This window comes from Malania oleifera, chromosome 6, assembly GCF_029873635.1.
Source record: "Malania oleifera isolate guangnan ecotype guangnan chromosome 6, ASM2987363v1, whole genome shotgun sequence".
Taxonomy (NCBI): Eukaryota; Viridiplantae; Streptophyta; class Magnoliopsida; order Santalales; family Ximeniaceae; genus Malania; species Malania oleifera.
The window spans coordinates 72,607,696-72,679,784 of record NC_080422.1 but is presented as its reverse complement, the minus strand read 5'-3'; the positions used below and the strand labels follow the sequence as shown (position 1 = coordinate 72,679,784).

General features: G+C 37.5%; 1 pseudogene; it reads right to left on the bottom strand.

Annotated features, from left to right (window-relative positions):
• Nucleotides 1-13,968: 13,968 nt before the first annotated feature.
• On the bottom strand, nucleotides 13,969-70,186 carry LOC131158635 (beta-adaptin-like protein B; annotated as a pseudogene).
• Nucleotides 70,187-72,089: the final 1,903 nt, after the last annotated feature.

Sequence of the window (72,089 nt, the reverse complement as noted above, 5' to 3'; positions counted from 1 at the left end):
GGGACAAAGCTAGAGAGAGAGAGAGAGACGGCTGCATGAAATTTTTTGCGCTGAAAAATTCGAGTTTGACATACTTATACACCTGCCTTCATCGACGATGCCAAGAAGGAAGTTCGTCAATGAACTCACAACCTTCGTCGATGAATTTTTGGCCCCATAATACCCCTTTTGGTAAACTTTCGTTGGTGGGACACGTGGCGTGCGACAAATCCAATAGAGAGTTTGTTGACAAAGATGGAGAGTTCGTCGAAGAACCCTAGTTTTTTTCCCCTTTTTAAATTTACTTTTCCTCTCTTCTTTTATTAGTTAATACTATAATTTTTCGAGTCTCTATAGATCATATACAAACATCTCTTACATTAAATGTCTAAAGAGGGTTGTTAAAGTTTTAGAAAGTGAAAGGCGACCCAAGGAAAGTTTGTGTTATTTTAGTTATTTCACCACCTAGTGACAAGTTAAAAAAAAAAAAAAAATAGACTGCCCAAATGTTTCTAAAATCAAAAGTTTGAGAGATATATAAAAATTTTAAAATGCTTAAAGAACTTCATAATTTTATATTTTTTTTATAAAGTGGCAGAGCAAGTGCTCATGATCAGCTAAATTGAAGACATCATTTATCTTATTTTCTTAAGGGTAAGGATATTCCACATTCAGTTTTATTAGTCATTTTTTATTTTTAAAACTAAAGGTGAACATCATACGCAAAATTGAGATTTTGCAACCAAATCTCTAGGCAGCCATTTTTAACAAAGATTTCAAAACTTATATTTAAATTTGAAAGTTTTAAAAATATATATATAATCTTATACTATATTTTATCCAAAATCCACACAAATCCAAATATCAATTCCATGTTTCCCGACACAGTTGATAAATTTAAATATAGAAATGGATTTCTAGGGATAAAATATTGAGCATTACATTAGATCAAGGGAGGTTGAAACTAAATTTGGATGGGAGCAGTTTGGGGAATCCAGGGCTGGTGAGTGGTGGTGGCATCCTTAGAGATGATGCAGTTTCTTTTGTTTTTGGTTTTTCAAAATATTTTAATTCTTGTTCAAATAATGAAACTGAATTGATAGTTGTGTTGGAAGGAATAAAGATTTGCAAACATTTGGGTCATACTAGTATTGATATTGAATGTGATTTGATTATTGTTGTAAATTTGATAAGATCCAGTAGGTGCTCCTTCTGGTATTTGTCGGATTTTTGGGAGTAGTTGATCGGTTTATTGGAGGGAGTAGACTTTTCAATAAAACATTGGTATAGAGAAGAGAACAAAGTGGCAGATGCCTTGGCTCGTCAAGGTGCTATGGAGAGGAATAGTTTGTTTAAAAATAGTAGTCAACTCGCTAGAGTTATCAATGGGTTATATAAATTGGAGAAGATGGGTACGACTTATATAAGGTATGTTTAGCTAATTTCCTATTGGTTTTGGTTTATATTTTATGTTCTTTACATTTTGTTTTTTTTTTTGTTGCTTGAGATTTGTTTTGTAGGTCCTTGTTTTGTTTTGTTTTGTTTGGACTTGTAATCTTATTCAGGATGGTTGTTGGTGTTATTTTTTGGGAGACCTTTATAGTTTTGTCTTTTGTTCTTCCCATTGATTGTCTTGTAACCACGGTATTCCTCCGCCAAAGTGAGGGTTTATCAATAAATAAATGAAGGTGTCGCCCTTCTTTTTTCAAAAAAAAAGAAAAGAAAAGAAAGCATATACCAAACTAGATAGCTCTTACAATAGAAAACATTTGTTTCAACTACTTAATATCAATGAACTCAAAAAGAGATGAGAGGATAAAAAGAAGATGGCATAGGAGGAAGGGATCTCAACCAAAACCTCAGTAGCAAACAATTTTTTTTGCAAACAATCTTGACCTTAAAGCCCCCAAAAAAAGAGAAACTTAAAGAAAACAAATCAACCTTTAAGGAGGGCTGCCATGGCCCCCAAAAAAAAAAAAAACTTAAAGAAAACACCCAATGGAAATATATGTACATACGTATATGAGGTTAGGGCTGTCCAACACCCAATCCCAAGTCCTACCCAGGGTTGAATTTCCCTATCCAAAACCAACCTAATAAACCCTCCCCAAGCCCAGCTATGTTTTGGTAGCCCGACCAAATTGCAGCACTATCATAGGATTAACATGAATGAACATCTTTCTTCCAGGTTTAATACTGGATGTGTTGAACTGGCTAGTCCAACAATATAGCTAAACAAACTAGGTCGGATAAAAACTTCCCTAAGTAGTCCCAAACTGTAGGAGTAATAAGTAATTGAGTCAGATTGAATTTTCTCCTTCTTAAAAAAAAAAATTCAAGTTGAATTATCTATTAATTTTATCTATTGTTTCATTTTTTTTTTATTATGTTATTAGATTTGCAAGGGGTGAACTCCACAAGTTACACTAGAAAGTTGTTTAAGTAGGCATACCCCCAAAATTCTTTAATGAACCAAAAATAATCAAATACAAACCTCAAGGTCAGTTTAGAGAAGCTGCCAATTATTGAAAATTCCACTTGTGAGCTTGTCCCACATTGAAAATTAGGGTGGATGATGGGTGCTTATATACATGGTTGAGCCTAAGACCCAATAAGCTTAAGCTTTTGGGTCAAGTTAGTGTTCACTCATGTATATTAAGCCCATGCATGGACTTCTCCGGTGTTAACAAGTGGTATCAGAGGCGACGGTTCATAACTCTGGGTCAGCGACATCATAAAATGCCTCACATCTCTGTCGTGAAGCTAATTCTCCTGACGTGCTAATAATTGGAGGACCAAGTGTGTGACCGAGGCCAATAAGGATCATCTAGACCTGGGATGTATCCGTATAGGGTCAAGATGTGGGAGGTAAGATTGGTTTAGAGGCACGTGAAATGCAATCTGAGGCACATAAGGCGCCAGTGATAAGGCCCACTTAAGTAAATGTTGGGGAATTGGGTTTACTCCCAAAAGGGAGACGGTTTTCGTTCAAGGGGGAGTAATTGGAACTCACAAGTGAGGGGGACATTGTTGAGAATTCGACTTGTGAGTTTGTCCCACATTGAAAAAATTAAGTGGATGATGGATGCTTATATACATAGTTGAGCCCAATACCTAATATGCTTAAACTTTTGGGTCAAGTTGGTGTTTACCTATGTATATCAAGCCCACCCATGGGCTCCTCACCAATATATGTACGCATTATCATGCAGATCCAGATTATCTGTCTCTACAGTTGCATTATTCAGGACAACCTGTAAATAGGAACATAAAAAGTGAATATCAACTCAAAACTATGGACAAATATGCTATTAAAAGAAAAAAACTATGACTATTTTTAAGATACAAAGGATGGTTGGCATCCTACTAGAACATCCCCCTTCATGATTAAGGCTTAGGTGCTCTATCCGTTGGTAACCCCACAAATTTTCCATATCCCAGGTTTACAAAATCAATTGAGGCAAATTGTATTCCTAAAAATTAAGCACACGATCAGCTACTCGACAGATTGATCCATCCACCTAGAAGTACAACAAAATGGCAACAACATATTGCAATACCAAATATTGCAAAATATATTTAACAAAAGCAGTTGTTAGTTTCCTTGTAAAATAGGATTTTGACAAAAGAAACAGTGTGGCCTGTCAAAGTGGGCATTTTGCTGCTAAGTGTTCTTTTTCACTGTATTGTATTGATGTATCTCAATGTATTTATACAAGTAGAGGGAATCAGAAACTGTTACATGGTTGAGAATAAAAAAGGAGAAAGGTCCCCCTATAGTTACAGAGGGAAATAACAGCTTGTTATAGGGATTTACAGGTATTATGTTGAGTTGTGTTGATGCACCCCCTCGAGTCCAATGGTGTATTAGGAACATTGAGACTCGATCGAAATTGAAAGAATGTGTCGGAGACCAGAGGCTTGGTGAAGATACCCGCAATTTGATCCTTTGAGCTGAGAAGCGAGATTGTTAGTGATTGAGCTGCTACGCGGCCACAAACAAAGTGAAAATTGATGTCCTTGTGTTTGTCCAGGAGTGGAAGATTGGGTTGGCGGCAAGGTAGGTGGCTCCAATGTTATCACACCATAAGGTGGGAGGGTGAGAGAGAGGAATCTAAAGTTCATGTAGAACTGTCCCAGAAGCAGCAAATGGCAATGGAGTTGTATTAAGCTTCCATGCTTGATTGAGCAACGATTTTCTGCTTTTTGGAGCTCCAATAAATCAGGTGTTTGCCAAGAAAAATATAGTAATGTCCAATTGATTTTCTATCATCAAGGCATCCTACCTAATCAGCATTAAAGCAATTTTGAATGATTAAGGAGGATTTGTATGAGAAAAAGATGCCATGATTAATAGTGCCTTGAAGATATCTCAGAATTCTCTTTGTAGCACTTTAGTGAGAAGCCTTGGGATTGTGCATGAATTGACAGACCTTGTTCGTGGAAAAACTGATGTCTAGCCGAGTGTGGGATAAGTACTGAAGTGCTCCAACACTGCTTCTGAAAAGAGTTGGATCGTCAAAGGGAGGTGAATCCGAGGAGGACAATTTTAAGGAGGCTACCATAGGTGAGGAGATGGGTTTGGTAGTGGACATATGACTGCGATGTAGCAGGTCCTTGATGTATTTACGCTGAGTAAGAAGCACACCTTCCTCAAGATAAGCAATCTCCAAGCCCAGAAAGTAAGACAATCAACCAAGGTCTTTGATAGGAATGCTTGACTCAGGGCAGCAATTAAGGAATCAATGGCAGTGTCATGTGAAGAGGTGATAACAATATCGTCGACATACACGAGCAGATAGATTTTGATATCACCATTGGCAAGGTAAAATAGAGATAGATCAGCCCTGAAGGCAGTGAAGCCATATCCAAGAAGCCATGAACTCACTAAGAAAACCATGCCATTGGGGCCTATTTAAGGCCATACAGAGCCTTTCTCAATTTGCAAACATAGTGTGGATGGACGGGATCAATGAAACCTTGAGGTTGTTGCGTGAAGACAATATCGGTTAGATCACCATGAAGGAAGGCATTTTGAATGTCAATTTGGCACAGAGACTAGCACTGAGCAAAAACGAGTGAGAGGATCAACCGGATTGTGGGGGCTTTAATTACTAGACTGAAGGTGTCATGATAGTCAATGCCCTCTTGTTGATGGAAGCTCTTTGCGACCAGGTGAGCTTTCCGACATTGAATGGAGCCGTCAGAGTTGCATTTTGTCCAGTATATCCATCTGCAACCAAACATGTTAAAAGAGGGGTCAGGAGGAACCAAGGTCCAAGTGTGGTTTTGAACAAGAGCAGTGTATTCTTCATTCATGGCAGAACACCATTTGCGGAGCTTGGAAGCCGCTAAGAAGCTAAGGGGAGCGTTGGGAGAAATGGTTTCACTGGTAAGGCAGTGACGAGGGGAGTATGGAATTGTACCATCAATGAAAATACGTGGCCGAGAGGATGGGGTGTGGGATCTTGTGATGATTGGAGATTTGGGAGGAATGAGGTCATGCTGGGTAGGGCGTCATGGGTTTGGTGAGGAGATATTAGGGTTGGGAGATGAATGTGGGAAAGCAGAGGACACGGGTGAAGAGGTGGAGGGGTGGGGGGAGGAAAGGGGAGTTGGTAAGAGGGGTGAATGGACTAGGCCAGGAGAGGTGAAGGGGTTTGGACTTGGGCCGAGAATTGAAGGGGGGGAAAGAGAGAGGTGGGCAGCAGGTGAGTTGGTAAGGGGAGGAGTAGGCTAGGCCGAGATGTGGGCAAGGGGAAAGGATTCTTCATTGAATAGAACATCTCTAGAAATGTAGAGCCTATTTGAGAAAAGGTCCAAACATTTGTATCCTTTGTGGGATGGGCTGCAGCTCAGAAAGAGATAGGGCTTGGATCGAAAAGGCATTTTATGATTGTTATCAGCCCAAAGGTTGGGCAAGCATTCACATCCAAAAACTTTGAGGAAATTGTAGTCCGTGTCTTTATTAAAGATAAGGGAGTAGGGGGATTTGTTGTTCAGAGTAGGTGAGGGAAGACGATTTATTAGGCAAACGGCAGTGTCGAAAGCATTGGCCCAAAATTTGTAAGGTAGTTTTGCGTGAGCCAATAAGGCAAGACCTATTTCGACAATGTGTCTGTGCTTGCATTCCACACGGCCATTTTGTTGATGGGTACGTGCCAAGGGTTTGACACAGGGGGTGAGGAATTTAAATTCGCCACCACCATCCTTCTGAATGAAAATTAATTTGGAATTGAATAATCATTCAACATATGGAATAAAGGTGGTGAAAACATGATAAACATTAGATTTACTTTTTATGGGAAAAAACCAGCAAAACAGAGTGCATTGATCTACAAGAGTTACGTAGAAATTGAAACCATTCCTAGACAAATAAGGGGTCGGGCCCCAAATATCCGCACAGATGAGCTGAGAGGCTTTGAGGCCTAGGCCCGATAAGGAGAGAAGGGGTGCTAATGACTCTTGGCTAGGGGGCAGTCCGAGCAGAAGAAGGACAAGTCTGTGTGAGTGGAGGGTAGCTGATGCTAATGTATGATATGAGACACCAAACGAAGGGAGGGGTGATCTAAACGGGGATGCCACTGAGTAGGGGAGGTCCTTTCGCTGACATGGGTGAAGGGAGAGGACGAGAGTGCTAACGATGGTGGAAAAATGTAGAGGCCATTAATGTTGGGACTAGTGAGGAGGATCTTCCTAGTCAATCTGTCCTTCACATAGAAGAAAGAAGAGTGAACAAAGAAACAATTGTTATCTGAGAAAAATTTACAGATAGAGATAAGATTCTTTATAATGGAGGGAACATGAAGTAATTTGTTTAAAGTGAAGGAGGAAGGGGAAGTGAGAAAATTAGAGCCATCGATGTGTTGAATAAGGAGAGCATTACCCTCACCTACGCGAACTTGATCACCGTCTGTATAGGGTTGGGAGGATAGATTGGGGTTGTCAAGGGAGTTCGTGATGTGGTAGGTGGCTTCTGAGTCAGGGTACCAGGAGGTGTCAGAGAGGGAAGGGGATGGTGTAAAGGTGTTTGTGAAATTGGCTGAAAGAGAAGGAGGGGCCTCATATTGGTAGGAATAGTTGAAGTGGTGGTGATATTGAAGTGCAACATGGCTAGGTTTGCTGCACACCTAAGAGACTGGGTGAGTGGATGGGGAGGGAGGCTAAGAAAATGGTGGTAGATTGGGGTAACTGTTACTGCAGCCTCCTCTATTGGCGGAGAATGAAAGGCCTCTGTTGTTGTCATTTTTGCCAAATCTGCCACCTCTTGAATGGCCTTGGCCATGGTGGTCACGGCCTCCGGTTGTTGTTACATTTACTGAAGGTTCATAAGAGATCATGGATTTGGTTGAGTGAGCTAGTCAACTCTCATGAACAAGGAGAATTTGAGAGAGTTTGTGAGAGGAGATGGGTGTAGATCTTGTGGTGATGGAGGTGACAAATAAATCATAGGAGGAACCAAGTCTGGTGAGCAGATATGTAACAAAGTCTTGGTCAGGAAGGGGATTTCCAGTGGAGGCAAGAATATCAGCCAGTGCCCGCACTTTGGAGAAGTACTCTGGGATGGAGAGCTCTCCTCGAGTCAGATTAGCAAGTTAGAAACAAACTTGAAACTGTTGTGCTTGTGATTTTGAGGTGAAAAGAGAGACGAGGGAGCTCCACAGTTCATATACAGTGGTTGAAGACGTGACATGGTGCAGGACAGGTTCAGTGATTAAAGAAAATAGGATGTTGAGGACAAATTGATTTTTTCTCATCCAAGCAGAATATTTGGGGTTGACAGTGAGTTGGTTAGAAAGAAATTGTGGAGGAGCTTGGGGGCTTCCATCGACAAATTGATATTGATCTTGGCCACAGAGATAGGCACTGATCTGAACCTTCCAGAGAGGAAAGTTTTCTGTAGTGAGTTTACTGGTGACAATATGAGAGAAGGATGATGTAGGGGTAGCAGCAGCCATAGCAGAGAGGGGGGTAGAAGGTGAAGCAGCAGTAAAGACGTCGGCCATTTTGATGGCTGTTGTTCGCTAGCTCTGATACCATGTCAAAGTAGGCATTTTTCTAATAAGCGTTCTTTTTCACTGTATTGTATTGATGTATCTCAATGTATTTATACAAGTAGAGGGAATCAGAAACTGTTACATAGTCAAGAATAAAAAAGGAGAAAGGTTCCCCTACGGTTACAGAGGGGAATATCAGTTTTTTATAGGGATTTACTGGTAATATGTTGAGTTGTGCTGATAGCCAACATAGTTACTCCACTGGCAAGGTGTGTCATGACCATTTGGAAGTGGATTTTTATTCAAGCAGCCAATAATTTCATATTTTAACCAATGAATTTATGCATTAAGTTCATATTGGTTATTTTTCTTGAATTTCCGTATTGGCTTGATTTTTCAAAATACTTAGTATGTAAGATTTTAAATGGTGAACATGTACTAAGATTTTACATTTTCAGCCCCGAACCACTTCCTAAGCCCTTATTCAACACTACCCCCTATAGCCAATCCTATATGCTAAGGAAGAATTATGTAATCATGTAATTCCTGTTTGAGTAAATTCTTCCTTGAATTTCAAGGGGTTTGTCTTCTCAACAATCCATACCATTTTTCTATCTTTTATTCTTGATGGGTTAGGAGTTGGTGATTCTTTGGCTTTTCATACTCGTTTGGGTTTCACACCTTTTTTTTTTTAAAGGGCAATTAAATTTTGTGTGCCCCTTCTTTTTACATACGACACATATGGTGTGAGCATAAGGGCTGGAGGAGGTACTAGCATAATGTTTCGATTCTTTTACAAAGTACCCCATGTATAGGTTCTTTCTTTTCTTATTTTCAATCCCATTATAGCCTATACCTTCTTTGTCTAAGGTCATTTTTGTGAACCTAAGAGTTTGTCAGAATTTTCTTTACCTCTAGAAAATGTATGGATGATCTTAGATTGGTCTTCTATTTTCTTTTATAGATCTTGGATTTTCAAGTTTTCCAAACCTTTGCAAACATTATGAAGTTTCATAAATTCTTTATACATGTTGTTTGCTTTATTTTCAAGATCAAGTATATGAAGATCCTTTTCATTTTCAATTGTAAGTTGGGATCTTACGTCTTTAAGCTCTTTTTGTAGCATAGCATTCTTATTTTCCAAGTTCGTCATTTTCAAATCCTTTTCTTTATTAACAAGAATTTGTGATTCAAGTTCTTTCAATGATGCTTCATTCTTGTTTTTCAAAACATTGTAGCATTCAAGTGTTTTAACAAGAGACTTATGAATTCTAACATATTCAACTTGCAATTCCTTATAAGTAGGCATGCTCACACTATTAGTGCTATCATATGATTCACAATTAGACATATCATTCAATTTAGCATATGAATCATTTTCATATTTTTCTACTAAAGTAGAAGGAATAGAGATAACCTCATTATCAGTTAAGGCAACAAAGCACTAGTTACCTCCCTCAAGATTAGTGGAGCATAAGTCGCACGAAGAGATGACTTCCTTTTGCATGGATGCTCCATATCTCCTCTCAAGTTCATCCCAGATCTGCTTAGCATTACTACACGCCATAACCTCACTTAAAACATTAGAATCTAAAGCATGCAGTAAAGTATTCATGGCATCAAAATTTACCTACACTAAGTTCTTATCATGATCATTCAATTCATACTCAGATTTAGGAACACTAGTACAACCAATGGATTTAACAAGCACACTATCGCCATAATCAACGACATTCCAAAATTTCCAATTTAAGGTTTTTACATACACAATCATTCTCAATTTCCATATAGCATAGTTTTCACCACAGAATACTGGTGGGTGTATGACCAATCTTCCCTCATATGAAGGGGATGCACTAACACGATGACCAATCTTCCCTCATATGAAGGGGATGCACTAACACGAGCCATCATGATCTTTTAACTAAATGATGTTTAAGTCTAAGTTACAAGGCTCTGATACCAATTGTTAGCTTTGGTGCAACCCCAAGAGTGGGGGTGAATTGGGTATTTAAAAATTATCATCCAGGTCAATTGGTTTAACAAAAGTATTGCAAACCTAGGGTTAGTCTATGCAATCAATAAATAAGCATACACGCGCAGTAAAGTGAAATGCGGAAAAAGTAAATGATACACACAATATGTTATCGAAGTTCGGCCAAAGTGCCTACATCCACGCCTTGACTAACAAGCACAAGGATTACCACTATAGGTTCATTAAACGGGTGGAGCGGCACCTAAACAACCAGGTCAATTAGCACAGGGCTGACCTCAACCTTTACAACCAGGTCAATTAACACAGGGTTGACCTCAACCTATACAATCCTTCCCAGGCTGGATTATCACCCCCTCAGGCCACGCCTGGAAATACAACAATATTCTCAATCAAATGGTACAGTGATTATGCTTTCACGTAAAGTAGATATGTACCCAATACACACTATATAATCAATACACTACCAAAAGATGGGTTTTGATAAGCTCAGGTAGTCTAAGTGTCTACTCTCAAATATTTATGCAAATATTGCAATCAGTGCGTAAGAGTGTAAATGATATGATCTTTGTGTCAAATAATGATTTCAATCACAATGCACAAACAAAGATCACAAGCACACTTCAAATATCTCAACAATTAATTTTTCTCAATATAAATCACATGAGATATTCAAACTTAATTTATAAAATGATTTGATCTTTGTATTCAACAAGATAAAGTCAATCAAAGGATATTTCAATAAAGATCTTTTTGCATATGCACAAATATCTCAACAAAATATTTCTCAAAGTAAATCACACAAGATATTTGAAATCGGTTTGTAAGAAATTATTCGATCTTTGTGTTAAGATGATATTATCAATCAAGAGGTACACTAACAAAGAGAATTTGCTAATTGTTTTTCTAATCTCATGCTAATTTTTGCAAATGAAGGGGTATATTTAGAGTTCCCCAAAAATATAACCGTTCAGGATATGTAGGGGATTATTAAGATTGTTTAAACACATTTTAGCATATTTAACCCTGTTTAAAAACTTTAACTGCAGTAAAAATATTGGGGTAGCCCGAGAGCATCATTCGACCGAAGGAAGTTTGGTTGACCGAGTTGCTTTATGTTTGGTCGACCGGGCATTAATTGAACTACAAGTTCGGTCAATCGGACATGGAAGTCCAAGGGCAATTTTTTCATTTAGTGCAGTTTGGTCGATCGAGAACCATTTGAACTTGATAGTTCAGTCAACCAGACCGATGAGTTCCACACGTGAGAACTCGGTCGACCAGGTAGTTGGCATGCATTTCAGGCACGCTCGACCAGATGGTCAATATGTTAACTCCTAAGGAGTTCGATCGACCAGGTATTAATGAATTAGGTAAGTTCGGCCGACTGGGCCATAGTCAAAGTGTTGACCCGACACTAGTTCGGTCGACCAAGAGGAATTTGTACTTGAAGTTACGATCAACCACATGCATATTTTGTGCATTTCGGTCCTATATAATCATGCAATCACCCTATTCAAATAGTCATATATATATGTATGCATGTGTGAGTATCTTAGGGTCATTCTAGGTTTTTTTTATGATACCGAAAAAATTTGGCGTCGGTCAACCGCCCTAAGGTCCATCTATGGTCTTGAGCTTATACATCCTACCATGCAGGTAAGGTATTAACTATTGCAGACCATGTTCCTATCTTACTATTACAGACCCAAAATGGTAAATATAAAAATTACAATACAATATGCAATACTTTTCAGGGTCTTCAGGTCTTTTAACTTTTAGTCCTTGTACAATTTGATTTTGACCTGCCAACTATATGCCTGCACATATCCTCAAATATCCATTAAATACAACAGGTATTTGTCATTATCAAAATCGGGCGTGACCTATAAGGTCAACACATAACACTGTAAAACTTATCTGAATAATCTAAAAATATAAATAACTAACAGAATATTTACTACTTGTATATCTGAATATCTGTGTATCTGGGTGTTATGGTTCTGAAATCATGATATTGTGAAAATGCTAAAAATATATGTTTTTGTACATATACTATAAATCATGGTATCTTGGAAATTCTATAAATCATGGTTCTGAATATTCTGTAAAATTTTTGTCTGTATATACTAAAAATTCATCATTCTATAGAACATGTATATTCCATGATATTTTCTACTAATACATTGTAAAATATGGTATCTGTAAACTATATAAATATTGTACTAATCTGTTATGAACTCATGCCACAAAATTTAAATAAACAGATTCGCATGCTCTAAAATCTGTAATTTCTATTATACTAATATTTTTTTATCTGAATAATAATCTGGTAAAACATATAATTTTTACTGATAACCAAACTAAAAATTCCTAACATAGCATATTTCCCTTACCTGACTATTTGAACACTAACTATTATTTACATTCTCACGCATGCGACATTTATCATTCCAACATCCTGAGATAATACACATATAATTCCCCAATCAAACAACTGAATTCACCTAAAAAATTATCACCTACATTTTTCCCAAATCCACATATGCACAATTTCTAGACTATACATCATGCATCATTTTACCCAAGTTCCTAAAATATTACCCACTGGGGTTCTCACTCTTGCCTGCAAGGTCCTAAAACACCCTACTCCTGAAAATAAAATACCCTAATTTTTATTTCACAAAACACTAGTATATTCTCATAGAATACAAAATCTCAACTCAAATAAGCCCGCTAATACTAAAAATACTCAAATAATCTACTTACCCTGAAATTGGGATGGTGCCCAAGTGTCTAACCAACAAATTACTCCAAAAGATTTGAAGAGAATCTGCCCAGGAGTAACGTGGCGGCTTCCAATCGTCGAATCGGCGAGAAACCAGGCGAGAAAACTAGAAAGAAGGTAGAGGGGGCGGAGTTAGAGAAAGAGAGAGAGGGCTGCATGAAATTTTCTGCGCTGAAAATCCGAATTTGACATACTTATACACCTGCCTTCGTCGATGAATTTCAGGGCCTATAATACCCCTCTCGGTAAACTTTCGTTGACGGGACACGTGGCGTGCGACGAATTCAATAGGGAGTTCGTTGACGAAGTTGGAGGGTTCGTCGACGAACCCTGTTTTTTTCCCCTTTTTAAATTTCATTTTACTCTCTTCTTTTATTAGTTAATACTATAATTCTTCGGGTTTCTACAAATCGAATACAAGCATCTCTTACATTAATGTCTAAAGAGAGTTGTTAAAGTTTTAGAAAGTGAAAGGCGGCCCAAGGAAAGTTTGTGTTATTTTAGTTATTTGACCACCTAGTGACAAATTTTAAAAAAAAAAAGGAGGACCCAAATATTTCTAAAATCAAATGTTCAAGAGATATATGAAAATTCTAAAATGGTAAATGAACTTCATAATTTTTTATTTTTTTTTATAAAGTGGCAGGGCAAGTGCTCATGATCAGCTAAATTGAAGGCATCATTTATCTTATTTTCTTAAGGATAGGGATATTCCACATTCAGTTTTATTGGTCATTTTTTATTTTAAAAAATAAAAGGTGAACATCATATGCAAAATTGAGATTTTGCAACCAAATCTCTAGACAGCCATTTGTAACAAAGATTTCAAAACTTAAATTTAAATTTAAAAATTTTTAAAAAATTAATATAATTTTATACTATATTTTTTCCGAAATCCACACAAATCCAAATATCAATTCCATGTTTCCGACACAGTTAATAAATTGAAATATAGAAATGGATTTCTAGGGATAAAATATTGAGCATTACATGAGATCAAGCATATACCAAACTAGATAGCTCTTACAACAGAAAACATTAGTTTCAACTACTTAAAATCAATGAACTCAAAAAAAGATGAGAGGATAAAAAGAAGATGGCATAGGAGGAAGGGATCTCAACCAAAACCTCAGTAGCAAACAAATTTTTTTGCAAACAATCTTGACCTCAAAGCGCCCAAAAAAAAAAACACAGAAACTTAAAGAAACAAATCAACCTTTAAGGAGGGCCTCCATGGCTTCGAAGAAAAGAGGAGCCAGGTCGGGGCTAGGGGTCTTAATTGCACACTTGACACCTGGGTTTCCGATAGCTGCAGTTGAGGCTGGTACTAGCACAGGCAAAGGATTGCCACTCAAAAAAATAAAATTATTTAGAGTTTTAGACCAATCATTGTGACAATTCTCAAGAGTATTAGACTTCAAATAGCGGTGTTCACTAGTTATGCACATCCCACATTTAAAGCTTGCAACACAACAAGATGAAAGTTAATCACAGATACCAGTGATATCATAAATTAAAAGTAACAAAAAAGTCTCAACTATTTAAATAAATTCAGAACGTTGTTCTAATGCATCATTTTGCTAGCCAAACAATTATGCAACACAAATACCTATTAAGCCAATTGAATGTTAAAAAATATATCCCTTACCCAGAAGGAGTGGCAGACTGGTCAGTAGGCACAATAGCATTATCTTGCCCCATCAAATCACCCAGCAAATCTGGAACAGGAGCAGGAGCAGGTGCTCCGGGGGCAGGTTGCCTTGCTGCAGCATATGGAGGAGTTTTTTCCCATTTTATAATTAAAAAGAAATAAAATATAAAATAATACTCTGATTGGGAAATTCTTCCCAAAATAATACTCACGTAATCTCGCAGCTTCATGCTGCGAGATTTAAACTCATGGGCCGCTCTGCCTTCGATGCGTGGCAACGAGAGAAACAGCGGGTAGGTGACGCGTGGCGAGCGCTGGACCAAATCTCGCAGCTTCAAGCTACGAGATTTAATGAGGGCATCGAACTGAAACGTGACATGTGGCGGAAATCTCACAGGACCAAGCTGTGAGATTTGCGCCTGAAATCCATCCGCGTTGTGACACGTGGTAAATCTCGCAGGACCAAGCTGCGAGATTTGCGCCTGAAATCCATCCGCGTGGTGACACGTGGTAAATCTTGCAGGATAGTCCTGCGAGATTTGCTTCGTCTGCTCAAATCCTTCCCGAGTCTCTTAGAAGACAATATCGCGGAGGAGTTGCAGAGGACCGTTCGAGCTGAGCAGAGAGGACCGGTGGCAGATTACCGTTCGAGGTGGCAGGTGACCGTTCAGGCGAAGGTGAAGGCGAGGCTATTTAAGAGCCGAAGATGGGGTAGGTTTTTTTTATTTAGAAAAAACGTGAATATATTATTTTACTTACTAAGATTTATATTCTGTTTTGAGTTGGTTTCGTTTCATATTTTCTTTCCGACTATTTGGGTTCGTTCGTTGATGCATCTAGAGAGGAAGGTTAGTTTTTTTAATTTACTAAATTAATTTACGTGCAATTTTAGTGAAAGCAATGAAATATCATAAGATCCATGAATATATCTATATTTATAAACCTGAGTTTTCTTCATAAATCAGTTACCCATGCCATGTATGTTTGTGTCTCTGTTAATATGTCTATATACTCTGTGTGCATAATGATCTGTACAACTTGGTATTGCTGTACACTTAGGGCATGTTTAGTTCTTGAAAATAAATTTTTTTTCCATTTCCAGGTTTATTCTTACTATCTTTAGAAATTCAATGTTTAATTTCAATTGTGTCACTTGAGTAGTTTTGACTATTTCAGTTTATAAAATTTATTTGTTATTTGCTTAATTGATACTACTTAAGATTTTATGTTTCATAATAAAAAATCGAATCGCAACATCAAACCAAACCAAATCGAAAAATTGGTTAATCATTTCTTTGGTTTAATTTTGGTCACAAAATTTTAATTTTTTTCATTTATCAATTTGGTTTTTATTTGGTTCATTCAATAATCACAATTAATTACTTTTAAAATGTTTGTCCTTAATATCTTAATTAGCTAGTAAGTAAATAAACATGATAAATACAAATACATATTTAAAACGATCGAAACTTACCCTACTTTAATTGCAAGTACTTGTTGAAGTTAAAGTAGTAATTAAATTCTTATTTTCGATGTGTCCAAAATAAAACTGAAATTTGTCGATAAGCTTACAATATTAGACATCATAAAAAATACAATATATATATATATATATATATATATATATATATATATATTAGTCCATCAACATCCCTAAGTCACTGTCATCAAGAAATTATTTTCATTTATATTTAATATTTAAAAAATGAATAAAAACATTACATGCCCTTATTCATGTAATTTATATAATAGAGTAAGTAGTGAGTTTAAGAATCGAGAGTGGTAAAAACTACGTCCATCCTATTTAGAGCATGAATCTTGAAATTGAAAAGTAAGGACTTGTCTATTTGTTGGAAAATAGTTTTCATTCTTCTATTCAAGTTTTTTTTTTTTTTTAATTATAAAAAAGTAAACTATTGTTTTATTTTACAAGATATGTATGCGAAAACAATAAAAATAGTGAAAATTTATTTACCTTTAGAAAACTATTGTTTTATTTGTAATTTTATAAATAATTACAATAATGTAAGATATGTGCCTACTTTTTAAAATTTTAACAAACTCGATGTTGACGAGCACTAATAAAACTATAATCCCTCACTCGTCCCAAATTTTTTTTAAGAAAAAATAGAAAAATGAATCTCATTTGCTTTCTAATGTATCAAAAGTAACTTTCTAAATTAGTGACAATATGAGTTTATTGGAGATAAATGATATATTAAAAACAAATTTTTATTCATGTTTGGCAGCAATGTGAATATGATAGTGGCATGCATATAAGTTGAAGGAATTATAAGTTAATTATTTAGTATACACTCAATGGCACATGATGTTTTGGAGCTTTGCAATCTATATTTGAGATATGTATATATACATACATATATATATATATATATATATAATTTAATTATATAATATAAATATAAAATGTTAATTAATTTTTATAAAATATTAAATAAATATTTGTGACACGCATTAATTGAAGGCTTGCTTACAAAAAAGTTTCAAAGATATTATATGTTATATCTAAGAAGTCTTTTTTTTTTAAGCGCGAATTTAAATGCCTCCTGCGTGGCTGATGCAGTGAAGTGAATTGCAAGCTGGTAGATATCATAGGTTCTCGCATGCTTAAACTATATTATTATATTATCTGCAAACGTTTAAAGGTCATTGTAAAAATGGCTAAATGTTCAAATTACACTCGGCATGCTGCCAAAATTTCGATACGACTTTTCGTAGAAAAGTCAGAATTGCATGTAAGAATATTTTCAAAGTGACAAGTGAAATATTTAGAAAATATTGCATGCACATGAACGTAGTGAAAATAATTTTTGTTTACTATTCACTTAGTATATCACTTATACATAAAATTGTTGTTTTGCGCAGGTCTTTTATATTTCCCGGGAGTCAATCTAGATGGTAGGAAGTTCAAGCAGTATTCCGGTTCCGGTATTGTTGTACATGGGGGGTAACATTATAACCGGACAAACTGGTGTTAGTTATATTATTCCGCCAGTTCAACCTATTAGAATTGGTCATAGGTGTAAATTAACTAAATTGTATACGAAGATATACAAGTACTTGCATATTGATCCAAATCAATATGCATTGCAGGTAACCGCAAGATACCCGATTAAGGGGCATCATGATACAATCTTCTATAAGATTGTTCCTGTAACTAGTGATTACGGTTTGCGCATGGTGTTGGATGCACACTGCGTAGGGACGACATATTTGACTGTGCAACTGTATGTCGAAAACATTCCTTAGATGGGTGTCGCAGCAGATGGGCAGCTGGGAACATCTATTAAGCACGTGGTTGAAGCGGACGAAGAAGATGCAGATGTTGGTGGGATGCCTGTTGTGGATATGAACGAATGTCCACGATAGTCATTCGAGCCGCAGACGTACGAAGGAACTACTATTCATACGAATTATCATGGTGTTTGCAAAGAAGTTTCAGCAGAACAACCAGGATCGTTGTTCACTATTGTGAACAACGTGCTAGACGAGGGGATGAACATCACGAACGATGTTCATTTACAAGATGACACGTACGAGGAGGAAATTAGTGAAAGGACGCACGAGTTCCCTGATGATGTCGACCCACCCCCCCGTGAATCGAAAGATGCGACGTATACGGCAGATTCCATGGACGAACCACCTATGTATGGTGTAATTGACGTAGATGCTGCAGATTTGTCCCATGGTGATGAGCTTCCTATACGGGTAACTCGTTGGGATGAATCATCAGAACTGAGTAAAGGGATGCTATTCGGGTCAAAAGATCAATTGATAGCTGCTGTGCGAATATTCCACGCTCGAACGCACCATGACTTCCATGTCTTATAATCGACCCCACTATTATGGGTTGTTAGGTGTAAGAACTCTGAATGCAATTCGAGACTGCGTGCGATGTATCGTCAGAAACATCGATTTTTCGAAATCACTCAATATGGTGATCCGCACACATGCTTAAATGAACTCCTCTCGCAAGACCATAGCCAAATCATGTCGTCCCTTATTGTTAGGGAGATTGTGAATATGATAAGGGGTGATGCGTCGACCTCAATCACTACATTGAAAGAATTATCATTTCGGCTATTCCATCTCATATAAGAAGATTTGGTTAGGAAAATAGAAGCCAATTGCCCAAGTATTCGGCGATTGGGAGAAGTCTTATCAGACTTTGCCTAGGTGGATGGAAGCAATGTGCACTTATAATCCTGGTACTGTCGTCAAGTGGAGGTGGAACCCTATACCAGGCAGCGATCAGAACGTAACATTTGTATCAGTCTTTTGGGCGTTCGCAGCATCTATTCAGGTTTTTCCCCACTGTCCTCCTGTGATATGTATAGATGGGACACACTTGTACGGTAAGTACAAGGGAAAACTCCTTATTGCAACGTGCCCGGATGCAAATAGGCAAATATTTCCCCTTGTATTCGCTATTGTGCAAGAGGAAAGTTTGGACACATGGAATTGGTTTCTGTGTTGTCTTCGTTCCATTACCGATAGGGACGACATTTGCCTTATATTAGATAGGCATCCAAGGATCATCGCTGCAGTGTCTCACAATCTTGATTGGCAGCCACCGCGTGCACACCACCAATTCTGCCTTCGACACGTTGTAAGCAACTTCAGCACGAAAGTGCACAGTGTCAATCTTAAGCGAATGGCTGAGCAAGCGGGAAGGGAGCATCAGGTCAGAAAGTTTAACATGTGGATGGAGAAGATCTTCGATGAGGGTGGGGAACCCGCGAAGACGTTCTTTGATCAAATTGCTCCTCATATGTGGACTCAGTGCCACGACGGTGGCAGAAGGTATGGGAACATGACGACAAACCTCGTCGAATGTTTCAACGTCGTTCTTAAGGACGCTCGTAGCCTCCCAATCACTACCCTTGTGCAACTGACATTTTATCGCGTCGCACATTATTACAACAGCCAACGGGAGGCTGCTTGTAATGCAATATCATGAGGAAATGCATTAACTCCTCATATATTGCTTGCGATGGAAAGAAGGAAGTTGAAGGCGACCGAACATCGCATGACGATGTTCAACCGGTCTAGAGGTACTTTTAGCATCACGACTGCATAGTTGGGACCTCATAAAGGAAACAACGTGCAAACCCTACGCATTCAGGATTTGCACGTCTGCTTGTGTGGGAAGTGGCAAGTCATGCACTTTCCATGCTCCCACTTTCTCGCTGCATGTGCGGAGACACGACTTAACGCCATGCAGTACGTTGAGCCTTGTTGGAGCACCGCCGAACATTATGCGACATATGCGACAGATTTTCAGCCGATTATGCACGAGTCGTACTGGCCAGCATCGTCGTTACTGACTATATAGGCAAATCCAGCATATGCTCGACATAAAGGTCGTCCAAGGAGCTCCCGTATACACAATGAGATGGATGCTAGGGAAGGTAGGAAGAGGAGCACGTGCAGTATATGTCATCAAGAAGGGCATAATCGCACAAGGTGTCCGAGAATAACCCACTCGGGCGATGCAGCTGGATCGTCGCGTTGATGTCGTATGCAATTTTAGACTATTTCACACTGTTTTTTTTTTTTTTTTTTGTATATACCTATTCTGATGCAACATTGCATTTCCAGGATTGATCCAGGGCCGTCCGATCTAAGCATCTTGACGATGAGCGATCATCACAGGGCCAGTCGAGCATGGGCTGATGGGCATGCGGACCCCCTGTGCTGCCGAGGGGGCACGCAGTTTGCGAAGCGTTGGTTAGAGGCAGAACCCCGCATTGTCCAGCTGATACGCGATGCAGGATTTTATGGCATTTATAGGATTGCTCATATCCAGCTTGATTGGCATCTTGTCACATCATTGGTGGAGCAATGGAGACCCGAGATGCACACATTCCACCTACCTCATGGCAAGGCCACCGTCACATTATAGGACGTAGCTGTTTTGTTCGGGTTTCCGACTGATGGGCGAGCCGTCACTGGTCGCACTGCCAGACCAGTGGAGGGACCTACAGACCGTCAGGGTCGGCTCGCCCTGCGTACTATGTGCAAGCGTTTGTTAGCCGTCGTTTCACCTGACAGCGAGTTGGTTGGTGCACGCATCTGTATGCGGTTCCTCAAGGGGGAAGCGTTTCGTGAGCTCCCGGCACATGCAGATTTTCAGACGATAGCATGCCACGCACGAGCCCACTTGTTGCATTTGATTTGTTGGGTGATCTTCTCGGATGTTTCGAACAGTTATGCGCATTTGATGTTCCTTCCACTCCTTGAGGACTTCGGAGTGTGTCACTCGTACAGTTGGGGGTCCGCCATTTTGGCGTGGTTGTACAGGGAGATGTGTCGCGCCACGCACCACTCGAAGACACAGATTGCGAGCCCCCTTCTCTTACTCCAGGTTTGGGTTTGGCAGAGATTTCCTTCATTCGCGCTTACGCGGCGAGGTTTCCTGCATATTGAGAGGGGTCAGGACGGTCGTCCGGTTGATCCTCTCCCACTCGCATACCGGTTAGTACAAATTTTATCTATCCCTTCTCATTAACTCAATAACTATTACGAATACTAATTCGTAATACGTAGTAGTTTTGCATTTGGGAACTTACGTTTCATCTTATATAGATGGAGGGACGACTTGAGGGCATTGATGGTTGTGTTTCACACATTACCCTGGTACAGGTTCGAGTTGGACATGCACCGGGAGCATAAGGTATAAATCAGTTAAAGTATAGCATATGATATTCTTTCTTTCTTTCTTCCAATTGTGTATAGTCCACTTATCTTTTTGTTTTGTCTAACTGCAGTTTTTATGGATGCCCTACACGGAAGAGATTTTAGCCGACATGCCGCCTGCCTATGCAGACAAGAGGGACCTGTGGGTAGCTCGAGTGCCACTCATATGCTTTCATATTATTGAGTGGTATCTCCCCGATCAAGTCATGCGACAGTTCGGGTTTCGATAGGTCATTCCCGCCCCATTTATGACTTCGGGGGTAGATATTGTTGGGGACGATCTCCACGGCATGGATGGGCGCGGTCGAGGGGTCACAGATTGGTCGAGTACACACGCGATATTCGTCACTACGTGGGAGCATCGGCGAGACTACATCGTACAAGGAGTGGCGGAGCACAGTCCGATGCGTCTAGATGACCCATACTTCACTTGGTATATGTCTATCACACGCCGCTTCGTCGACAGGACCGCAGCTGTATATTTGAGCCTCATAAGAAAACTAATGCCACAACTCATTTTATGATATATATACGTTCCGATTTGAATGCGTAAATAATATATGTTCATATCCTACAGGCTGACATAGTTATTGAGGCAGACCAGATCTTGTCGGATCCTGCGATCCACCGATTGATGAGTGCTGCACTGGACCTCGTCCATGAGGACAGTCGACGAATCCCAGAACGAGGAGGTCGACCTGATGTACCAGCACGAGAAGGTCGACCAGCTCCAATACGAGGAGGACGACATGCCTCCTCTAGTCGTCCAGGGACTCCCATGTCCTCCCCACCAGTCGTACAGGATGAGTACTTGCTCGGCCCGTCAGCGCCTTATGCGCCTTCCACTGCAACTGATATTGCCGGACCGTCGAGCAGACCGACTAATGCCCCATCCGACTCTGCTGCTACCCCATCGATGTCATTTTTATTGGACGATTTTTTCTATGGGGTGGAGGTCAATGCACCCCCTATGCCGCCTCGTTCTCATCCCGAGACATCGTATCATTTCTCACCGCGTGCGCTTCGCATGGCTGATGATGATTATGCAGCACCTCTTGGGGGAGAGGATCCACATCCAGCACGACGTGACAGGACACCTGATGATGCTGACCAGCAGAGAGAGGGTAGACGCAGACGGCAGCCACCACGACCCCGGAGACGACCTCGCTGCGGCACCGAGTAGTTTAGCATTATTTTAATTGCATTTTATTTGTATGTATATCATTGATTGTTTTGATTTCATTTGTATATAATTGATTATTTTTTTTATTCTTCTGTATATATCATTTAATAATTCGTATCTCTAAAGAATTCAATACTGCCAAATCTAAAAAATGACACATAATTCGTCTTGCTAAAATTTGCATGTCTAGTTAAGTTAATTCCTTAAATTGAATTGTCTTTTACTGCAAAATTCGTATTGCTAAAATTTGTATGGTATTTGGTTAATGGATTTTACTTTTTGTAGTGTATTTAGTGTCGTGGGCAGTCAAAGTAAGATTACTTGTGTATTAAGAAAAAATAGCTTGAATTTTTTTTTAAGATAATTTTCGTATAATTTTCCAAGACTATGAAAACAAATTAGATATTTAAATGTGCGTGGAAACTAGTATCATAGGTGTTTAAGACTATTTATTGTATTTAATTGTAATTGAGTTTTAATAAATAACTTTTTAATATAAAAATTTTTATACCTTATCTCAAAATAATAAATTAAATAAGAATAATCTACCTACCCATATGATAGTATCCTTAGATAATTTTCGTATAATTTTAATCATTTTTTTGTTAAATTCTAATAGATTAGTACTTTGTTTTGTTGGGTCTCATAATAATATTCTCTTTCCCTCCATCATTCAAAAATTTCTAACTTGATTTACCACTACATGCAAAAAATTATTATATCATGCTTTAATTATATTTAAAATAGATTTTCAAATATTTTTTAACAGTCCCATCCTTGATGACTCGGGGGTTGTAAATTGAATTTCTATTAAAATTATTTTTATGCAATAGTCCACATGCATATATTTTAGAGTTAAATTTAAATTTAAACAATTAAACAATTAAACACATTCCCTTTTAATAAATTTAATCATAACTTTCCCTTATAAATATAATTTAGAGTTAAATTTAAATTTAAACTTAAATTTTAAATTTTAAATTTAAAATATATAATTTTAACAACTTCCCTTATAAAATGTCCCTTATAAATTTAACAATTAAACACATTGTTAATTTTTTAAAAATATAATTGGAAAAAGTAAATTTCTCAATAAGTTATAAAAATGCCTAGTAATTATAATGCTGCAAAATATTTATTGGATGTAATATTTAAAATTAACAATGTGTTTTATTTAAATTTAATTATAATTAAATTTAATTATAATTTAAAATATAAAATTTAAGTTTATAAATTTTATAAACTTAAATTTAAAATATAACAATTGTTTAATTGTTAAAATATAACTTTCCCTTATAAATTTAAAATTTAATTAAATTTAAATTTTTTAAAGTTATAATTTAGATTTAATTATAACTTTCCCTTTTTACAAATTTAAATTTAAATTTAAATAATAAATTTAAATTTGTCTTGCAAAATGTTTAATTGTTAATTTTAAATATTACATCCAATAAACATTTTACAGTATTATAATTACTAGGCATTTTTATAACTTATTGAGAAATTTATTTTTTCTAATTATAGTTTTAGAAAATTTTGAAATAATACAAATTATTTTGTCATACTTAAAGAATTAATTGGCCCAAAGCATCAAAGCAGTCAATTTGAAATTTTTGTTCGGTTTCTAATCCACTTATTTTTGTTCGATCCCAAAGCATCAAAGCAGTCAATTATAATCATATATTTTTTTTTATTTACTAAATTAATGTCATTTTAAAATATCATTTTATTAAGGACAAATTTTGTTATTCCACATGCATTTAATAGTTAACTAACAAAATATTCATTTCGTCAATAAAATTAAATTATAAGAAATTTTTTAGTATTTTTTGTAAATTCAGGGGTTAGAATCATATTTTAAAATTTTTTTTGGGATTTTATCCAAATTTTTATGACAAAATACTTATTTATAATCAATAATTTCTTTTATGTAAATTTTTTTTAAAATTATATATTTACAATTTAAAATTTAAAATTTAAGTTTAAATTTAAATTTAACTTTAAATTATATTTATAAGGGAAAGTTATGATTAAATTTATTAAAAGGGAATGTTTATTATTTAAATTTAAATTTGCAAAAAAGGGTAGTTAGTAGAGCCGTAAATCTCGCAGGACTAACCTGCGAGATTTGCTCACTGCCACGTGTCACCACCCTATTCGTCTAAGTCTTTAAATCTCGCAGCATGAAGCTGCAAGATTTTCTCTGCACCGTGCCACGCGTCAGCTTCTCATTGGCTGCGTTTTTAAATCTCGCAGCATGAAGTTACAAGATTACGTGAGTATTATTTTAGAAAAAATTTTCCCAATCAGAGTGTTATTTTATATTTTATTTCTTTTTAATTATAAAACGGGAGAAAACTCGCATATGGAGTGCTACTAGAAGTGGTAGGTGGTGAGGCAGCACTATCAACTGCATTAGAAGGTTATTCAGAGTACCCTGTCTCACTCCCATCAGGATAATCCTCTTCTTCAGTTCTCTGCGCTGTAGTCTTCAAACGTGTCACAAATGCATCCGGGGGTTTATGGTACACCGAGGACAAAGTAGCAATACTGGCCAGAAGCTCATCCAGAAGAGATGAATCAAGTTGGTTTGAATCATCATTGATCACAGGCTTCTCAGCTAACACAACGTCTTTGGCTGCCTGAGGAAAAGAAGCACGTCTCTCATGTCAAATATATAGTATGCAGTCCCAATGTGTCTACTCTAGATACTAGCATTCGGTTGAATATCCTATAGATTAGAGTGGACTAGGACAGAGTAGGGGTCAACCGAGCCTCAACCCAATGGAAATACATGTACATACGTATGTGAGGTTAGGGCTGTCCAACACCCAATCCTACCCGGGGTTGAATTTCCCTATCCAAAACCAACCGGATAAACCCTCCCCAAGCCCCGCTATGTTTTGGTAGCCCGACCAAATTGCAGCACTATCATAGGATTAACATGAATGAACATCTTTCTTCCAGGTTTAATACTGGATGTATTGAACTGGCCAGTCCAACAATATAGCTAAACGAACTAGGTCGGATAAAAACTTGCCTAGGTAGTCCCAAACTGTAGGAGTAATAGGTAATTGAGTCAGATTGAATTTTCTTCTTCTTAAAAAAAATTCAAGTTGAATTATCTATTAATTTTATCTGTTGTTTCATTTTTTTATTATGTTCTTAGATTTGCAAGGGGTGAACCCCACAAGTTACACTAGAAAGTTGTTTAAGTAGGCATACCCCCAAAATTCTTTAGTGAACCAAAAATAATCAAATACAGACCTCAGGGTCAGTTGAGAGAAGCCGCCAATATATGTATGCACGATCATGCAGATCCGGATTATCTGTCTCTACACTGGCATTATTCAGGACAACCTGTAAACAGGAACATAAAAAGTGAATATCAACTCAAAATTATGGACAGATATGCTACTAAAAGAAAACACTATGGCTGTTTTTAAGATACAAAGGATGGTTGGCATCCTGCTAGGACACGCCCCCTCATGATTAAGTCTTAGGCGCTCTATCCGCTGGTAACCCCACAAATTTTCCATATCCCAGATTTACGAAATCACGTGAGGCAAAATGCATTCCTAAAAATTAAGCACACGATCAGCTACTCGACAGATTGATCCATCCACCTACAAGTACAGCAGAATGGCAACAACATATTGCAACACCAAATATTGCAAAATATATTTAACAAAAGCAGTTGTTAGTTTCCTTGTAAAATAGGATTTCGGCAAAAGAAACAGTGTGGCCTGTCAAAGTAGGCATTTTGCTGATAAGCGTTCTTTTTCACTGTATTGTATTGATGTATCTCAATGTATTTATACAAGTAGAGGGAATCAGAAACTGTTACACAGTTGAGAATAAAAAAGGAGAAAGGTTCCCCTACGATTACAGAGGGGAATATCAGTTTGTTACAGGGATTTATAGGTATTATGTTGAGCTGTGCTGATACGCCCCCTCGAGTCCAATGGTGTATCACGATCATTGAGACTCGATCGAAATCAAAAGAATGTGTCGGAGACCAAGGGCTTGGTGAAGATATGCGCAATTTGATCCTTTGAGCTGAGAAACGAGATTGTTAGTGATTGAGCTACTATGCGGTTGTGTTTTGTCCGAGAGTGGAAGATTGGGTTGGCGGCAAGGTAGGTGGCTCCAATGTAATCACATCATAAGGTCGGAGGGTGAGAGAGAGCAATCTGAAGTTCACGTAGAACTGTTTATAACCAGATAGTCTTGGCAGCAGCAACGACAATGGAGTTGTATTCAGCTTCCGTGCTTGATTGAGCAACGGTTTTCTGCTTTTTGGAGCTCCAAGAAATCAGGTGCTCGCCAAGAAAAATACAATAACGTCTAGTTGATTTTCTATCATCAGGGCATCCTACCCAATCAGCATCAGAGTAAGTTTGAATGGTTAAGGAGGATTTATATTAGAAAAAGATGCCATGATTAATAGTGCCCTGAAGATATCTCAGAATTCTCTTTGTAGCACTCCAGTGAGAAGCCTTGGGATTGTGCATGAATTGACAGACCTTGTTCGTGGAAAAAATGATGTCTAGCCGAGTGTGGGATAAGTATTGAAGTGCTCCAAAAATGCTTCTAAAAAGAGTTGGATTGTCAAAGGGAGGTGAATCAGAGGAGGACAATTTTAAGGAGGTTGCCTTAGGTGAGGAGATGGGTTTGGCAATGGACATATGACTGCGATGTATTAGGTCCTTGATGTATTTACACAGAGTAAGAAGTACACCATCCTCAAGATAAGCAATCTCCAAGCTCAGAAAATAAGACAACCGGCCAAGGTCTTTGATAGGAAACGCTTGACTCAGGGCAGCAATTAAGGAATCAGTGGCAATGTCATGTGAAGAGGTGATAACAATATCGTCGACATACACGAGCAGATAGATTTTGATATCACCATTGGCAAGGAAAAATAGAGACGGGTCATCCCTAGAGGCAGTGAAGCCATATCCAAGAAGCCACGAACTCAGCTGAGCAAACCATGCCCTTGGGGCCTGTTTAAGGTCGTATAGAGCCTTTCTCAATTTGCAAACATAGTGCGGATGGAGGGGATCAATGAAACCTTGAGGTTGTTGCATGAAGACAGCATCGATCAGATCACCGTGAAGGAAGGCATTTTGAATGTCAATTTGGCGCAAAGACCAACGCTGAACAACACCAAGCGAGAGGATCAAACGGATTGTGGGGGCTTTAATGATTGGACTGAAGGTTTCATGGTAGTCAACACCCTCTTGTTGATGGAAGCTTTTTGCGACCAAGCGAGCTTTCTTGCGTTGAATGGAGTCGTCGGAGTTATATTTTGTTCCTTAAATCCATCTGGAACAAAGAATGTTAAAAGAGGGGTCAGGAGGAACCAAGGTCCAAGTGTGGTTTTGAACAAGAGCAGTGTATTCTTCATTCATGGCAGAACACCATTCGGGGAGCTTGGAAGCCGCTAAGAAGCTAAAGGGAGCGTCGGGAGAGATGGTTTCAGTGGTGAGGCAATGACGAGGGGGGTATGGAATTGTACCATCGGTGAAAATACGTGACCGAGAGGATAGGTTGTGGGATCTTGTGATGATTGGAGATTTGGGAGGAATGAGGTCGTGCTGGGTAGGGCATTGTGGGTTTGGTGAGGAGATATTAGGGTTAGGAGACGAATGTGGGAAAGAAGAGGACACAGGTGAAGAGGTGGAGGAGTAGGGGGAGGAAAGGGGAGTTGGTAAGAGGGGTGAATGGTCCATGTCAGGAAAGGTGAAGGGGTTTGGAGAATTGAAGGGGGGGAGAGAGGGAGGTGGGGCAGCGAGTGAGTTGGTAGGGGTAGAAGTGGGCTAGGCCGAGACATGGTCAAGGGGAAAGGAGTCTTCGTTGAATAGAACATATCTAGAAATATAGAGCATGTTTGACGAGAGGTCCAAACATCTGTAGCCTTTGTGGGATGGGCTGTAGCCTAGAAAGAGATAGGGCTTGGATCAAAAATGCATTTTATGATTGTTATAGGTCCGAAGTTGGGCCAGCATTCGCATCAAACTTTGAGGAAATTGTAGTCCAGGTCTTTATTAAAGATAAGGGATTAGAGGGATTTGTTGTTCAGAGTAGGTGAGGGAAGACAATTTATTAGGTAAATGGCAGTGTCGAAAGCATCGGCCCAAAATTTGTAAGGTAGTTTTATGTGAGCGAATAAGGCAAGACTTGTTTCAACAATGTGTCTGTGCTTGCGTTCCACACGACCATCTTGTTGATGGGTATGTGGGCATGAAAATTGATGTGTGATGCCAAGGGTTTGACATAGGGGGGGTGAGGGATTTAAATTCACCACCACCATTCGTCTGAGTGGAAATTAATTTGGAATTGAATAATCATTCAACATATGGAATAAAGGTGGTGAAAACATGATAAACATCATATTTATTTTTTATGGGAAAAACCCAGCAAAACCGAGTGCATTGATCTACAAGAGATAGGTAGAAAATGAAACCATTCCTAGAAAAATAAGGGGTCGGGCCCCAAACATCCACACAGATGAGCTAAAGAGGCTTTGAGGTTTGGGCCTGATTGGGAGAGAAGGAATGCTGATGACTCTTGGCTAGGGGGCAGTCCGAGCATAAGAAGAGCGAGTATGTGTGACTGGAGGGTAGCTGATGCTGATGTAAGATGCGAGACACCAAACGAAGGGAGGGGTGACCTAAACGATGATGCCACTGAGAAGGGGAGGTCCTTTCATTGACATGGGTGGAGGGAGAGGACGAGAGTGCCTGATTACATGCTTAAACTGCGTAATAAGGTGTTTTAATTCATGCATTGGGCTTTATATTTTTAATTAAATACCTAATTACTTTCAATATTTTATCACGGTGTCCTATTTGTAATATTTGGATTTTATTGAGTAATTTATGAATTGTTTGCATTTTTTTATCACAGGAAAAATTGTTAGAAGTTAAAATTGGCACCATTTCTTAATTCGCACATAATTTTTCCAACCGAGCTCCGATCAAAACTATTCGAAATTTTGGAGAAAGTTGAGAAGATTATCTACAACTTCTATGTTTTAAGTTTTGAGTGATACGGACTCTAAGAAGGTCAAACTCAAGCTTGTTCACCAAGAAACAGAAAAAAAAAAAAAAAAGGAAAAAAAATATATATATATACAAAAGTCTTACCTTAACGTGACTCAGCCATGCAGCCGGGTCCGAATCCACCTTGGCTGGGTATAGGGTTCTCTCCCCACTCCCCCTTTTTATTTATTCTTCTCTTTTCTCTTCTCTGGCAGCGTCCCCATGCCACCCTTTTCTCTTCTTCCTCCTTCCCTTCCCTTCTCCTTCTCCTTCCTTTCTCTTCTCTTCTCCCTCTTCCCTCAACTCTCTCTCCTCTCTGCCATAGCCGGCAACCCCCAGCCCTTCTTCGTCCTTCCCTTTCTCCTCCCCTTTCTCTTTAATCTCTCGTTGTCTCTCCTTTTTTTTCCCTCTATCCCTTTGTCTCTCCCCCTATTTTCCTTCTTTTATTTTCTTCTCTAGCTGCTACAATAGCCAAACTCTCTTCTTCTCAGTCCTTGTTGCTAGTTTGCCGAGAGTCCCAACCGAGCTGTTCACCCTTACCTGCTGCTGCTGTGTGGAGCAAAACCCATAGCCATGGGTGCTGCTGCTGCTCTTGCTGCCTCGACTCTAGCCACTCCAAGAATCCCACGGCTGCTGCAACTTCGGTCACCCGAGAAGCTAGCCACCTGCAGCCCTTGCTCTGTACCAGCACCAACAGAAACTTTGGTTGCTACCACACCCATAGGCTAACACTCTCACTCTCTCTCTCTCTCTCTCTCTCTCTCTCTCTCTCTCTCTCTCTCTCTCTCTCTCTCTCTCTAATATTTTCCCTTATTTATATTTAAATGAATCTTCTTATTTTTTTTATTGAGGATTAATTAAAGTTGTAAACTTTGGATCTTGTTTGGGATATTATTATTATTCAAGTTTATTTTTTTCTCTCTCTCTCTCAAGTAAATTTAGCATTAGATTTAATTATTATTTGAGTTACTTAGTTAATTAATTAAAGTCCGGTTTGGTTCTAAAAAAAAGGGGATAAAATAAAAAAATAATAATAATTTTTTTTAGAAGTTAAATTAGTAGTTTTCCTTAAATTTTAATTTTTTGTTCGAGTTCTTGTTTGCCTTTAAAGTTTGATTTTAATTCAAGTTCTTCATTTTTTTAAAAGTTCGATTTTTATCGTTCACATTTGTGTTTGATTGAGTTTTTATTATTGCGTGTTTTAATTATGTGTTAAAGTTATCATTTTTAGTTTTGTTCGAAGTTCAACGCGTATTTCAATTCCTGCCTAATTAGACGTAGGATTTATTTTTGTCATTATTTAATTCAGTGCATGTTAGATTTTAGAGTTTAAATTGCATGTTTGTTTAATTTGTCAAAAAAAATTTCAACCAATCTTGAAAACCCCGAATCTGAACTAAGCTCAGTAACTTTTTATTTTCAATTGAAAATACATAAAATTTGGAATTTAATCGCATTCCTTTATGGGACGATCTGGAATTTAGGCTGAATATTACACGACAGAACTCCTATACTTGGGATAGCTTTCGAACTACTCATTTTTCAAGTGAATCATGTTTTTGGGGTCGTTGCCTGGGAATGTCGGTGTTAGTCTCAAATTAGTGTCTTTTTCGTCATTTTAATTAGTCTCATGAAAAGGAAAAAGAAAAAAAAATAAGAAAAAAAATGAGAAAAAAAAAAAGAATTGGGTTTTGAAAACAAATTATGGCTGCACCTGCACCACGCACACTTATGGATTTTTTGCAGCTTCAATGCACCACTGCACCATCTTACAATGTTTTACCTAATGATGAACTTAATTTCATGATGCAGCGAGGGAGGAAGTCATTGCTACCCCAGTTCTACGGGACGGAATCTGAGTGCCCTTATCGGCACCTGACAAAGTTCGAGTTGACTTGCAATATTTTTTTCTCTCGTGCTAGAACTGATGAATCTACTAGAGTGTATTTATTTCTTACTTCTTTGAAGGATAGGGTGTAGATGTGGTTTAATTCTTTGAGACCTCACTCTATCTCTAATTGGGCTGATATGGAGCGTGAATTTCTACATAGGTTTTGTCCCTCACAGAGAACTCAATTTTTGTATGAACAGATTATGCAATTTATATAGAAGGGTGACGAGACTTTTCGGGCTTGTTGGGAGAGATTCAAGGATCTTCTAAATACTTGTCCACATCATGGGTTTGAATCATAGAGGTTAGTTAATTGTTTCTATACAGCTCTTACTCCTGATTGCAAGCACTTTGTCTAGACCATCTGCAGTGGAGAACTCTTCAGCAAGGAACCGGATCAGGCACTATCATTCTTTGATTACCTAGCTGAAAGTGTCCAACAATGGAATACACGATACAATCAGACACCCATGACAGTACAACTTATCAGCACAATCAGTGGTGGAGATAAATATGAGCCAACATATTACCCAGACACTCTTCCGCCTCAGTATTAGCCACAATAGATCCCTCAGAGCTTTGCACTGTCAAGATTTCAATGTAATGCAGCACCTGCTCCACCGTGGATGTTTCTTGAGGATGCCTTCCAGAAATTCATGCAAATTCAAATTAATCAATATACTCAGGCCATAAATGAATTGATAGACATCGCTAATGTGATGAGCACGCAGTTGGATATCTTATAAAAAGGGGAATTTTTGGTGGAACCTCAGCCTAGTCCTCAAGAATACCAGCAGCAACAACAACAAATACATAATATTTCTCTTGAGACAATGGAGGTCGTCATTACTTCGATAAGCGGGAAGTAAATTTCCCAACCTGAGATGCTCATCGACAGACAACCAGTTGTCTCGACACCGGACGTTACAGCTGAGACAAATGAAGTCAAAGAAAAATCAGAGGAAGTGGACCTAGAAGTGAAAAGATCAGTTAATAATGAGGCTAATACTAATAAGGAATACCAACCTGTGGCACCTTATCCTCAGAGCTTAGCAGCCATGGAACCGTCACTCCCAACTGGAATAGATGTCAAGGAGTCCAATGCTGAAGCAAATCCCCGCAGTGGTAAGATGATTGGTACACCCGATAAAGAAGGTGAGAAGAATGGTGAATGTTTAACTTTTAAGGAACCAGGTAAAACTTTTAATGCTAATACTTCTGAAGAACTAAAGATAACTGTTCCAACAACTTTTCTTCAAAAACCAGTTCATAAAGAAGTAAATTTCCTAGAAAATATGCTGAATAAAAATCATTTCTTGTTAAAACAAGAAAGTCAATCTACACATGTATTGTCTGGTATTTTGAAGAGTATTAATTCTTTTGAGGCTAACTTTCGTGCAGGTATGTAGACTAATTCATTATGGTGGCTCAAATTTGGAGACCCGCTAGTTCAATTTATAAACTTGCACCCACGAGACGAAATTCCTTCAGAGCCTCTGCTAGATAACTATGATGTTTTTCTTTCCCTTCTTTTCATTTTTTTTTTACCTTACTTTATTTTTAATTAACTTTCAGGTACATTTTTCTGTAATTTCAGTCTTTCTTTTCCATTACTTCTCCACCCAAGTACGTCCTACTTCTCTCGTGCACATCTTTTCTATCTCCCTTATTCTTTCACATTGAGAACAATGTTCCACTTTAGTTGGAGGGTGACAATTTGCATATGACACTGTGCACGTCTACTTGCTGGGTTTTATTAATAAAAAAAAGAGTATTGAGGAATTACACTGACTTATGCCATGATTACACGGACTTATACCCTTCCTATATTTGCATATAACTTAAGAATTACACACTTGAGTCATTTATGTGTAGTTTCTCTTTATATGACTTTATAACTCCATGAAGAATTGATTGGTAGTATACTCATGTTAATCTGGCTATATAAAATCTTATATTTACATGACAGCTCATGAGACTGAATAGACACATTCACGTGATTCATTGCACTTAGGGTTCCTTGTGAGCACTAAGAGAATACCCGTGGCAACTATGACACCTTGTGAGATATCCTTGAGCTATTTATCGTCCTTTTAAGTGTTAACATCAAATCAGAGTTCATGAAACTCATTTCTCCTTTCTTCTGGACAATTCTTTGAACTCTAGTCTCTATTTTTTATTTGCTAGCCTCGAGGTGACATCTAGTGAGGAGATAGAAACTTAGGTCTTGTAGCCTGCTCAAGATGTGAAGGCTGAAGCACCCCTAGAGATAGACTTATTTCATGGACTATTGTTGAACTTAATTTCCATTGGTGGTATGAAGACAATAAAAGAAGTGTAATGATTGTCCTAATTGATCAAGAAAAGACAAAAATTGAAGAAAGAGCAGAAGAAAGAATAAGACAAATAGAAATGCACATGAAATGAAATGCTAATGCCTCTTCCGCACAAATACCACAAAAAGTTAAGGATACGACACATGTTTTCCACGTATGAAGATTCTTCAATCGTTTAATGTCTCATATGTATTCACGCCAAGTTTGTGAATAAGTTGATCTAGAATGGTCTCTGTTGGATATGGCGAGTAGGTGAGAAGATGTTAGGATGAAGGACTCGACACCTCACAGATAGGTTAGATCCTTTTCAGATTAGTCCACTTCATACATTCAGCGTTTGTTCCTTACAATATGTGGGATGTTTGATCGTGACACTCCTCGCATATGATGAGTGAACTCATTTTTTTGAGTATTCTTGAGGGTATACTAGTTAGTCTGAGTCAAAACGACCGTTATATAGGTGTCCACTGGTATCCTAGGTGTAACGAGTCACGCACATCTCACACACCTCGAGATTTCATCTGTTTATACTTGAATTTATATGACCACATTAACTTTAAATTGTACCGCTGGTTAACTTCATGTGAGTATACTATTCTTAATTGCCATATAAACGATGAAACTCGCATGAGTGACGTGTTTCGAAGTTGTGTGCATGGAATATAAAAGAGGTTGTGTGAAATTCAGTTATATTTCTATATGTGAAACGGTATGGTTGTGTCGCATGTACATTCATATTTGTTAGAGACTAGCGAAACGTTAGTTGGGGGTATCATTACGCGCTTAAACTGCGTAATTAGGTATTTTAATTTATGCATTGTGGCTTATATTTTTAATTAAATACCTAATTATTTTTTAATATTTTAACGTGGTGTCATATTTTTAATATTTGGATTTTATTAAGCAATTTATGAATTTTTAGCATTTTTTTATCGCAGGAAAAATTGCCAGAAGTTAAAATCGGCACCAGTTCTTAATTTGCACATAATTTTTCTGTCCAAGTTTCGATTGAGATGATTCAAAATTTTGGAAAAATATGAGAAAATGATCTACAATTTCCGTGTTTTATGTTTCAAGTGATACGGGCTCTAAGATGGTTAAACTCAGGCTTGTTTGCTGGGAAACAAAAAAAAGGAAAGAAAATAAATAAATAAATATATATACACAAAAAGCTTACCTTGACGTGACCTGGCTATGCAACTGGGTCTGGATCCACCTTGGCTGGGTGTAGGGTTCTTTCCCCCCCCCCCCCCCCCGCCCTCTTTTTATTTATTCTTCTCTTTTCTCTTCTCTAGTAGCGCCCCCAAGCCACCCTCTTCTCTTCTTCCTCCTTCCCTTCCCTTCTCCTTTTCCTTCCTTTCTCTTCTATTCTCCCTCTTTCCTCAATTCTCTCTCCTCTTTGCCATAGCCGGCAGCCCCCAGCCCTTCTTCCTCCTTCTCTTCCTCTTCCCCTTTCTCTTTTATCTCTCACTGTCTCTCCCTTTTCTCCCTCTGTCCCTCTGTCTCTCCCCCTCTTTTCCTTCTTTTATTTTCTTCTCTAGCTGCTACAATAGCCAAACTCTTTGCTCCGGCCACTCCCTGCTGCCAACCTCCTACTCTCTGCTCAAGCCATCCTTCTCAGTCCTTGTTGCCAGTCTACCGAGAGTCCCAGCCGAGTTGTTCGTCCTTACCTGCTATTGTTGTGTGGAGCAGAACCCATAGCCACGAGTGCTGCTGCTACTCTTGCTGCCTCAACTTTAGCCACCTCCAAAAGCCCATGGCTACTGCAACTCCAGTCACCCGAGAAGCCAGCCACCTGCAACCCTTGCTCTATTTCTGCAACACTAGCACCAATAGCAACTTTGGCTACTGCCACACCCACGGGCTAACACTCTCACTCTCTCTCTCTCTCTCTCTCTCTCTCTCTCTCTCTCTCTCTCTCTCTCTCTCTCTCTCTCTCTCTCTCTCTCTCTCTCTCATTTTTTTTCTTATTTATATTTAAATGAATCTTGTTAGTTTTTTTATTGAGGATTAATTAAAGTTGTAAACTTTGAATCTTGTTTGGGGTATTATTATTATTCAAGTTTATTTATTTATTTTTTCTCTCTCTCAAGTAAATTTAGCATTAGATTTAATTATTTTTTGAGTTATTTAGTTAATTAATTAAAGTCCGATTTGGTTATGAAAAAAAGGGATAAAATTCAAAAAGGAAAAAAATAAATTTTTTAGAAGTTAAATTAGTAGTTTTCCTTAAATTTTAAATTTTTGTTCGAGTTCTTGTTTGCCTTTAAAGTTTGATTTTGATTCAAGTTCTTAATTTTGTTAAAAGTTTGGTTTGTATCGTTTGCATTTGCGTTTGATTAAGTTTTTATTATTGCCTGTTTTAATTACATGTTAAAGTTATCGTTTTTAGTTTTGTCTGAAGTTCAACGCGTATTTCAATTCCTTCCTGATTAGACGTAGGACTTCTGTTTCTCATTATTTAATTCCTTGCATGTTAGGTTTTAGAGTTTAAATTGCATGTTTGTTTAATTTTTCAAAAGAAATTTCAACCAATCTTGAAAACCCCAAATCTAAACTGAGTTTAGTAACTTTTATTTTCAATTGGAAATATATAAAATTTGGAATTTAACCGCATTCCTTAAGGAGACGATCTGACGTTTGAGCTAAATACTACATGACAGAACTCCTATACTTTGGATAGCTTCCGAGATGCTCATTTTTCGAGTGAGTCAGTGCCAATGATGGTGGAAAAATGTAGAGGCCATTAATGTTGGGACCGATGAGGAGGATCTTCCCGATTAGTTTGTCCTTCACAGAGAAGAAAGAAGAGTGAAATTCAAAGAAACAATTGTTATCTGAGCAAAATTTATAGACAGAGATAAGATTCTTTGTAATGGAGGGAACATGAAGTAATTTGTTTAAAGTGAAGGAGAAAAGGAAGTAAGAAAATTAGAGTCACTGATGTGTTGAATGGAGAGAGCATTGCCATTGCCTACACGAACTTGAGCACCGTTTGTATAGGGTTGGGAGGACAGATTGAGGTTGTCAAGGGAGTTCGTGATGTGGTGGATGGCTGCTGAGTCAGAGTATCAGAAGTTGTTAGGGAGGGAAGGGGATGGTGTAAAGGTGTTTGTGAAATAGAAGGAGGGGCCTCATATTGGTAGGAATAGTTGAAGTGGTGGTGACATTGAAGCACACATGGCTAGGTTTGCTGCACACTTGAGAGATTGGGTAAGTGGATGAGGAGGGAGGGTAGGAAATTGTGGTGGATTGGGGTAACTAGTACTGTGGCTTCCTCTGTTGGAGGAGAATGAATGGCCTCTGGTGTTGCCATTTTTGCCAAATCTGCCACCTCTTGAATGGCCTCAACCATGGTGGTCACGGCCTCCGGTTGTTGTAATATTTATCGAAGGTTCATAAGAGATCATGGATCTGGTTGAGTGAGTGAGCCGACTCTCATGAACAAGGAGAAGTTGAAAGAGTTTGTGAGAGGAGATGGGTGTAGATCTTGTGGTGATGGAGGTGACAAACAAATCATAGGAGGAACCAAGTCCGGTGAGCAGATGTGTATAAATGTCTTGGTTGAGAAGGGGATTTCCAGTGGAGGCAAGAATATCAGTCAGTGCTCGCACTTTGGAGAAGTAATCTATGATGAAGAGCTCTCCTCAAGTCAAATGAGCAAGTTAGAAACAAACTTGAAACTATTGTGCTTGTGATTTTGAGGTGAAGAAAGAGACGTGGGAGCTCCACAGTTCATGTGCGGTGGTTGAAGATAGGACATGGCGTAGGACAGGTTCAGCAATTGAAGAAAATAGGATGCTGAGGACAAATTGATCTGTTCTCGTCCAAGCAGAATATTTAGGGTTGATAGTGAGTTGGTTAGGAAGAAATTGTGGAGGAGCTTGGAGAATTTTTTTCTGGTTTATCGTTTTATATATATACATATATATATATATATATTAAATAATACCTTTTTAGGGAAAATAATTCTCGAAATGACTCTAACATAATCTCGTTACTTGGTCCAGGGAGATTTAAACAAATCTCGCTGGACCATGTAGCAAGATTTACTTAGGAAAATGGCGCGGCGTTGGACACGTGGCAAATCTCGCTGGTTCATCCAGCGAGATTTGCTTGCATATTGACTTTCTTCCTTCCTTTACTCACGAACGAACCAACGGTAGAGAGAATAGGGGCTTTGTAGAGTAGACTTCAACTTTGAGGGGAAGGTTGATGGATTTATCAATAAGGGAAAGTTTGACAAAATCGAGAATTAATTATAAATTTTAAAAGAAAATATTAATAAATTTTGTTATTTAGGGGAATGTTGATGGATTTACCAATAAGAGAAAGTTCGACAAAATTGAGAAAAAATTTAAAAGAAAATATTAATAAATTTTGTTATTTAGGAGGATGCTGATAGATTTATCAATAAGGGAAAGTATGACAAAATCGAGAATTAATTATAAATTTTAAAAAAATATATTAATAAATTTTGTTATTTAGGGGAATGTTAATGAATTTATCAATAAGGGAAAGTTTGGAAAAATCGAGAAAGATTTTAAAAGAAAATATTAATAAATTTTGTTATTTAGGGGAAGGTTGATGAAATTATCAATAAGGGAAAGTTCGACAAAATCGAGTATTAATTATAAATTTTAAAAAAAGATATTAACAAATTTTGTTATTGAGGAGAATGTTGATGGATTTATCAATAAGGGGAAGTTTTAAAAAATTGCAAATAAGAAAAAAGACACAAATTGAAGGATTGTGTCCACTGAGATACAACAAAATTAAGAGAGGAAGGGGAATTTTGAGGGTGAACTAAGGAAAACTAGGAAATGAGCAAAGCAAATTTTGGGACCACAGAATGAGAGATTTTAGGAAGCAGTACACCATAGCAAGCATGAATTGTGCAATTTTCCTTCGCTGATATATAAGTTGTTCGCATTGGCCTCTTCCTCCCTACACCGGCCCCTCCGCCGCCGAAATCCTCAACAAGCGCAAGGACTATCCCAGCCTCTCCTTGTTCCACTTCAACGAAAAAATTTTGAGCCTTAATTTCTTCGTCAATTAATTTTTCATACCTCATCTAATTATTAAGATTATTAGTTAACAATTTCAATAATAATTATTTTTAATTAATATTTAAATATTTTATACTCAATAAAATAATAGAAGATTTCCCTATTTAATTAAATATAATCTTGCTATTTATGTGAAAATTTCAATTAATAAATGCTTCTTCCCTCCAATTATTTAATTAATTATTATTATAATAAATAAATAAATAAGGAAAACACAAAAAATTCCATATGCGTAGCAAATCTCCCTACTTGGTGTAGCGAGATTTAAATGGCAACCCAATCTAATCTAGACACGTGTCAAGGCAAATCTCGTTAGACCAAGTAATGAGATTACGTCAAAGTCATTCCGAGAATTATTTTCCTAAAAAAAATATTATTTAATATAATTTTTATAAAAAAAATAAATCAGGAAAAAACTCGGAGCTTGGAGGCTGCCATCGACAAATTGATATAGATCTTGGCCCCGGAGATAGACACTGATCTGAACATTCCAGAGAGGAAAGTTGTCTGTGTTAAGAATTCCACTTGTGAAGTTCATCCCATATTGAAAAAAGTGAGTATTTGATGGGTGCTTATATACATGGTGTAGCCCAAGACCCAATAGGCTTAAGCTTTTAGATCAAGTTGGTGTTCACCCATATATATTAAGCAAACCTTTGGACTCCTCCGGTACTAACAAGAGGTATCAGAGCCCAACGGTTCATAACTCTGGGTGTAAGAGTATGTGACCGACACTAAGAAGGATCATCTAAGCTGCCAAGATGGATCCAAATTGGGTCAAGACGTGGGAGGTAAGATTGGTTTGGAGGCGCCATTTGGAATACAATTCGAGACACATAAGACAGCCCACTTGAGCAAACTGTTAGAGAATTTGTCCCGTAAGGAAGAAGATGGCTTCCGTTCAAAAGGAAACAATTGGAAATCACAAGTGAGGGGGAGATTGTTAAGAATTCCACTTGTGAAGTTCGTCCCACATTGGAAAAAGTGAGTATTTGATGGATGCTTATATACATGGTGTAACCCAAGACCCAATAAGTTTAAACTTTTGGATCAAGTTGGTACTCATCCTTATGTATCAAACAAACCTTTGGACTCCTCTGGTACTAACAGTCTTATAGTGAGTTTACTGGTGACAATATGAGAGAAGGATGATGTGGTGTTAGCAGAAGCCACAGCAGAGAGGGGGGGAGCAGAAGGTGTAGCAGCAGCAGAGGCGTCGGTCATTTTGATGGCTGCAGTTCGCTAGCTCTGATACCATGTCAAAGTAGGCATTTTTCTGATAAGCATTCCTTTCCACTGTATTGTATTGATGTATCTCAATGTATTTATACAAGTAGAAGGAATCAGAAACTGTTAACACAACAATAAAAAAGGAGAAAGGTTCCCCTGGAATATCAGTTTGTTACAGGGATTATGTTGAGCTGTGCTGATAGCCAACATAGCATGGTGTGCACTGTACTCGTTCCATGAAAATTTTTAATCCCCATTCACACCATATCCATGAAATTTACGACTGACTGATCAATTTGTAACATTCACTGACCATGCAGCGAACAAAAATTCTAAGGTGCCACTCTCAGGCGAATGAGGGGTAAAGAAAGACAAAACAGACAACTGATCACCTCATACACACGCACGTGCACACACATATGAACACATGAACAGCAACTAAAAATCATAAAAAGCAAAAACAAACCTGAATGATGTCTGCTGTGGGCCATCAGCTGGTTTCTTAACGAAGAGTTTGACAGTTGCAGTCAACAATTGCAACTGGACTTGCGCAGGTTCTTCAGGGAAACTCTCCAAGAAACTTTCAAGGAGCTCATCAGCATTGTCAATCCTTTCCGCATACTCACCAATTATCCAGATCAGTGACGCCTTGTCAGAAGGAAAAAAAAAAAAACAAAGTCAAGAGTTTAAATTTTAGAAGAATACGCACTTACATAAATCTTGGGCTCTATTGTAACAGCAGTGAAACTCAAATACCTTGGCTTCAGAGTGCTGCAATAATGGACTCACAGCTGTGGGGGAAGAAAGAAATTCACAATTAAGTTCACAGGGAAGAAAACCCAAATTTCCAAAATAACACTCTAAGAAAACAATAAAGGGGGGGGGGGAAGTGTTGAATTCTGCAGGTGTGGAGCCGCAGACAGCCGCACCAAAACCAGCAACCATCTTTGACACTGGAGATGGACGGCCACCTGCTCTGCAGGCTTTGCTGAAATTGCAAGCCACCATATTTGAATATTGCTCCCCCCTCTTGTATATATATATGTGTGTGGGTGTGAGTGTGTAACGTGGTGTGTGCAGCAGAGAGTTGTGAGAGTGTGTATACTGAGAGTACAGAGAGAAGTGCAGAGAGCAGAGAGTTGTGGTGAGAGAGAGAGTTGAGCAGTGGCTCCTCCGTGTGTTATTTCTCCCAGATTATAGTGCAGTGGTGTGCTCCCGTGGACGTAGGTCAGTTTGGACCGAACCACATAAATCCGGTGTTCATTGTGTGTGTTTGAATTTTTCTTTGTGCGTGATTATTACTCCAGGTCGGTTTATTCCCCAACAACTGGTATCAGAGCTTTGGTCGGAGTAAAAATAGCCAGATCAAGAAAAATTTCGGTTTTTTGAGCCCCTGTCCAGTAGCTCAAATTTTAATTTTGAGGCTACCATCGAACTCCTCTCGCCGAGACGAAGCCAACGGCAGTAACCGGAGCTCAAACAGAGCTCAGACGAAGCCGCACGCGCCCACACGCGCCGCCAATGTCCAAAGGACGTTCCCACGCGCCCTCACGCGCTCCCACGCGCCGGCGACAGGTCGGGAGTGGTCCTCACGCGCCCCCACGCGCCGGCGAACGTCCGGCAACCAGAAGAAGCTTGAAGACGCTGACGTCAGCGTCCACGTCAGCGCCGCGTCAGCCAGGCCCGCCACGTCAGCGCTGCTGCGTCAGCGCCACGTCAGCTCCAGTCAGCGCCACGTCAGTTCCACGTCAGCGCCAGTCATCTGCCACGTCAGCCGCCACGTCCACGCCACGTCAGCACCACGTCAGCAGTGGGCCCCAGTGCCACATCAGCAGTGGACCCCACAGTGCCACGTCAGCAGTGGGTCCCACGTGCCACGTCAGCAGGGTTGACCAGGTTTGACCAGGTTTGACCAAAAGTTTGACCGGGCTTTTTGAAGCCATTTCGGGTCCGTTTTTCGAGCGGCTTAAGCCATTCCTAGGGTTTTCGACCGTTCCGGATCCAACCGTGCTGTCCGATTGAGCTAATTCCATCTCTAGTTCAGTGAATCGAGATGTCGAACCAGAAAAGCTCTCACATCGAGATGTTTGACGGCACGAACTTCGGTTTCTGGAAAATGCAGATCGAGGATTTCTTGTTTGGTAAGGAGTTACACTTACCACTGATGGAGAAGCCAGAATCCATGAAGGAGAGCGAGTGGGAGTTGCTTGACCGAAAAGCCCTCGGAGTTGTGAGGATGACGTTGGCAAAGTCTGTTGCCTTCAACATCAAGCACTTGACAACCACCAAGTCCCTTATGGATGCACTATCGAACATGTATGAGCAGCCATCAACCGCAAATAAGGTACATCTAATGAAGAGACTTTTTACCATGAGCATGTCTGCAGGTGAAAGCTTCAACAGACACTTGAATAATTTCAACGAGTTGTCAGATCAACTCGCCTCGGTCGGGATTACCTTTGACAGTGAGATCCGTGCTCTATTAATTCTCAGCCAGCTGCCTGAGAGTTGGAAAGGTATTGTAACTGCGATCAGTAGCTCTGCAGGAAAATCGAAGCTGAAATACGACGAGGTTATCAGCATGATTTTGACAGAGGAGATCAGAATGCAATCGAACAATGCCTCCACTTCAAGTTCAGCTTTGAATGTGGAAAGCCGAGGAAAGGGAAGCGGGCATAGAAGATCTAACAATCGTGGCAGATCCAAGACTAGGAGGTCCAAATCTAGAGATTCCAGAGGTACTCAGGACACAGGTTCTCAGAGCAGAAAAGTTATTGAGTGCTGGAACTGTGGAAAGACTGGTCATTACAAGAACCAGTGCAGAAGTCAGAAGAAAGATACGAGGGCAAAGACAGAAGCAAATATTGCTTCCGAGAACGATGATTTGTTGATCTGCTCTTTGGAGAGCAAAAAGGAGTCTTGGGTGTTAGACTCTTGAGCTTCATTCCATGCCACTTGCAGCAGAGATTGCCTGGAGGAGTATACATCAGGTAATTTCGGTAAAGTATATCTGGGCAATGATCATCCTTGCGACATTGCCGGGAAGGGGACAGTGAAGATCAAAATGAACGGGTCAGTATGGAAGCTGAAGGATGTCAGACATATTCCAGACCTGAGGAAGAATTTGATCTCAGTCGGTCAATTGGCAGATGAAGGTTATAACACATCTTTCATTGGTGATGAATGGAAGATTTCGAAGGGTGCATTGACAATTGCTCGAGGTAAGAAAAGTGGCACTCTTTATGTAACTCCTGATACATGTATGTCTATTACAGTTGCTACAGGAAATGATGATAGCAACCTATGGCATCAACGACTTGGACACCTGAGTGAGAAGGGACTTAGGGTGATGCACTCAAAGGGTAAGTTGAGTGATTTACAGTCGGTGAAGATTGACACATGTGAGGACTGCATATTTGGGAAACAGAAAAGAGTTAGTTTCCAGGCAAATATCAGTACCCCGAAGAAGGAGAAACTTGAGCTAGTCCATTCAGATGTATGGGGACCAACAACCATTTCGTCTACAGGAGGAAAGCATTACTTCGTCACGTTTATCGATGATCATTCACGGAAGGTATGGGTTTACTTCCTGAAGTATAAATCTGATGTTTTCAATGCTTTTAAAAATTGGAAAGCGATGGTAGAAAACGAAACTGGTTTGAAAGTCAAAAGGCTGAGAACTGATAACGGTGGAGAATATGTTGACACCGAGTTCAAGAATTTCTGCTATGAGCACGGCATCAGAATGGAAAGAACTGTGCCAGGTACGCCTCAACACAACGGCGTAGCCGAGCGGATGAACAGAACGTTGACAGAAAAATCCAGAAGCATGCGTATGCAGTCAGGCTTGCCAAAGATGTTTTGGGCACATGCAGTCAACACAGCAGCTTATTTGATTAATAGAAGTCCTTCAGTACCATTGGACTATTGCCTACCAGAAGAAGTTTGGAGTAACAAAGAGGTAAGACTTTCACATTTGAAAGTTTTTGGTTGTGTTGCATATGTACATATCAATGATCATGTCAGGGATAAGCTGGATCCGAAATCCCGGAAATGCACTTTCATCGGTTATGGTGGAGATGAATTTGGATACCGCATTTGGGATGATGAAAACAAAAAGGTGATCAGAAGCAGAGATGTGATTTTTGATGAAAAGGTGATGTACAAAGATAGGCACACAGCTGAATCCATCGAACCAGTTCAGAGAGAACCAACCTGTGTAGATACGGATAATGTCCCAGAATGTATGGGAACACAACAGCAGAATGCCGAGAATCCTCAGGCAGAGGAACCAGTGGAGCAATTCGTCACACCACCGCCTCCTACTCCAGCTCCGGAGCTTAGGAGATCTACTCGGCCTCATATACCAAACAGAAGGTATATAGATTATTTACTTCTTACAGATGGAGGAGAGCCCGAATGCTATGATGAAGCATGTCAGGCAGGAGATGCGAGCAAGTGGGAGCTTGCAATGAAGGACGAGATGAAGTCCCTCACCTCCAACAGAACGTGGGAACTAGCTGAGTTGCCCAAAGGTAAGAAGGCCCTTCACAACAAGTGGGTGTACAGAATCAAAGAGGAGCATGATGGCTCCAGAAGATACAAGGCTCGGTTAGTAGTTAAAGGCTTCGAGCAGAAGGAAGGAATTGACTACACCGACATTTTTGCACCAGTTGTGAAGTTGACAACCATCAGATCTGTTCTGAGTATTGTTGCCTCGGAGGGCTTACATCTTGAGCAGTTAGATGTGAAGACGGCATTTCTTCACGGTGATCTTGAAGAGGAAATCTACATGCATCAACTAGAAGGATTCTCAGAAAAAGGTAAAGAGAATTTGGTGTGCAGGTTAAAGAAGAGCTTGTACGGTCTCAAACAAGCTCCCAGACAATGGTACCGGAAATTTGACGGCTTTATGCACAGGAATGATTTTACAAAGTGTAACGCCGACCACTGCTGCTACTTCAAGAGGTATCAGTCTAGCTATATCATTCTGTTGTTATATGTGGATGACATGTTGATCGCAGGACCAGATATAGAAGAGATCAGGAAATTGAAGCAGCAATTGTCAATGGAATTTGACATGAAGGACTTAGGCTCAGCGAAGCAGATACTTGGGATGCGAATCTCCAGAGATAAGCGACAGGGAACATTGCAGCTATCTCAGTCGGAATACATTGGCCGTGTTCTACAGAGGTTTAACATGAGCAACGCCAAAGCAGTAAATACACCTTTGGCAGGACACTTTCGCCTCTCCAAGGATCAGGTTCCCCAGACTGATGAAGAGAAGGACTTCATGGCTAAGGTACCTTATGCCTCAGCCATTGGAAGTCTCATGTACGCTATGGTTTGTACGAGACCGGACATTGGCCAAGCAGTGAGAGCAGTCAGTAGATTCATGTCTAATCCAGGGAAGACTCATTGGGAAGCAGTGAAATGGATCTTCAGGTACCTCAAAGGCACTATTGATAAATGCTTATGTTTCGGCAAAGGAGACTTGAAAGTCAAAGGATATGTAGATGCCGATTTTGCTGGTGAAATTGATCACCGCAGGAGCACCACCGGATACATATTCACTGTTGGCACAACAGCTGTTAGTTGGATGTCGCAGATACAAAAGATTGTTGCCCTATCCACTACAGAAGCTGAGTACGTAGCAGTGACAGAAGCTAGCAAAGAGATGATTTGGCTTCAGGGTTTGTTGACAGAGCTTGGGTTGAAGCAGGAGAGGAATGTTTTGTACAGCGACAGTCAGAGTGCGATACATCTGGCAAAGAACTCAGCATTTCATTCCAGAACCAAACATATCGGATTGCGTTATCACTTCATCAGATCTCTATTAGAGGATGGAGTACTGGCACTTGAAAAGATTCAAGGCAGCAAAAATCCAGCTGACATGTTGACAAAGGTGGTAACTACAGAGAAACTGAAGTTATGCTCAACTTCAGTTGGTCTTCATGATTGAAGACATACATGAGCACAACATTTGCATATACACTGGTTGAGATGCTGTCTCCACCTCCAAGTGGGAGATTGTTGAATTCTGCAGGTGTGGAGCCGCAGACAGCCGCACCAAAACCAGCAACCATCTTTGACACTGGAGATGGACGGCCACCTGCTCTGCAGGCTTTGCTGAAATTGCAAGCCACCATATTTGAATATTGCTCCCCCCTCTTGTATATATATATGTGTGTGGGTGTGAGTGTGTAACGTGGTGTGTGCAGCAGAGAGTTGTGAGAGTGTGTATACTGAGAGTACAGAGAGAAGTGCAGAGAGCAGAGAGTTGTGGTGAGAGAGAGAGTTGAGCAGTGGCTCCTCCGTGTGTTATTTCTCCCAGATTATAGTGCAGTGGTGTGCTCCCGTGGACGTAGGTCAGTTTGGACCGAACCACGTAAATCCGGTGTTCATTGTGTGTGTTTGAATTTTTCTTTGTGCGTGATTATTACTCCAGGTCGGTTTATTCCCCAACAGGAAGGAGCTTACGTGTTAGGGTATCTCCTAAAAATATCTTTGATGACTATAATAGCCTCTTGAACGACATAATTTACTTTAATCTTGATCAACTCAAGCAAAACACTCTCTCTAACTTGATGGCGCAGCGACCAATAGCACGAACAGCCTTCCGGACAAAATCAACATCTACTTCTGTGGCATACTCCTTGAACTCCAACAAAACCTAAAAAGAGCTTTTACCAAGTATCACAGACCAAGAAGATTCTGACTAAGAGATGTATAAAAATAAGATTGATTAAATTAGCATCGCCAACACCTAGTACCTGATCTATATTTCTGTCTGAAGCAAGCTTAATCATGATTTCCAACTTTTCCATCTTCACATAAATTGGATCATTATACTTACAGAAAAACACCTAGCAACAGAAAATAGTGCCCCATAAGCTTTGTCCTTCACAGTCATAAGCTGGAGTACATGAAGAAAGGTGCTGCTGCAGTACACTATTCATGTACATAGTAAGTATAAAAAATGAGAAAAGTCAGAACTAAATAATTTCACCTTGATTTCATGGGCAAGGATTGTGGGCCGCCTTTGTACAATAAGGTTGATGTTTCGCAGTGCGACATATTGTATTTCAGGTTCTGCAGAAAGCAATGCTACAAGAGGAGGAGCCATTTTCTTGCAAAGATTTCGGACCACGTCAGTACTAGTGATCAGCTCCATTTGTTGGAGGATCATCTATGAGACAAAGTAAAAGGGATCAGTTAAAAAAAATAAAAAAGAGAATCTGCACATACGTAGAATATTGTTCAAAAACACTGACAACGATGTAAACAAGGATAATTCGAGTTATAATAATTTAAATAAACAAAACACCACCTTAACAGCTGAAAGTACAACCGCACAATTTGCATGTTGTAGTCGAGGAGTTACTCGCTCTACTATATTTTCTGCTTCACGAGCATCGGCTACCTTATACTTAGAAAGAGCATCTAATATAAAAACTTGGCCCCACCTGAACAAACATTTAATCAGTTGGTCTGTCATTTCACAAAAACTGACCAAAAAAACAAAGAAACAAGAGAACAACATAAAGGATTAAACCAAACACTACTTTTAAGAAACATATAAATTTCCCTCAGTTGTATTTAAAAAGTTACTGAAGTTTCAGGTCAGCCATAAGTCAAAACCCATTATGAACATCATCCATTGACCACTGGAGGCCATGTAAGCTAACCCATAGTCCATACCAATGAAGCTTGTGGGATTCCCAGAGAGAATTTCTTTTTCCCACTTGACAATAGTTTCAGAAAAATAGCATAAAGAAAATGACGCATTCCTCCAAGTCAACTGCACCATGATAACCCCAATTTTTTTTTTCTTTTATATATATATTTAAAAAAAAAAAAAAAAAAGACCAAATGGTCTCCTGTACTGATAAATCCTTAATGAAGTTAAATATTTAAATATTTAAATACACCAAAACATGCATTTTGCCTATGGCTTGGTTGGAAAGGTAAGCTTCCAACTTGTGATATACTACCGGTAGATGGGATAGATCAAAGATGCACATTCTATATGGAGGATGTAGAGACCCAAGACCACCTCTTCTTCGAGTGTAAATTCTCATATGAGGTTTGGGGAAGTATAAGGAAGTGGTTGGGAATTAAAAGAGCAATGAGTACGATTAAGGCTGCGGTGAAATGGTTACACAAAGAAGAGAAAGGTAGGGGGTTTCTTTCAACTGGAAGAAGGATTGGATTAGCTACCACAGTATACTTTATTTGACACTTTAGAAATAGGAAAAGATTTGAAAACTATGTATTACCCCCTATGGAATTAATTAAAGTAATCCAAAGACATATCTATAGGGTTGTTTTTGATAAACTTGATATGTACTCAATTTGATATTGTTGAGCATGTTGATGCTCTTGTAATATTTTGGGCACATTATCTATTGATTGCTCATTTTGGCCCCCGGGTACGCTCGGGTTTTGATGTATTGTTTTGGATGCATATTCAGTTTATCTCACTTGTATCTGGTTGACCTGGGTATGCCTAGAGTAATTGTATAAATACAGTTGATCAATACATTTACCCATTTGATCAAAAAAATATATATATTTAAAAACTACTTAACAATAGCAACAATAAAAATCAATAAAGTGTTATTTAGCATCAAATAATTGACAAGATAAATACACATTTAGCTACATGAGGTATATCTCAACCACTACCATAAAAACCACAAACTCAACCACAAAGCAATCTTAAGTCCCATTAGGTGAGGTAAGCTATAAATGAGTTTTTCCCGCCATTCTAAACAATCTAAAGCAATATCTTGAAAAAACTTGAAGATTTGTCAAATATTCTCTCACTACATGGTCTAAGTCATTTTAGGTCTACCCCCACCCCTCTCATGTCAACTAAAATTTTGAAACTCCAAAAGTATGGAATTTCTATTTCAATTTGAAAAAATGATAGAAACTAGTAGTAAAGCATAATGTTCTTTTATGAAACTTTAGAAATGGTTAACAAACATAATATTGTACTTTTTAAGACTGATATATTATAAATTAAATACATCTATGTTGTGTACCGCCCCTTCCCTGGACTCCACATACACGAGAGCTTTGTGCACCAGGATCCCCTTTTTTTTTTTTTCCTTTAATGTTGTGTATGAGATGCAATAGTTGTAATATAATATGTGTATTGAACATATTCATACAATCATAGTATAATGTGTATAAAAAATATTCTAGTAATATAAATGAAATTCATAAATAAGGGCGTCCCCCAAGCCACAAGGCTCCCCGCTTTGCAATGGACTCACCAGTGTTCATCCTAAATGCTTCATACTCACTAGTCAACATATCAATCCTACTATCCTTAACATCTCTAGCACCCTCATAAGTGACTTCTAACTTATCACATATTTCCTTAGCAATAGTACATGTCATAACTTTGTTAAATTCATTAACATCAGGTTCACGATATAAATTATTCATGGCAGTTGCATTTACACTAACAACTTACATATCCTCATCAGTATATTCATCCTCAGTATTAGGTACTTTAATTTCACCCTCAGTTTTCATGGAAACATAGTTTCCCTTATAGACAACTCTCCACACCTTCCAGTCAATGTTCTAAAGGTAATGTGCATCCTTTGTTTCCAAAAGGTGTAATTAACAACGCTAAAAATAGAAGAACGTGTGGAAGAGGGTCCCTCAGGGAAAGGGGTTACAATGTTATGAGTCATCTAGATTTTTATGCAAATTAACGATTAAGTCTAAGCAACTAGTCTTTGATACCAATTGTTGACTTTACTGTAATCCCAAAAGGGTGGTGAATTGGTATTTTAAAAATTTCTTCCCTAGGTCAATTATTTAGCAGCAGTATTACACAACCCTAGGGTCAATCTAGTGTAGATATAAAATAAATCAATATATGAGGCTGTAATTAAATTGCACAAGTAAACTTATCAAACATGCACAACAAAGCAAGTAAAAAGAAATAACACCAGATATGTTATAGAGGTTCGACAAAAGTATCTACATCCCCACCTTGGCTCACAAGCACAAGGATTCCACTACGACTCACTTAACGGGTGAAGCGACACCTAATACAAACAGGTCAAATTAAAGTAGGGCTGACCTCAACCTTACAACCAATCCTTCTAAACTATATTAACGCCCCCTCAGGCCACACCTGAAATACAACCAATTCAAAATACAAATTGTGTACAAAGTATATGCTTCTCCAACAAGCAGATTTGTACCAATATCAATCAATGCACAGCAAGCAAATAAGAACTGTAAGCCCAGTGCAATACGTGTGATTACACTCAATCTACTATCAATATTCAATCAAGAGTAATAGTGTATTCCTAAGCAATCTTTGAAACAGTATGTCAATATCTAACAACCACAATAAGGGTTTCAAAGATTTTCAACAAGAGCAATCAAAATATCTCTAAAAATATTTTCTCAACATGCACAAGAGATATTTGAAAAATAAATTTGTGAAAAATATTTTTGCAGAATCACAATACAAGCTTACAAATCTTACAATACAAGTGCCAAGACTCATAAGCTACAAACTTTTCCCCACACAATGATTATTAATTAAACCAAGGGGAAAAACCTTAACAAAACTCTCAATAGAAAAACAATCAAACAATCACTCCATTGAGAGTTTGAGCAAAAGGGAATAATGTAGAATCACTCAAGGGCACTTTCATTAGGCTTGATTTATCAAAAGAATAACAATGAGTGAGTGTATGGACTTGGTATTTGAAAAATATGCTCTTAAAAATTCAAAGAATTTTACTCTTAATCAAGTTGCTAATTCTTAATTAACATTGCAAATGAGGTCATATATATAGACATGCCAAATATTTTTACCGTTGGGGACATTAGGGTAATTATTAAAATTATTTTAAATGAGTTTAACAAAAATGACCATAATTTACCCTAATTAACCTGTGGTAAATTTTGGCCAACCCAAGAGTTTCAGGTGCCTGACCCTTGGGTTCGGTCGCCCAAACAAACAGATGAGAAAAATTAAACTTTATGTGTTCGGGTGCCTGAAAAAATGTTCGGTTTGCTAGTCAAGGCAATTTTCCAATTTGCTCGAGGTTCGGTCACCTGATCCTATGTTTGGTGTGCCAAACTTATAGTTTCGGTCGCCTGGGGTCAAAATGACCATGAAGTTCAGGCACCCACATCATTGGAAAAGTCCTTATTATGGGTTCGGTTGACATAGAACACAATGTTCTTTTCAGTTTGATCGCCTGAAGTCAAGTCAACATTTTGACTTTCCCAATGTTCGGTCGACTGAGGCGATTTCAACGCCAAGGTTCGGCCGCCCGAATCCTTAATATTTTAACACCTAAGTCCTATTTTTGAAAATAAATTTCCCTGATAGCATCTACGATAATGGAGACTTTTGCAAGTGCTTGTGCAAGGACCTAAGGTCTTTCTAAGGCCTTTTTGAGCTTATGATTCCTATATGCATGATATGCATCAATTATTACAAACCGTGGCTTAAATAGATATTATAGACCCAAATTGAATGAAATATAAATTACAACAAAAAAATATGTTGGGTCTTCATTTTCTTCAAGTCACCACTTGCTTTCGTATAATTTTGCCAATATAATTCTGCACACAAACTCGACAAACATTAAATACCAGAGTAATTGTCATAATCAAAACGGGATATGACCTACAATGTCAATAGGAAAGATGTTAAAAGTTTTTCTAAAACACATACAATACAGGCCAGAATACTTAGAAAGACTACCTTAGGTTATTATTTGTTTTTTTACACTTCAGTTATTTGGGACTCTAATGAACAATATCCTAATGGTTTAGAAAGAAAGTTGAAGCGAATTAAAATGAGAAACAAACTAGGGATCAATTGCAAAAAAAAAAAAAGGAAAGCATTTGTGTTTTGGAAAAGGCTACCTATTACCGAGGTCCTAACGAAATAAGAAAGTAGGTGTCTTCTCAAGTGTAATAGTGTGAAAGCCACCATTGTACATTTGTGTACTGGAAAAGGCTACCTATTACCGGGGTCCTTACTAAATCATAATGTAGGTGTCTTCTAAAGTTTAATAGCGTAAAAGCCACAACTATAATGGTTTTGAATTAGAGTAAGATCATATGGTTATCTTAAATTAGTTGTTGTGATTGAAACTGCTAACGCCTTTTGGTATCAAATCTTGGAATTCTAGCCTCATTGGGATACACGTGAACTTTGTTACAGAAAATTGCCTTGGTTGATTAACTAAATAGTGCATAAATCGTTGAGTTGATACTAAAATTCAGATTAATCTATTTCTAGTGTTCCTAAACTCAACAAGATTGTTTCATGGCATGTGATTTTCAAATATACTAGAACTGTAGTTGATGTTTCCCCTTGTATGAGTTCATTCACTTTATTTGCTAGGGACTAGAAACACACTAGTTGGAGGTGTGATTAAGTGTCAAAATTGCATAATTAAGTATTTAAATATATTTATAAGTTATTGCAATTTGGATTAAATGCTTAGTTATGCATATTATTTTAAATGGAGCTCTATTTATGACATTAGGATCTTTATTCCACTTTTACCCTTAAATTTAAGAGCATTTATGTTCAATTATTGCAGGGTATTATTGGAAATAAAAGGAGAATTAAAGAGAATTAAATTGGGCCAGCGCAAAATAAAAAGAAGATATATAAAAAAAAAAATACATGTAGAGGAATGGGTCGTGGAGCATAAAATAGGCCATTTGGCCATGCAGAATTTGGGGGCCATGCGGCAGCAATACAAAGTAAGGAAGGCCCAAAAATGGAGTATGAAATTGGCCAGGGCAGCACGTGAAGAGAGATTTGCATGGGTCAAGCAAAAGAAGGTCAAAAGCAAAATAAAGCAACACTAAATAAAAAGGGCAGCAGGGCTGGATTTTGGAGAATAAAATACAACAATCAGGAAGGCAGCAATTGCATGGGCCATGCAAGAAAAGAAAACGGTAGCCATCCGTGCACAAGTAGCAGTGCGCAGCTCAAGGATCACCAAATTGCATAGGCCATGCAAATTTGGAGGCATTCGGCCAATAGAAAAAGATCAAGACATGCGGCAGCTTGAAGGAAAAAAAGATGGGGAAGCCTTAAGGGGAATAAAATAGGGTTTAATATAAGAAGAAGTAAGGGGGCAGCCGCAGCAAGGAGGAGCCGCAGCAGGCAGCACTTGTTCGGCAAAATGCAGCAGTGTGGGTGAAGCACTAGGGCAGCAGTGTTCGACTAGAGAGCTGGGATCTCCTCTTCTTCTCCTCTCTTCCTTTATTTTTATTGTTTTCAATGATTTTGTTTTTGGTTTAATTTGCTCCAAAAATTTCAAATTACAAACATGTTAGGCTAAATTTTATCTTTAGATTCAAGGAGTAACCCATGGATGTTTTAGGTTTAATTTCCTCTTTTTCTTAGGGTTTTAATGTTTAACTTATTTCATTGTATTTCACTTTATATTTAGAAAATATTAAAATTATTTGTTTTGGGTTTTTATCAGTTGTAGACGTGAAGTCACAATTGATACTTGAACTGATAACATGATTTTAATAGTTCCATGCAAATTTTTTGCTCTAAGTTTTAATCAATTGTAGACGTGAAGGCACAACTAATGTTTGAACTAGTATTGTTTGAATTTGTTATACAATATGTTGAGTAATTTGGATTATACTAAAATTGTAAACTTGAATGTTATATTATCTAGCCATGATCTTTAGGAGTGGGAAAGTGATTGAGAGAAGAGGAAATTAGAGGAACATCCATTATCAAATCGGAAACGGGTGAAACTTGCGTCTCAAGTATTTAATTTATTTTCTTCAACAATTGCAATTTAATTTCTACGGAACACGTTCCCTTTGAATTGCTTAGTTATTGGTAATTTTAGATCCTTAAACTCATCATCACCTTCAATTCCTACTTGTGCCTAAACCTCATTATTTTTATCTTTCGTATTCCTGATTTTTGTTTTAACTCATTAGCTAATTATTTGTTGTAGAAATTCCTGTCACCATAAATAATAATTTGATTTCTTATGTTATAATTGAAACCTTAATGCTTGCATATTTCCCATTATCCCCGTGAATTCGATCCTGAGACTCACCCTCGTATACTATTTTGACAACTTCTTTGCGTGGAAGTCAATAACATTAGCTTATCACATAACAACATGCATACATATGCATCAATCATACACTTTATGTCTCCATGTATATGCATATACATATCGATCATGCATGCATCCCCATACTTAAGCATGCATGCATCCATGCAAAACATACTCACATATATGCACCTATATACACACACACTCGGATAGACGCATACATACACACACATGCACACTTACGCGCACAACAGACACTCAAAACACACACACACACACACACACTCATGCCCAAGGGCAGGGGAAGAAGAGAGAGAGAGAGAGAGAGAGAGAGAGAGAGAGAGAGAGAGAGAGAGAGAGAGAGAAATGGCCAAGGCTTCCCTAGCACTGCCCCAGCCTCTTGAGCTTTTGTAGAGGGGGAAGGGAGAAGGAGAGAGATGAGGAGAGAAGGTGATGAATAAAAAATTTTAAAAAGTAAATAAATAAAAAGGAAAAAATAATGCGGCTGGCAGAAGGTAACAAGGATGATTGGGGGGGACAGGATAGGGGCAGAGGTGGATTAGGGACCATAAGAAAGGGACAGGGAGAGAGAGGAGGAGGAGGAGGAGGAGGAGGAGAGAGAGAGAGAGAGAGAGAGAGAGAATTTGGGGTCTCCACCAGCAAAAATGATGGAGACCCACCGACTGACGTGCAAAAGGAGAAGAGGAAGAAAAGTGAACAAAATGACGTCATTTTGACGCTCCCCAAAATGGCGTCGCTTCACTTAAGTAGGGCATATATGTGCATGCACGTGCTTGCACGTGGCAACCGTGCAAGCACATTCATGAACAAACTTGCCTATATTTTATTTTTTATTTTTTTGAAAAAATATTTTAATTTTAAATTTTTTTTTAAAAAAAATATTTTAATTTTCACTTTTATTTTTAAAAATCCAAACATTTTTTTATTAAAATATTATAACATTTAATTATTTAAAAAAAATAAAATTTATTTAATTGAAGAAAAAATCATACGTGAGGTCCACCGAAAATGACCTAAAATTCCAAGAGTATCCAAAAAAGTTAGAAAATTATAGAAAAACTAGAATTTTGCCTTAATTTTCATATAAAAACCTAAAATTACAATTTGACCCTCTTACCTTTTTGGACTACCCTGATTCACCCGATGCAATCATATTTGACCAAAAGTGAGCTGAAAAACCAAAAATAATAGGGATTTTGCCTCGATTTTTGTTTCAAAGGGTGAAATTACTAAGTGACACTACCTTACCATCGGAATAACCTAGTGCAGTCAGAATTAGTGGAAAAAGAGCAAAAAAGGCCCAAACAATAGGCTATTACCTTAATTTGCTTGCTCAAACTTAAAATTACTATCAAACATCTCCTTATCATTTCAGATTGTTTTTAATCATTCAATGCTGTCAAATTTCGCAAAAAATGACCAAAAAAACTTGAAATGATAGGGATTTTACCTTGATTTGCATGCTTGAGGTTAAAATCACTATACCAGAAAACCCCAAAATGATAGAGGTTTTACCTCAATTTACATACACAAGGTCAAAATTATTGTTGAGCACCATCTTCCCATTTTGGATCATCGTAGATCACTGACGACAGCCAAAAATGTAAAAATAAAGCGAAAAGGCAAAAACAAAAGGTAAAAAAAGATATAAAAAGTAAAAAAAAAAAAACACTTACTAACTTCCATTTTGGGCATTCTACCAAAATGGTTGTCGCCATATATGCATTGCCTCCAAAAAGGGAAAAGACCCCTTTTAGTCCTCTAGTGTTGTTATCAGTATCTGAGTACTCCAACATAGCTTCAAGAAGCCTAGAGTATTTTTCTAAAAAAGGGTTGGTTTCATAACCCTAATTTTGATGAAAGTGTGATAATGTGATGATAATGATGATGGATGGTGAAAACAATTGATTTGAAAATGTCAGACTTGTATTATCGATTTTAAAAACTAAAGTTTGAGAAAAGCAGCACCGAGCTTGTGTTACTAATCTTTGAAAATGGTGAGTGAAAATAGTGAGTTTAAAATGAGAGTTTGAGTTGAAAAGTATGATAAAATGCATGTGTTTTTTTAAAAAATTAGGACTTTGTCATCTATAACGACCAAAAAAATTTTAACTATTTAAAAGAATAAGATATGATAATAAGGAAAAAGGGAAAATAAAAGAAAGGGGGAAAATAAATTTTAAGGGGTACTGGCAGGCGCTCATTGACGGGCTGGATTTTCTCATCGACAAGCAACCTTCTGCGCCTCGTCGCCGAGTATGCTTGTCTTGTCAACGAGGGTTTACCGAGAGAGGTCCTCACATTCTGAATTTTATCGATGAGAACACGATCTCATCGAGTGGTGTTCTTGGGCTTGTTGACGAGTCTAGACGTCTCGTCGACGAGGCCACGTGACAAGTTGTTTATAAATAGGGAGAAATCATATTTTTAGCGAAGATTTTAATTTTCCTTCTGTTTCTCTCTCTACCCATGGCTCCTCTGCCTTATCTCTTCAATTTTGGGTCGGATTTAGCTTGGTTCGACGATCGGAAGTTACCACGAAACTTTTAGGAAGATTCTCTACGATATAGGCGAAGTAGATTTTTGAATTGAGAAGTTTGGGAAACATCCCAAAACCAAGGTAAGTGAAATAATTTAATATTTTATTATTATTTTGAGGTATTTGGAGTCTAGGAAATATTACATAGGTATTTTTCTAAGATTTGAGGAATTTGGAATTTTTGGAATACATGGCCTCGTTTTGTTGATTTTAGGCAAGAATTCTGAGGAGCAATTTGTTAGCCTTGGTGTATTCCCAAGAGGAGGGGTGAATTGGGATTTAAAACTTTTTCCTAAGTTTGACCTAAATAGCAACAATACATTCACAACCTAGGGTCTGACTATGCAGTTCCAAATGCATAGATAATTATAACGTGTGCAAATTAAAATCATGCGCAACATTCACCAACTATAACATACACGTGCAGAAATGTAAATTGCAGAAGGATAAACAGTGCACACAAGATATGTTATCGGGGTTCGGCCAATATTGCCTACGTCCCCGCCTTAGCTACACTAATACAAGGATTACCACTATAATGCTCACTTAAAAAGGTGGAGCGGCACCTAAACAACCAGGTTAATTAGCACAGGGCTGACCTCAACCTTTACACAATCCTTACCAGGATGGATTACCACCCCCTCGGGCCACGCCTGGAAATACAATAGTATTCTCTCAATTAAGTGGTACAATGATTATGCTTTCATGGAAAGCAGATATGTACCCAATACGCGCAGTCACATACACATCAATGATATAGATATAGTGTAAGCTCAGTGTTGGCCTTACAAGGCTTAAAATCTTGTTATCTTATTTTGATGCTAACAAACAAGTGGAATTTAACATAGTTGTGTGAGTAATGTTGTTTCAGGGCTCATATATGATAAAGTAAGGTCAAAGTGCCCACAAGGATCAAATATGATGAAAGCAAGGTCAAAGTGCTCACAAGGATCAAATGAAGCTTAAAAGAGTCAAAGCATGGATTTAAAGATGATATATTAAAACTTGAAAAATATGAGAACATGAATGATTTGTTGAAAGCCAAGGAATGTTAAAGTCAAAAGAGCCAAATAAAAGCAAAGTGAGGAAGCTCAAAGATTATGAAAGTTTGAAGAAAATATGGACTCAATCCAAGGACAAAGCATAAAGACTCAAGAATCTACAATGTTAAAGTCTTAGAAGTTTTCATGTAAGTACTTTAATGTTTAAAATATTGTTTAAAATATTTTGAAACTCTTAGTTAACTTCTTAGACCTAGATACCTTTTAAAATACTTGGAAAATATTTTTATAAGGTCAAAAATTATTTTAAAAGGATTAGAATCATTTTTGGAATGAAAAGCACAAAAAAGAGTTCTTCCAAATGCTGTCAGTTTTTATACAGCCGCATTGAGGTGGACTTCAGATGACTGAACAAACGACCTCAGACGTCTAGAGATTTTCTGGATAGAATATAAAGAAGGCAGTAGCAGTTCAAACGTCTGAACTCGTGACTTCAGACGTCTGAACACTGTTCAACGGGCAAATTTTTTAAATTCTAATATTTTAAAATATAGCCGTTTGAGCTCTAAACTTTCTAAAATTTTGGGAAACACTTAAAGGAAACTTTTGCAACGTGGAAACAAGTTTGAAAGCCTATAAATACATGATTTTGCAAATCAAAATACATCTAAGAATTGAAAAATTAGTTTTGAGAAGCTGAAAGTACTCTTGTTCTTCCTAAGTTCTCTTGGTCACTCATTGAAAAATTCTTTTGCTGAGAATTCTGAAGTGCTGATCCTTCTTTCTCTAAGTTCCTACTGCTAATCCTCTTCTAGGAAGGATATTGGTGAATTCTACACTTGAGCTTCATTGTATTTCATATTGATATTTTACATTCAAAGTATATAGTGCTAAAATTGTACTAACTTGCTCTTTGAGAGAGTATATTTGTACGCAGATCTTATCTTGTGTTTCTTATAGTTCTTTGACGTTCCAAGGGTTTTTTGGATCGTTGGCTAAGTAAGGGGACATTGCTTAGAGAGGCGGGCTCTCTAGCCTATGTAAGGAGTGACCAAACGAGGGAATATCGTTTGGAGAAGACGGGCTCTAGCCTTAACCAAGGAGTGTTGTAATCGGTATTGTTCCACCCTTCAATGAAACTGAACTAGTAAATCCTTTGGTAGTTTGCCAAAGGCGAGGACGTAGGCTGGGTATAAGCCGAATCTCGTAAAAATCTCCGCCTCATTCTCTTTTTCCCTTACTCTTTATTTTCAGTGCATATTTAAAATTGCGTGGATCGTTTAAATTTGAAAATCATATAAACTACATATATTTGGAAATCAAACAAACTTAAGGTTTAATTTTGATTTGGTTTGCAGAAACCGAAAGGGAGTACGTTGGTTACACCATATCTTGCGGAAACCATACGGGAGTGCGTTACTTGGTTAACATCCAAGAGTTTAGTTCAGTTCTAAATATTGAGAAGAGTGTAGATATTGTGTTGATTGAATGTTATATTACACATCATATTGAAGAAGTAAAACCATATATACAGGGCTTACAATTTCATATCCAGGGCTAAAAACAAAAGGTATATTGTGATTGAATGGTATAAAAGCTTGAGATTGATTGGATAGTGTTTGTATTCCAAGAGTGCTAAATCTTGAATGATTTCATCAATTTAATAATGCTGCAGTGAACTTATATTTGATAAATAAAGTATGGTTGTGTTGGTGTGGAGATTGTCATTAATTGTTTGAATGTTTTATTAGCTGTGTAGTTGATTAAAGAGATTAAGTTGTTGTGTGATTGGTGAAATTAAACAAACAAGTTAAAGAATTGGTTAAAAGAAATAAAGAAGTTAAGGATTCTTAAAAGAAGTTAAAAGAAAGTTTTAAAAGCCAATTCACCCCTCTCTGGGGAAGCTATTCCTAATTTCACTCAGTGATACAAATAATTGTGCTATCAACACTCAATATGGTATAATCAGTTATATGCTCAAGAGTGTTCAAAACAGGCAGTATCTTGGAATCTAAGCAAAGCACAGTTCAGCAGCAAATCAATATTCCAAAGATATGAATCAGATAATCAAACTAGTTCAATAAGATTTTCCTCAATGAAATACGCACAATGCTAGTTTGAAAATGTTTTGCTTTGTTTGAAAAATATTTGCACAACAAAAACCAAATTATTGGACACTTGCAACAAAGATGCAAATATCCTAATCTTACTTAGTTTATCCCAACACAAGATTTATAATATGAAAATCTGTGGGATAAACCTAAGCTAAACTCCCCAAAAAAAATATCACAATCAATCACACAAGTGGGAGTTTCTAGCAAGTCTAGCAATCACAAGCACTGCAAATATGCTCTCACAATCTCAGAATATATCAAGGAAGTGAATATTTAAGAGTATTTGGGCAAAGAATGTATTTTGAAAAGAGAGGATTTTTGGCTAATCAAATTGCTAATACTCCTTAATCCTCACAAATTAGCCTATATTTATAGGCGAGGTAAAAAAATATAACCGTTTGGGACTTCTTGGGAATAATTAGAAAAGATTCAAAATGTTTAAACACCATTAACCCAACTTCACTCGTTTTTACTGTAGTTAAATTAATTTTAACCCACCGAGGTTCGAGTGGCTGAACCGTGGTTCGGTCGCCCGAACAGACATAGGAATAAAAGTTATTCAAGGCAATTTGGTCACTCGGTTTCAGGTTCGATGACCCGAATCAAAGTCAGTAGCATTGCTTCGTTACTTCAGGTACTTGGTCCTATATTCGGTGGCCCAAAACTGTGTGTTCGGTCTCCTGGGGTTCTTTTTGAACTAAAACGATCGGTCGCCCGAGTTGGTAAACTATCCCTTTCGAGGGTTTCGGGCACCCGAGGAAGGTATGTACATTATAGGTCGGTCATCCGAGAGCCCAGGTCAACTATTGACTTAACAACAGTTCGGGCGCCTAAGGAGTTTTGAACTCCAGGAGTTCGGTCCCCCGAGCTCTCTCAAATTCCTATTAATTGTTCAATTTAAGGCATAATTTTTAACACTCTTGTATTTTGTATGATATATGTGAGATGTTCTACAGTCATTTTGAGCTTACCATTTTGTATGATATATGGGTCTGTAATAGTAACTTAGGATATGGTCTGTATTTTCTTACCTGCATATCATGCCTAAGTATTTGTCATTATCAAAACCGGGTGTGACCTATAAAGTCAACACAAGTAAGGGGAAATATTTTATAATAGCTTTTTAATAATTTTAAAACAACTATTTTTGGGTATAATTTCTACATATTCAGGTATAATTTTTATGAACCGTGCTGGTATTGAAAATACTATTTTTAAATAGATATATTATATTGGAAAAAATTGTGTGGTTGAAACCATTCTTATTAATTAAATGATTGTGAGCATTGGGGAATGATGAATCATTGAGACTGCTAGTTGATCGCAGATATTGATGTTGTGTATGCTGTGATAGAACTGTGGATGTGATGAATGATTGGTTGTTGTTGACCTGTGTTATGGTTCATATAAATTACGATATAGCGTTGGCAGTGGTATGAGGAGGTCGTTATATCGTACCTGATATAACCGTTATATAACGTTGGCAATGGTATGAGGAGGTCATTATATGGGTGTTTATATTGATAGGTAAACATTGGAAGTGGTATGAGGAGGTTGTTTACCTATTTACCATGAACGAGGTGTTTGTTTTGTAACCTGTGTGGTTTGATTAGTCATGTGTGGACCAGTCCTGTGTGGACATGTAATCTATGTGATTGGTTAGTCCTGTATGGACTAGTTCAATGTGGACATATATATTGTAATTGACAGTCCCATGTGGACGTGTATGATGTGTGTGTGTTTGAGTCCTGTGTGGACGAATTCATATTGTGTGGATGTAGACCCTGTGAGGGTATGATAGAAGATTGTATGATTATCCTGTGTGGATTGATTGTGATATGTTTATATGTGTAGAATTCTGTGAAATAAATATGGTTGGTAGCGTGTGACTTTAATTATTTAAGTATTTAAGGTAAATAGATTATTCCACCCGAGGGCTTGCTGAGAAAGGCAAGTACTCTGGTAATTATTTGTGGATACCAGAGTAGAGGGAAGCCACTTGTATGGGCGGGTGACCTTCCCTATTCTTGGTGACCTTACCTAGATACATAACCCGAGGGCTTACTGAGGAAGGTAAGTGCCCTGGTGTTAGCACTAGAGCAGAGGGAATCAACTTGTATGGGCGGGTGGATTTCCCTATTCTCAATAATTATCAGTAAAATATTTATGAATGTGGGCACGTGATTGGATCACAAAGTCGTTGACCATGGTGTGATTATGAGCGTGTTATTTTGGCTACTAGTGGATTGTGAACGCATTTGTTTGGATATTTTAATTATATATAAAACACTTCAGCCACACACTGTTATAAATTATTTCTTCATTACTGAGAGGTGTCTCACCCCGTCGTTGATGAAATTCTTTCAAGTTATCCAAGTGATCGAGCTTAGATAGCTCCAGGGCGGGGTAGTTTAGTGAGTGGTACTAGAACGATTATGGTTTTTTGTTTTTATGTTTAATATATTTTGTTCAGGTTTGTAATATGAAGAAAGAGGTTGTAATTATTATGGATCTGCGTGTGTAAATATAGAATTCTGGTATAATTTGTTGAGGTTATTTTATTTTTCCCGCTGCGTGAATGGTATCAGAGATGCGTGTTTGTCTCATAACACTCCAGGCCCCACGTGGCAGGTCTGAGGCGTTACATCATCAGTCTACTAAAATCGAGAAAAATTAGTAGAAAATTTATATTTTTTTAGATTTTTAGAAGCTTTTTCAAAATAGACAATGACACTAGACAAACAAGCAAACATTGTTTACTTGATCTAACTCTATTGGTTGGAGTCATATTACTTCTCGAATCATACAATTTTCAAAGGTTAAAAACCCTTGTCATGCTTAAAGATAAGTCAATATATATACATGCACACGCACACACACTACAAACATACATATACATACATACGCACATAATTGTACACACACACCCCACATATATATTATTTATGCATATATATGTGTGCATGTGTGTATATAGTTATGTGCGTATGTATATATATGTATGTTTGTAGTGTGTGTGTCTATATATATATATATATATATACCTATGTAATACTAAATATATTTTGAACTGGAAAAATGAATAAAAATTCATTAATTCGAACCATTCGACCGTGTTAAGTCGACTTATAACCAATTCGCATATTAAATGAATCAAATATGGTTTAAACTTTTTTTTATCCACATCTAAATAAGTTGGTTGACAAATTTCGAATTTTATTCGATGGATATCCTCCTATCAGTTAACAAGTAATGTTTAAATTCATAGATAAATCATATGTCTGGGCCTATTAAACATCAGTCCAACTAGCATAAGTCAATTAGCCAAGACTTAGTCTTACATTCCCAACTCTTGTACTATTGTATGAGTTTCTAGGCCTAATGCATACCCACATTCAAACTCAAGCCCAAATACTCAATTCTTGTTATCAAAACAAAACCCTAAATTCATTATATGAAAAATATTTAAAAAATTATAATTTTGTGGTTATTAATATTTAACAATTTGCCAAATTATAATTTTAAAAATAACTTTAGTTATTATGTGAAATTAATTCTCCATCAGATGGTAACAAATTATATTTGTGATGGGAATGACTGATTATCTACCATAAATCCACCACATAATTGAGTCAGATATGGTTTGTTAGGTATATATATATATATGTTTATCCATCCATGGATTCATGCACCCATGCATATGCATGCACCACGTACATCAACTATCATTCATGCATATACATACATCATATTTATGCATCTGTGTATATATATATGCATGCACATGCAGAACATATATACACATGCATCATACCATCCATGCATTTATGTATACATGCATATGTATCCCATGCATCATCTATTCATGCATGTCAGCTACATACATACACATGCATCCACATGTATTCACATGCATCCACATGTCTTCACATGTATACATGCTCATTTCACATGTTCAGCCATCCATGCATACATGCACCATACTTAAGCACTTGCAACACATGGTTGCACCATCACACATAATCATGCATGCATGAATTTTCATACACTCACACACACTACCTTGCATGCACACACTTGTGCACACACCATAAAAATTCGAAGAAAAAATAAAAGAGTAGAGAGAGAAATGAAAAGAGGAGGAGAGAGAGAGAGAGAGAGAGAGAGAGAGAGAGAGAGAGAGAGAGAAAACTTACCTAGAGAGTGGGGCTTAAAGTCCTTCAGGAAAAAAAAGAAAAAAAAAACAAAGAGGGTGAGAACAAATAGGGTGATAGAGAAATGTAGGAGAGAGAAAGGGATAAAGGAAAGAGAGCACCCCATTCCAGATCAAACCTTAGGTTTTCATAGACCCAAAATAGAGAGAGAGAGAGAGAGAGAGAGAGAGAGAGAGAGAGAGAGAGAGAGAGAGAAGGGGTACAGTCATGTTGCTGGAGATGGATGGCGGAAGAAGAGTGACAGGCGAATTTGAAGGGCTATAAAGGCTCAAGGGTTGCCTACAAGCTATAAGAGAAGCATGGGGAGGTGTTTCGTGTGTTGGAAGATGAAAGGGAAGAGAGAAAAAAGAGGAAGAAAGGAGCTAGCACAGTCAAAAATGGCTTCTCGGGGAAGAAGACAGGGGGAAACACTCAAAACAACGTCATTTTGCCTTTTTTATAAATTAAAGACATTCAAAATGACGATGTTTCACTTAAATGATAGGCGCGCGCAAGTACGCCCTTATGTGTGGTTGTTATTCGCAGGCGCATGCACCACATGCAAGTCTATTTTAAATTTAATTTTTTTTATCTTTTGAAACAAAATCCATTTCAAGGACACATGTAAGTGCCCACACACACAAGCACGTGGTCCTCTAAGTGCTAGTGCGTACGAGCACGTGCCAAGCCTGATTTTTTTATTTTTACTTTTTAAAATTATTTTTATTTTTAATTTTTAAAATTTATAAAAAAATTTTAATATTATAATATGAGATTATTTATATTAATTTTTTATTTTATTAAAATAAATAAAAAAGGTACGTGGGGTCTTTAAAAAAATAGCCAAAAATTTTAGAAGTGTCCAAAAATGCTAGAAAACTATAGACAAAATAAAAAATTTGTCTTGATTTTTGTGCAAGAAGTCAAAATTACAATTTAACTTTTTCTTATCCTTTCGAACCTCTTCGAATCGCCCAATGCAGTCAAATTTAGCAAAAAGATAGAGAATTGAAAAGTCAGAAATGAAAGGGCTTTCACATTGATTTCATGCAAGAGAACAAAATTATTACTAGACATTTTCTTAACATTTTGGATTGTTTAGAATCACCCAATGCGTTCAAAATTGATAGAAAAATATTATAAAAGTCTTATCTTAAAATAATATATGATTATACACTACAAAATAACTGGTTTTTAGTGTCGAATTTATTAGTGATGGATTCAATTTCATCACTAAAAGTGGGTATTAGTGACGATTTTTAAGAACCGTCACTAATAGTGTAAACATTAGTGACGATTTTAGCACCCGTCACTAATACGACACTATTAGTGACAGTTTTAAAACCATCACAAATAACTTCATCACTACAAATCGATTTTGTAATGCACCGAACCCGAAAACCCAATTCGGTACGTTATACCAGAATAAACTGTGCTTTGTGGCACCCCGAACCCACCTGGTGGGACTCGAGTGCCACATAATCCATTTTCTGTACTTGTTATTCCATTAACAATACGCGGCAGAAAACATAACTACAACCCTCGATCAATATAATACCAGAATTTTCTACATTAATCTACATTCCAAAATAAATCATTCATCCACTTGTATCCACATATATACATATCTCCAAAAACATAATCTACAACTCCTAGTATTCACTACTCAGACGACTTAAAACATAAAACATAAAATATAAAACTTATACATCCCAAAAGTATCATCAAAGTTTATACCCTTTTTATTTCTATATCCAAAAATTCTATAACAACCCCGAGCTCTCTAAGCTCGATCATGTGGAGGTCCTGAAAAAGATAAATTTGTATTCAGGTGAGACACATCTCAGTAAGGGAAGAAACAATATATTAAATCTGCGTGTGGCCAACATGAGATTTGTAAATAACATATGTATATGTATTCATCATTTGCAAATCATCATCATAATTTCTAAAATCCTTTCCTGAGCCTAATCAAACACGTGCAAGGTACTTTACCCACGAGAATACCTAAGGATTGGGGTGATTACCCGCCCATACAAGTAGCACCCCTCTACTCTGATACTTTAGGAATTCAATGGTCACAACTAAAGCATATCAGAGCACTTACCTTACTCAGTAAGCCCTCGGGTGAAAAAGTAATCTCATACTTACACAGTTCATACAATGGTTTACCAGCAAAGGCTCCCGATAATAAGGAAATCTACCCGCCCATATAAGTAATTTCCCTCTGCCCTAATACGTTATACAACCTACTACTACATCTGATACCTACCAAGGCACTCGCCTTTCTCAACAAACCCTTTGGCGAAGAATTTACCCCACCTATATAAATGTGTATCATACTAGCATGAATGCTGATACTACTATAATACATTACTTTGTCTATCATTTATTCTGTATTTCTCATCTGTTCATGTTCTCAGCTTTGACATTTCATAGCATTTCACTTTACATGGCTCTTTCCCATTTTACACCGTTCACAATTCACATTTCATTTCCATTTCATTCATATTTCATTTCATTCTCATTTCCATTTCATTTCTTGTATTCGTACTATAACTACTTTCAGCTATACATCAGTTAGTCCAGATAGATATGCGTTATCCTGCTACTACAGCTCCTTTCAGTTGTTTATCAGTTAGTCCACATAGATATGCATTATTATGCTACTATAGCTCCTTTCAGTTGTTCATCATTTATTCATGGTTGAATTAACAATCACATGCAATATAATTCATAACACATTTTTATTCTCTTTGCATTTCCTGTAAAACATGCATTTCATACATATAACATATTTCAACACAAAATTTCCATTTTACTCATGCCATACAATTTAGCAATATATTTCAAACATTTTTCGTAAAATAAGCCAACCCTCATTTATCATTCATATACTAAAAGTATACCTTTAATTTCCTACACAATTATCCTAAATTTTTTTTCACTTTCATTAGTCCATTTTCACAAGTACATATCTAATAAAACAGCCCTAAGCTCAGAAATTATAATTTAAACGGTTGGCATTTTAAACCCATACGAAAATATATACATATATACATAACATAATACATTTATCCATTTAATTCATAAAACCTAGTTTAATATATATTCTCCCTTACCTGCTTTCTTGAACTACGCCAATAGGGACCCCGAAAAGATGCCTACAGCGCTCACCCGAACCCTGAATCAAAAATCGTTGTTCCATTCAATCAACCCTAAATAAAATACTATTTTAACATTTCCTAGACCCATAAATTTCAAATAAACAATTAAACTCTCAAATATAACCAATTTACTTAATTCCCCAAATCCCACTCTCACTTTGGAGTGGTGCCTAGAATACCCAAATTGAAAATTTACTCCAACCAAAATGACGACAATCGAGACTAGGAGCCTGTGGTGGTCTTCGATCATCAATTTAGCTAAAGATCTAAGGAGAAATTAATGAAAAAGTGAGGGTTTACCTTACGCTAGGAGTGGTGCCTATGCCACTCCTACGACAAATCCGCTCTTGTAGGAATGTCAGTGGCGGAGACAGGAACCCAATGGTATTTTCCATTTTATGATCAGCCAAATATTTTCCATGGAAATAAGGAGAGAGAGGAGGAGGACGAAGGAGAGAACTGGAAACGTAAAGGGGGGGCAGCCTCTGTCTGTTTCTTCAAGAAACAATTCTTCAAGAAAGCTTAATGTCTAAGCTTTAGTATATTAATATTATATATATATATATATATATATATATACCTATATATCCATTATATTATTTATTTAATACATTTAATTTAATAATGTTTAATTAATCTATTAATTCAATTAAATAATAATTAATTAATTAATAATTAATCTTTTTTTTAGGATCACTACAGATTTTCCCGCCCAAACTATTGTGTGAAACTATTTTTCGCGCAAAAATTATCTCGGAAAAATATTAGCGATGATTCTATGGGTATTAGTGACGAACGAAATTCGTCACTAAAAGTCGTTATTAGTGACGATTAGGTAGCTGTCACTACTATTATTGTATTAATATATAAATATAATATAGTTAACACTATTAGTGACGAATTTTCAAAACCATCACTAATAACATGTATTAGTGACGGTTTAGAGTCGTTACTAATAATCTTTTTATTTAAAAAATTTAAAAATAATTTTGTAAACAATAGTAGTGACAGTTTGGGAAATTCGTCACTAATAACAGGGTATTAGTGATGGTTTAGATTCGTCACAAATAGTCTTTTTATTTAAAAATTTTAAAAATAATTTAGTTTACAATTTTAGTGACGGTTCGGGAAGATTCGTCACTAATTATATGGTATTAGTGACGGTTTAGAATCGTCACTAATAGGCTCTTTATTTAAAAAAAATATAAAAATAATTTAGTTAAATATATTAGTGACGGTTTGGAGGCATTAGTGATGATTTAGATTCGTCACTAATACGCATAAATATATTTATCCGCGTCACTTGGGTTTCTCCTAAATTCCTTCATTTCCCTCCCTTCCTTATCTGTTTCCCTCCTTCCCTCCCGATCCTTCTTCTTTCCCTCCTTCCTTTCCCTGATTTGTTTCCCTCCTCCCCTCCCAATCCTCCTCTCTTTGTCCTAGCCCCAGCCCCTCGTCATCGCCATTCGTCACAGCCCCTTTCCCATCGCCGTTCGCAAACCGTCATAGCCTCTCGCATGTCGCCATTTGCAGAGCCCCTCACCCGTCGCTGTCGCGGCCTGTCACCATCGCCGTCACAACCTCTCACCATCGATTTCAGTGCCGAACGATTCCCACAAGGTTCTGATTCCTCTTCTGCCACAATCCTCTCTTTTCTTCTATGCTTTACGATTTCATGGTTCCATATATCTCAAAATCCTTGAGGGATACATTTTTTAATTATCAATATCTTAATATTGGCCAAAATCTAGATAACAACACAAATGCACAAACTAAAGTTTATGGAATCTCAAGAGTAATTTCAACAGATTGATAAATGTAAAAATTAGGGTTCATCTTTAGAATTTCTTCAAAAATGAACAGAGTATTCCAACATTTTCATCTTAAATGTGGACATGAAGGCCAATGTGACATGTTTTTAGTGTTTTTTAGGTAATAATAATATCAATAATAATAATTATAAATGAAAGTTTTTCTTTCTCTTAATAATAATATCAACATTTTCTCTTTCTCTGATCATTTTTCTCTCTCTAAATCAAGAACCTCTTACTCATTCAAACTCCTGAATAATGAAAATTGATACAAGGATAAGAGGTGGTTTCTCCCACCCACCCACTCCCCCCCCCCCCCAAATTTTTTTTCTTTTCATGCTAAACCCACATCAAAAGTATTATGCTACTGCAAAGTTTGGTCATGAGATTTTATAAGAAAAACATGAAACAAGATTTTTTTATTTTTTTTTTTTTGCGATCTTCCTTATCAGATATGTCTAATGAGTTTGGTAATGGCCATGAATAATAAATATTATATAAAAATTATTGATAAGTTGTTTGAAATTAGGTTTTGAACTCAAGGATTTGGTTTTTTTTTTTACCTAAATCCATCATTTGAATTTTTTTAAATATCATTGAATCAGTATCCTATAATTGGGTTGTTCTAGTAAGATAAATTTATATTAAATTATTATTTCATGATGGTTCATATATACATGTGGATTGGTTTGGGTTTCCCTTGACAGCCTATGTATATATGCAAACATTACATCCAAATTAAATCTCTTAATATTTCTTTCTGTCTTTTTAAAAAATATTTATATCTTGTGATCACTTACATTGATAGGCTTTAAAAGTAATATGATTTGATTAACTATTCATTTCATTCTTTATTTAATTGCTTGAGTCAATATTTTTCGTTATCTTGATTAGTTTTTACCTTTTTTAATGGCTTTTAATAAATGATGTAATTCATGAAACGGTAAATAGGATGATTAAAATTTTTACTATCCATAATGCACCGAATGACTAAATCTTTTTTATGGATGTTTTGTGTTTGTGCCCCCACCTTGTACGACGCCCCATCTCATCACACTTAGGGTTTCGTCTTTCCTCGCCAATGCCTCCGCGAATAAAGCCTTGGGCTACCTCAAAGCACGGCCACTCGCCACGATGCGTCGCCAAGCGGGAGAGGGTCCACAACCCGCCAAGGGGAGAGTCTTCTTCCAGGGGTCGAGCAGCCCTGAGCAAGCACGAATGGATTTCGAAGGAGATAAGAGCATCAAGGGTGACTCTTGAGGATGTGCAGTGCCCCTGACACGATCTGCTACGCCACCCATTGGAGAGTAGTCCCCGAAGGTTACCCCAGGGCTTATAGAGGACATGCCCGCTCAGCCGGTGTTATTCCATATGATTAGGTCGTCCATGCCACTGGATGTTGCCGTGGGACCTCCGGCGAACACATCTGACCAGCTGGTGTCACTTCGTGTCCTTAGGTCATGCAAACGACCCTCCCTTTTTACCCCTAACTTGCCCCGTATTCTGGAGGAAATGGTATGGGACCGAGACGCCACTAGAGCTGTAGCCGCCTCGCCTTGCTCGGCCAGTCCTGATTCTAATTTTGACTCTGATTAGGATATGCTAGATGCTTAGGATCTTTTGATGCACTTTCTCTTTTGCTTATGCACTGTGCTCATGCACACTTTGCTTTTCTTTTATTTTATTTTTTTTTTCCTGTATTCTATTTTACCATGCTTTTGAGTGGTTGTATGTGTGCTTTGATGTTTCTATCTACATTGTACTGCCTCTGAAATTAATGAAAATACATGGTGCTTTTGGTTTCTACTTGTATTTTGTGCTTCACTATATCATTATGTTTTTCTGGTTATTTCTGGATTTTATTTGGATGTTACTTACATAGGTACACTAGTTGATTACATAGCACCGTGCAGTGGAGATGGCTCACCGGATACATATGATGGAAATAGAGAACCAGAAATTAAAAGAGAAGGTGTCCACCTTTGAAGTCTGGCTAGAAGTCATGATAAAAAGGCAAGCTCAGCTCGAACAAATGATGCGCCAATCTCGACCAAACGATGTGGGTGGCTCCTCCTCTCATTAGAAGGTAGCCATGATGAACAAGCAAGCTCAGCTCGAACAAATGATGCGCAAATCTCGACCAAACGATGCAGGTGGCTCCTCCTCTCATTAGAAGGTATGTAAAAGATAGTTTATGCATGCATGCATGTATGTATGTATGTATGTATGTATGTATGTATGTATGTATGTATGTGTGTGTGTGTGTGTGTATATATTTAAATAGATCATAGTGTTTCAAAGCTTTCTCATATCTTCTTCTTTTTTTTATACCACTTATATGAAAGTTTACAAACATTGCATGCTAAATTTGATGTCATGTTTTATTCAGTCCTACATATGAATGATGAATTTGTTTAAGTTTGAAAGAGCAGTAAGTTGATGTATGTATTTATGTACTTATGTATGTATGTATTTATGTACTTATGTATGTATTTATGTATGTATTATGTATGCATGCATGTATGTATGTATGGATGTATGCATGTATGGATGGATGCATCCATGTATGGATGCATGTATGCATGAATGTATGTATGCATGTATGTGTGTATGGATGGATGTATGTATGTATGTATGTATGTATGTATGTTTGTATGCATGTATGTATGTATGTATGGATGGATGTATGCATGTATGGATGGATGCATGTATGTATGGATGCATGTATGCATGGATGTATGTATGCATGTATGTATGGATGTATGTATGTATGTATGTATGTATGTATGTATGTATGTATGTGTGTATGAATGTATGGATGTATGTATGTATGTATGTATGTATGTATGTATGTGTGTATGTTTGGATGTATGTATGGATGGATGGATGTATGTATGTATGTATGTGTGTATGCATGTATGTATGCATGTATGTATGTATGTATGCATGTATGTATGTTTTTATGTATGCATGTATGTATGTATGCATGGATGTATGTATGTATGTATGTATGTATGTATGTATGTATGTATGTATGTATGTATGTATGTATGTATGTATGTACGTATGTACGTATGTATGTATGTATATGTGTGTGTATATATGTATGTATATGTGTGTGTATATATTTAAATAAATCATAGTGTTTCAAAACTTACTTATATCATCTTCTTTTTTTATACCACTTATATGAAAGTTTACAAACAAATGCATGCTAAATTTGATGTCATGTTCTGTTGAGTCCTACAT